At 35.5% G+C, this 64971-nt stretch overlaps 1 protein-coding gene across 1 annotated transcript; it reads left to right on the top strand.

Moving 5' to 3' along the window:
* The first annotated feature begins 35502 nt into the window (after nucleotides 1–35502).
* LOC140140960 (nuclear receptor subfamily 2 group E member 1-like) lies at nucleotides 35503–64158 on the top strand. The gene is made up of 7 exons (XM_072162727.1): nucleotides 35503–35800; nucleotides 48705–48938; nucleotides 57751–57995; nucleotides 58457–58624; nucleotides 61230–61326; nucleotides 62127–62276; nucleotides 63024–64158. Exons 1-7 carry the CDS (start codon nucleotides 35740–35742, stop codon nucleotides 63269–63271), a joined length of 1203 nt encoding a protein of 400 aa, XP_072018828.1. The 5' UTR covers nucleotides 35503–35739; the 3' UTR covers nucleotides 63272–64158.
* The last annotated feature ends 813 nt before the right edge of the window (nucleotides 64159–64971 follow it).

Below are 64971 nucleotides of genomic sequence, written 5' to 3'. Positions count from 1 at the left end.
AACATGTTTCTTTCAAAACACTTTGCCCTTTCAATATGCTATATACGACTTCATGTTGTCAGGCCATCTCTTTTTACATGCATAAGGGTTAACTATCCTTCTCTGCGGTGTTATCGTTATAGCATGCAGTCTATATAACCAAAAGTAAGATAAAGTATATAAGAAACTTTTAGATTTCCATCGCAATCTATTTGAAAATACATTAAAACTGTTATAATGGGCTTAAAACGAAGAAGAGTATAGCTTCAAACTAGTACCGTAAGTGGTTGGTTCCGTATTTCCCGGGCGTATTTCAAAAGTCTTGAGGTTGAGTTAAAAAGCTATGTGTATGACGAACGCAATGTCTCGAATATCCTCATCCGTCACGGCAAAGTCCTTAACCACGATATGGGTAATAGTGCTTTTACTTAACCCTCTATTTTTTTAATTCAGCAATTTCAGAATTGTAAATTTTCATGACCATATTTGGAATCAGTGTGGAAAATGCATTAAAATGAGTACAAACAAGTCTAGTATTGGTTCAGTGGTCCTTAAGATAGCTCTTGATATTTTAAGAAAATATCTCAAAACTTGAAGCCTAATAATATGGCTAATACGCAAAGCATTAATGATAGAATGGTAATATCTTGGGTATAAAAGCCCATACTCCACAAAATGAGGTCAACCTTTACATGTTGAGCGATACTTGATCTTGAACTATGCCGTCGGAAATGAGACGGTTAATGTTGGCTATAGAACGAGACTATTTTGACGGCTAACTCCAGTCCCCGAACTAACACCAAAGTTGTCTTCAAAACAAGACTTGATACCGATCTTCTCGCGTATTATTCTAACCCTTAAAGGGGCCAATCTGATATGACATGGTTAGATGGAGTTAATTGTTTGTATTTGTATAGAGTTAACTCATAACTCAGGGCTACAAATCTGAAACTATTTACTCGACTGGTAACTTTCAAGTCTTTGTTAACAATTTCATTCAAAAGGCTAAAAAACCAATAGGTGTTTTTAGGGGTAGAGTTTGAGTATAGTTTTCTTTAGGATTCATTCTTTTGGGGGTGAAATTGTTCTTTTATAATAGTTATGTAGGTCGAAGGTATAGGGTAGGAAAACGTTATTTTTTGTGAGCTCAACTTGCAAAGAGCCTCCGGTACCACATCTGTCATGGTGTGTCTGGTTTGACAACGACAAGGATTCAAAATTAACTTCTATCATGATGTATACGAGCATCCAATGAGTATATTAATTGTATAAAGAGCTGACAAATTTCTAATGGCATGATTAAGGACCATCCTTATGTATCAGTGTCTTCGTAGCTCTTCGTCATTCGCCAGTCAAAGTTGAAAATAAGTATGTGCACACTATGTATACATCAACGTGTTGTGCACTTAGCCAAGGCTCTTCACCCATATTGCCTCTCCCCACCCAGGTGTATAAATGGGTATCGGCTTTATTCAATGCCGGGAAGCTAACAGACTTGCTGTGGTAGAGGTTAATAGCGATCCACCGTAGCAAATATATGGAGGAGTCTGGCCCAATTTGCTTTGAAAGAGAGAGGTCCCTTTTACTTTTTTATGTACACACATTGTCAAACAATAATTATTGGAAGTACTGTCTAACCTGCCTGATTCTTATTAAAGTACTCATAGAATATTCAAGTAATATACTTACTACATTCATTTTTAAGGCGGCTAGCTTTCCCGAATCACACTGAATCTCCATAGGTTTCTGTCCTGAAATGCTGTTTTGAAATCTCCTACCTCCAATCCTGTGTTAATGTAGAGAGCTGGTCTCCATATGCAGGTTTCTTTTGCCCATGCTTCGGTATCCAGCAAACTAGTTTGATGCTGGCTCCTGTTACGAGTCGTTAATGACTCAAGGACAAAAACACCTTTTACCTAAATCAAAGTATTCTAGCCAGAATGCACAACAAAACACACTGTCTGTATGTTAACAAAATCTGAATCTTTAAGGAAAAGTAAAGTATGATTTAACAATGATTTTGCAAATAAACATCCAACATCTTTCATCCTTTTGTTGATTGCAAAGCTCTGTACACTCAATGTTCTAGACGACTGATGTATATTCTGATTCATCCGTCCTGCGAAGATTTCTATTCTGGAATGTCCACTTCAGAGAACATGCTTATTTCTGCACTGATCCACTTATGTGTTGTTTCATAAACTAGACTTCAGCAAGTTGACTGAAGAATATATTCCACCTTTGGGAATTGAAGAGATTTCAAGTGCAACAAAGTGTTGAAGTTGAAATCTCTTGCGTTATATTGCTGGAATAATAGCACATTATTGGCTTTGCAAATTGACTGGCTCACAGATACCTTATTTGAGACACATGGACTATAATACATTAGAAAGCCTGATCACTTTCTAACTCAGATCTACCAAAGTAGTGAAACTGAATAATCCCACCTATTAATAACTCATGCTGCAACATTCACCTTTTAATAATAGCAACCAGCAGGATTTCCCTTTTCTGATAGCAATACAATAATAACATTGAATCATATGGGAATCCGCAAAATTTTAATTTATCTGTTATTGAATCAACTTGATTGCACGTTAGAGGATTCAAGGGATCCCCAAAATGTCATTACACACCAACTTTTGCATGATTACTTGAAAAGGGATTCCCATCTCTCATATCTCTCATGAAATAGCTTTAAATTGTAAACAAAGATAAATAATCAAATTAAATTACTCAGGGCACATAAATAACACTCCTCTCTACTGGAGCAATATCCTGCATATATCTGATCAATAATTTTTGGGATGTCACCGTGTAATTCAGCATTTGTAATATGTGCTGCTTAAAACTTTTTTGCAATTTTCGGTCTGACTGTCCATTATGTTTCACATCCGCACAGAAGGATCGACTTGACTGTTGCAACTTAACGTCAAAGCTTAAGTCTCCCGAGTAGAGTTGACTTCCAGATTTTTATAAGCTTGCTGCAAACCTTCCAAATTCGAAATTCCAAGCCGGTGCCTTTCTGTGCTCTCCATCCAGGCTATGTGTACTTGAGGTTCTTCACCTGTTCCAGTTTTTTGACATGGTAATATTTGAACTCTCCTGGAGCATCCGCAGAATATGTCAACAAATGTTTTGTCAGCTCCCCTTTTTTTAACAATGCCAATGAAAGGAACGGACAAGCTTCAGAATTAGGTAGTCCGATTCAACTGTAGACAACTCATGCCACTTATCAACTCATTAAAGGAGCATTTCGTGATCCATATATCCTCATCCCATTTTCTCAAAAATTGGGATTTTTATACCATCGGAAACCTCTGGCTACATATTGTTTGTGTGCAAACAATTTCTTGCAGATTCATTCGCGCTTTGCAAACATATCGTCGAATTGGAGCAATGTAATATTCATATAATCATGCATAACTCGCAAACGCATAATCAGAATCAACTGAACTTTTGGGAATAAACTTATGTCATGGATTTCTACTGTAACATACCATAAAGAGAGGATGCTAGAATCACAAAATAATCCATTAATGTACATACATTAATGTATACCCGATTTTCGCAGCTTGAAGTTAATTGTTATGCATTGGATTATTGACTTTGAGAAAGCCTTTGACTTGGTGGAACATTAAGAACTCTTCATTCGTCAAAGTTGGAGTCAATGAAGGGTATATTTCTTCAGCATCAACATTCACTGACATATTAAAACATGACATAAAGCGATTCTATAGCAAGAATGTTTTTATCACGAACACACTTTCAATTTAACCCTCAGAGCCCGAAGCTCTATACAACCGGCAGCTGATGATAATGATGATACTAATGTTAGTTTTCCAAACTATGGGTGACCGCTTATCATGCTTATATCAATGGTTTCACTTTTGGTCTAGTCCTCATTTCTTTCCTCCCATCCTTCTTTCTGTCGATCTTTCTTTCCTTCTTCTTTTCTTCTTGTTATTATAATTATTTATGTACTCCTTCTTCACTTTCTTGTTCTTTCTTTCTTTCTTTTCTTTCTTTCTTCTTTCTTCCTTCTTTTTTTGCATTTGTTATGTAACCTCCTCTTTGTCCTGTTAATGAATTCCTCCATTTCTTTCTTTCAATCTTTCTTTCTTCCTTTCTTCACCATCATTAATGTTATTATAATTGTCTATGCACTCCTTCTTTATTCACTTTCTTGTTCTTCCATTTTTCTTGTTCATTCTTTCTCACTTTCATTCTTTCTTTTTTGTCTTTGCTTCTTGCTAACTTCTTTGTCTTTGGGTCTTTCTTTCTTTTTCCTTTCTTTCTTTCTTTTCCTCATTTTTCTTCCCTTCTTCCCCTGTTCCCTTCTTTCTATAATCATTCTTTCTTACTTCTTTGTCATGATTTTCCTTAAAGTACATTTATATGTAACCTCCCCTTTGTACTGTTATGCTCAAACGGATTCCGTTCTTGTAATGTAGGTCTATATCTTCAAGTTCAAAAACCAATTTCACGTCAGAAAAATTGTTAAATCTTGATGGACTTGCATTGGTCTCTAATTCGACCACTTCGGGCGGGTCACACATTACGACTCAACATGCTTACAGGCGGAACCATTGTACTTATTATTATTACAAAATATTAATTTCGGAAGCAATATGCCTTTTCTTTAACCAATAAGAAGAAATAATTGACCTATTTGTTCACGTAGGAAATAATTCGGAAATAGATCTATTCTTTTTCAGAAATTTCCTAATTACTGATTATGCTATCAATAACTTGAGGGATAGAAAGGTCGTCAAAATAATGTATTTAATCAACAAAATAAATATGGAAATATTATTGCAGGACTAATAGCGAGATATTATATATATCAGATTTTAAACAAACAAAAGTGTGAGATTGGTTATAATAAGAACAGGTGTTGGTTCAACCACGTGAAACTACGTCTTCTCATTCTGTCTTGTCTTCTTATTGCAAACAAAACCAGTTCTTGCGCAATCTATATTAAATCAAACGATTTCAAATTATAGCATCATACTACAAGATGAAATGATGAAAATAATATATGACTTCTTTTGACTTATGGTGAGTAAAATATTGCTGTCTAAATGTCTTCGTAAAGTATGTCGTTAATTTCTGTATCAGTGATCTTGAAAGTATCCAGTTCATGTTCAGAGTGGCGGTATTAGCTTCACATTTTTTTTCAGGGGGCATTGGGAGGGCAAAGTGAATTTCAGGGAGGGGCAAAAATTACAAGATTTTGCGAAAAATTGCCGCAAAAAGTGAAAATGTTAGTAATTTGGGTTTTTTACAGGATGCAGCTGTGGGGTATAAAAGTTCTGAATGGGGTTATCCCCCATGCCCCATGCCACCCGTGGCGCTATCACTGGTTGTTCATCTCCTCATTATCTGACAGTCCCTCTCTTCTCCCTCTCTCGCTCTCCATCTCCCTTCCTCTATTCTCCCCCCTCTTCCTCCCCACTCCCCCCTCTCTCTAGCACCACTAGAAGGAGGGGGATATTGGGGGGAATTTACCAGTGGACATGGGGGATTTCAGAGGGGTCACTGGATATGTGGTTCGCATTTAGGGTTCAGTGTTGCACGTTTAACCCTTCTTAGGTCAAAATGTTCAATTGACCATCGGCTTTTGCTCCCTGCTACATACACTTTAAGAATATATCATTAGATTTATATAATTTATTTCGAGGACTGTTATATATCAAAAATTTGAAAAATATCAAATTTTTATAATTTGTCATAAAATTTGTATTATATTGTGATTTTCAAAAAATGAAAATTATTTGATATCAGAAAGACATGCTTCGTATTCAGAATGCAATTCGATAGGTCTGAGGTGCTCTCATGTCCCACAAAAAATACTGTCGAAACGCAATAAACGCTCATTTTAGATCCCTTAAGACGGTCCAAATCTTGCTATTGTGAACTGTATAATTTATCTTAAAAACCACTGGACCTAATATTTGTTAGATATTAGGTCCAGTGGTTTTTAAGATAAATTCTAGCAAAAGAGAAGATCGTGATGACTGGTATGCTGTATGCAATGTAAAACCTACAGTTCACAATAGCAAGATTAAAAACGAACCCCACTGCCTTCAGGCTTTGGTTAAACTCTCAATCAACAGCCAGAACCAACCACACAATCAAAAGCTAAAAAATATTGGCTTTCCCTTTCAATTTAATAATACCAATACTTCATAGATTTGTTTTCTCGATAAGTTTACCTTTTGATTTTACAATTGTGCAAGGTACCCTTTTTATTTTGATTAAAAACTGGCTATGGTGTTCAATCAATGAGTTTATTTTTCTTATGGATTTATTGCTTTGTGTGCCGGCCATCGGCTTCAACATAAAAAATCCACGTTTTGAGATATTTTCTGAAAATGTCAAGAGCTATCATAAGAACCACTGAACCAATACTAGGCTTGTTTTGACTAATTTTAGTGCATTTTTCATGCTGATTCCAAATATGGTCATGATAATGTACAATTCTGACATTTTTCAATTTTTAAAGAAAAAATTTGAAACTTGTCGTCAGAAGTCGACACCGGGTGTGTGGGAGGGTTAAGCGACCGCCTTGTATAAATGGAAAGTTGGAAATCCTAAAGAAAAAAAGGGGCTTGTGAAGATAGATATCGGAGCTCGGGGTAAAATGATTCATTGGACTATTTTTCTTACATTTAATGGGGATAAAGTACTAGTACCAAATTTCCCCATATTTAACCTAGGGTTTGACGGAATGCGCGAATTTTAAAAAGAAAAACGCACGGAAAATCTGAAACAATCCAGCACTGAGTATACGTACCAGCTATAGGAGTATCCATTGTGTTCGTGTTAAAATTTCACGCAGGCCTATGAGAAGCTCTAAGAATCTAAAAGCTGCAAGATCTTTATTTTATTTAAGTGCAATTCCATTGACTTGTTTTGTTAATGTTTTTATGTCATTTTCTCTCCTTTAAAAAGCAACAAAATTTGTCATTATGGAAGTAATAAAATTAGAATCTGGGAAAAACTAAACCAATGGAATCACAATTGCGTATTCTGTCGAGACTGAAAATGAAAGGCTTAACTTTGCAAATAGGCGTGCCTATAATAGCCTCTGGTTTGTTTTGATGTAGATTTAACATTAAATTAAATCAATAGTTAATGGTGTAAACTGGACATGTTCATGATGACGGCCAAGTTCAGCTGGTCTTTCTGAATAACACATTTACCTTTTAGATCCAGTTTTGATTGCGTAGTAGAAGTAGAACATTTACTCTCTTGCACGGTATACTTTTATCATATCAATTTCTATTTTTGACTTTTAAAACCTACATCTTGGTCAAAAATTGTGCGTGAATGTCGTTTTCAGGCCCGTACACAGGGGGGGGGGGTGCGACCGTGCCCCCAAAAATTGCTAAAAAGTAAATACAAAAGTTCCAAAATATCACAAATTGCGAGCGTAGCGAACAAAAAAATCAAGTTTTTTGCCCTTTTTGGTCAAAAAGGTCCAAATTTTGGGAAGAAAGTCCACTTTTCACAAAATCGCCCACCCCCTTGAGAAAAAAGTCCACTTTTTCAAAATCAGCACCCCCCCGCCATAGCCTGTTCGTTTTCAACCGATTTACCACATTTGCCATGCTATAAACATTGAATTGCGTCATCTGTTGACGTGATGAAATAAAAAGGGTTTTTTAGCGGGAAGTATTAGCTTTCGTTCGATATAAGAACTCTACTGATTGGATGAAGGAACATTCGGCGTTTTGACATGCAAAAAACATCCAATCACAGATGCCGTATTTCCACTATGGCATCAGCTAGTAGCTCACGCAACACTTTTGCTATGCACTCAACTTAAAATTCTTCACAATTGATACCCTTCGTACTAATAGGGATTCTACAGTGACCCTAATAGTAAAATGGTATTCGTAACTTGCGAAGGGTTACGTGATAAGAAGGGTTAAACGTGCAACACTGAACCCTAAATGCGAACCACATATCCAGTGACCCTCTGAAATCCCCCATGTCCACTGGTAAATTCCCCCCAATATCCCCCTCCTTCTAGTGGTGCCGTCACTGCACATACTATATAGTATCATAATCAAACAACAATCAACCCTCATCATGCTCAATCGAAATAGAGGAGTGTAGGGTCCACGAAACAATCTGTCACGTTTTAAAGAGAATACAGATTATTATTTTAAAAGTCATTTGGAGGATTTGGTCAAGTCCTTTCTTATATTTAACTATTTCTATTCAATATTTTATCCACATCTAAATTTTCTTCGTGTTTCATCTGATAAAGGATATCCGTTTGTTAAGTTTTTCAGATATTTTGCAAATATATAACAGAAGCAAGTAAGAATAAAGATTTTGAAAATATGTTGAACACTTGTTCAACACCAGTAATGATTTTAAAGTTTATTTTGAAAGAAAGAAAGAAAGAAAGAAAGAAAGAAAGAAAGAAAGAAAGAAAGAAAGAAAGAAAGAAAGAAAGAAAGAAAGAAAGAAAGAAAGAAAGAAAGAAAGAAAGAAAGAAAGAAAGAAAGAAAGAAAGAAAGAAAAAAGAAAGAAAGAAAGAAAGAAAGAAAGAAAGAAAGAAAGACTTAACTTTATCTAACGAATTACCTTAAATAAAGTCATTGTAACTTTTGAGTCCACAATGAACTTTATTTGACAAATAAGGGGCATGAAGGGGACAAATTGACTTGGTTGAACTATTGCCCTTTTTAAATTTTAAGTCAACCGCTGTAAAGTTCATATAAGTTTCAAAAAGCGGGTCTGTCCGACTAAGTCATTTGCGCTGTACTTTTCATACCAAGCTCATATCAGCATGACAATGACAATGGGCTATTCTATTTATAATCCACACCACCCCTGGGAAGATTCTGAAAAAAACTTCTTCCACAGGGGGAGTATGAATTTCAAATAGAGTGAGCACATTAGGCAGCTCTATTTGAAACTCACCTCTCCTCTGAAGATGATTCAGGCTGAATCTTCATGGATGTAAGAGATTCAAATAGAGCTGCCTAATTTATTCATTCCATTTGAAATTCATACTCCCCTTGTGGGAGATATTTCCAAAATCTTCCACAGGGGTAGTGTGGAATTTAAATGGAATAATCCAATACCAGAAAGGTGTTAGTTCATTGGAATGGTAATTAGTCTATCGTTCCTGACCAAGAAAAACGCATTATGTATACAAAAAAAATATAACAACAGACAATAGCTATCTGATTTACTAAGGGAGCTAGGGTCACCTCCTTTGCACCGTATTTACAGAACCGAACCAAAACAACAAAATAGAATCCTGAGATGACCCAAAAACATAATCAGGATGTTCCCAAAAATATAAACTGGTCCAAGGGAGGAAAATGTTCAGTGACCAGAGGAATATATGGGAATGGTTTTTAACACAATTTGAGCAAGTTTCAAATGTAACCATGTGCAAAGTTCGATGACCCTCCCCCCCCCCTCTTTGGGGCCAGTTTATATTTTTGGGAACATCCTGATTATGTTTTTGGATAATCTTAGGAACCTAAAAAGGTTGATTTGGTTCGGCTCTGTGGGGGTGCAGAGGAGGTGGCCATAGCTCCCCTAGTATACCTGGCTAATTGTAATAATTATAATTTTTTGTGTTACCCTCTTCGCTGTAGATGACACATAGTAGGATGCTATCTACTGCTGATGAGCGTGTGATGACACACTAAGTATACTAAATTTAACAATAATAAACTACTGATGATTGTGTGGATGACAAACTTGGTATGCAATCTACTGCTGATGAAGGTGTGGTTGACATACTATAATATGTTACCTGCTGCTGATAAAGGTATGGATGACATACTAGATATGTTATCTACTGCTGATAAAGGTATGGATGACATACTAGATAATGTTATCTACTGCTGATGAAGGTGTGGATGACATACTAGATAATGTTATCTACTGCTGATGAAGGTGTGGATGACATACTTGGTATGTTACCTACTGTTGATGATGGTGTGGATGACATACTAGGAAGTTATCTATACTGCTGATGAAGGTGTTGATTATCCACTGCTGATGAAGGCATGGATGACATAAAAAATGCAATATTATTAAGAAATTTTTACATGTTTTCTACTATCTTCAGAAGATAGTACACTAATGTATGCAATTATAAAGAAAAGCACGCATCTTTCTACTATCTTCAGAAGATAATTAATCAAAACCTGCAACACAGAAATATCTTACCATCTTGAGAAGGGTGTAAACTATTATAGATCCACATGATATATAGAAAACAGGAATAATTAAGGCGAATTCTAATCACTTGACCTGTTTTTTTAACGAACACAATATCGCTTTTACTACCCTGATTTCATAGTCATCTTTTTATGTTTGTTATTATTATTAATAATAATGATAATAAACACGTTTCTATAGCAACCTCAAATGAGATATTAATCATCAGGACCTACCACGCCGCACAGTTTAATGCGGATATTTTGATTATTAGATCTTTTTAAAACTGTTTCCGAAAGTTGAATTGATTCATACCAAAAATACAAAATATTATACTTATCAGGTTCAAAAGTGAAATGGATTTGCTCTAATCACGCTAATCAATTAGGGACTTATCAAGCAGACCTGTAATTATTCTTTTCATTAGGTTTAAATAAATACAAAACCTGGCTAACCGCAGGTAGTTGGAATTGAGAAAACTACCTGCCTTTCCTACTCTATAGCTATATAGGCTCCGCCGCGCCGCCGCAAGCTTCAGCCGTGAGTCCATCCGTGGACTGCATACACAAAACAGGCGTAGTAAACTTCCGCGGGGCGGTCCGAACGAATTGTAGTACAATTAACCAAAAATTAAAAGCAGTATTTCCGTTTTCATTGTTTTTTTGCGGCTCTTAATCCTATTAAAGGCTATTTAACATGTTTTCCTGTTTACTACCATTTAAAAGTTAAGAGGAAAACAAGTATAGAAATGAAAGTGTTACGACCTAATGGGTTATTCCAGTTGAAATCCATACACCCTCTGTGGAAGACGTGATTTTACTCTCCCACAAAGGGAGTGTGAATTTCAAATGAGGCTACCTGAATGGGTGACTTCATTTGAAATCTACACCCCCTGTGTGTGAGATTAAGATGATGTCTCCCATAGGGGGTGTATGATTTTTAACTGGAACAGCCCTATGCACCTTGTTTTTATAAATTCTAAACAATTGCTATACGAGCGTATAATGGGACATTTTGCCTAACACGTTTAAGGTGTGAAGTACTTTTTGTGCTATCTACTGAAGATAGCAACCTTGTTTCGTGGCGTAGCCAATGGGCAGGGCCGTGGTTACAACCTTTCCCCTGGGCCATACGAACAACTAAGCATTCAAAACTTGTTTTCCTCTTCAACTAAACATTGGTCCAATAAAATAATTGAACTAAATTTGCTTACGGAGGGGGTTACAACGACGATGGTACATGTATTTCCTTCAGCAATATGATCAATAGCATTAACAATAATAACAACCAAAATGGTGATATACCGTATGTTGTTTCATGATTTTGACCAAAACACTATTCTATTCTATTCTATTCTATTCTATTCTATTCTATTCTATTCTATTCTATTCTATTCTATTCTATTCTATTTGCTTTACAGCGCTTTACAATGAAAACATTATTATATCAAATCAAAGCACAAATATATTTTTTGCAAACATATTGCTTAAAAATGTTCAACCAAAATTAATAAATTTTGGCCCCAAAGCGGCTGATTTTACATGATTTTAGCAAAATGAAAAAAAATCCAAAATGCAAATTCTGGGTCGGTCGGGCCCGTAGAACAGACTATTTTTCCGTCGCCTTACCGGGACAAAATTTAATACTAAAATGGGGCAGTATTGGGACAAGTGTGGCCTGAAAAAGGAAGATTCCCATTGCAATTTTTGGTCAATTTTGTCCCTGTATTTTCGAGCCGGAGGTTGGTACAGGAAAGGGGTCAAAGAGCCAGAGTACGTTTGTAAAAAACTATATATAAAATATTGGATCAATGTCATGAACGTGATCTTGGAATTATCAGCATTTCAAACTTACGTTAAGGGAAGGGGTAAGCCTAATAACGAAAGCACTTTCGTCTATTGGACGTCGATGCGATGTTTAGTGTTTCTTTGATATGCTTGTTATAGTTACACTCACTGTGGCGTAACCAGTGCCCCCCCCCCCCGCGACACAAAAAATGGGAAGAAGGACAAAAATATGGAAGAGGGAAAAGGGGGAAGGAGAGAAAGGGGAAGGGAGAAGAAAAAGTGAAAGAGAGGTCGGGGAAGGAAGAAGAGTAAAGGGAAAAAGGAGGGAAGGAGAGAAAGGGTAAAGAAAAAAGAAAAAGTATACTTTCATTGTGAAATTTGTACTCTGCAAAGATTTTTAAGCTTCTAATATACCAAAAACCGGGAGCTTCAGGGGACTCTGCCCCCTGGACCCCACTGGCTACGCCACTGGTTACACTATCAAATGCGAAGTTGAAAATTAGCGATGTCTTTGAACTATATACTTGACTTCAACTATTAGTAGTACAATATACATTAATAAAGAATGAATGCAATATTTAAACGTGAAAAATCAGCATTATTGTTACAAAATTGGCGACAAGAACAACTCAAAACACAAACTTCCCTAAAGATTGTCTCAACACTGTCAGGAACACAAAGCTCGCATTATGACAGTCGAGTCATTGTATAATTTTGACAAATAATAACAAGATAAAAATAATTCTTGTATCAAGTTGGTGCCACCATCATAGGCGTCCAGTGGAGAAATTATTATTGGGTACCGTTAGTGAACAAGCAGTGTGGTCACAAAGTCAGACTATCGGTCGTCGGTTACCGGACTCGATGCTCTCGACTCATCGACTTTTAACATCAGGTTTTGTGCGCAAGACTTGCCAGGATAAACAGGTCCATGACACTGAACGTCGCCAAATGCGCTTCGTTGCACCTAAGTCATCGACTCCTAAATGCTTTATTGCTGTGCGCGTTGGCCAATGTTGGCCATAAGCTACTTCCCTTCCTCCCTCTAACGGTTTCAGAGATATTTTCTTAAAATATTAAGAGCTATCTCAAGAACCACTGAGCCAATAGTGGGCTTGTTTGTACTCATTTTAATGCATTGTTCAAGCTGATTCCAAATATGGTCATGAAAATGTACATTTTGAATTTTTTTAATTTTTGTAGAAAGTTTTGGAACTTGTAATCTGAAGTCGACACCCGATATAGAAGGTTAACTTGTTCCCACTAGGTGGTAGGTGTGTTTTATTTTGGGTTTTTTGTGAGTTAAAATGTGAGAGGTACTTGATAAGGGTTTTGAAAATCATTTCCAAGATGTCTTGAAAGACAGATTAAGAAAAGAGAGCACATCAGACAGTTCTGTCGGGCACTTTTATGAATATGTTTATACCATAATACGCACATCGCGTATGCTTCCTTGGCATGTTTCTTGACATGATAACTCACACCAAAATAGCATTTTAACTCCCCTAGTATGTACTCACACCTCATCTGCTCCATTCAAACGAAGGCAAGGTATAGACTTAAAGCTAGTTAACTATAGGCGGCAAACTAAGCATAAATAAGCGCTATTGTAGCACTATTTCAAATCATATGAAGCGCGAGAAAAATGACAGACATCACCCATCGATGTCACCTCTAAGAGAATTACCAACAGCGGGACAACTATACTTTCACCCATACACTTGGCCGCAAAAATCAAGAATGATATCGGCGTTTTGTTGAGAAAGTTTTCACCGGAAAAGAGTTTTAAACTGACTGTGTTTGACATCATTTGAGCGGAAGACTTAGAACAAAAGCGTTTTAATTCATTGATTAATTCTCAAGATTTTCCTTATTTTACAGTCGCCTGTTTTGTTGTTTTCGAATTTTGTAAGCTTGCCTGGAAGTAATGATAGAGAGAAAGCAGAGCATATGTTATACACTTCCCACAATGCATTTCTTCAGTTTTAATTTTCTATGCTTGAATGCTATGCAGTTCATCAAGGGTCTTACGTTACAAAAAAAAATACCTCAATTATAATGATCAGAGCACATCCTTATCTTGCAAATCATGGTACTTAATTGACTATCAATCCGTCTTCATGTTAGGAAGTCTATTCATAACATTAAAAGGCATGGTTTACAGAGAGCATGTGCAAAGAAATAGGAGAGTCGTTTAATATATAGCATAAGTCTGTTGCAAAGGATTCTGGGAAGGGTAAGATAACTTCTCTGGAGAGAACAGGAAAATAGGTGATAAATTAGAGAAAAAGTAATATCACATTGGAGCGGAATAAATTGCTATTGTTAAATATTTGGCAAAACATCCTGCGTGGGTCTGACTTTTGGATGTTGCTTTTTTATAATTGAATACAAATGTAGCAATATCTTTGTTAAATGGAGACTTTCTGGGTGTGAGCTAAGTACACTGCGAACAGCCAATATGAAAATTATTTGTTTGTGACCAGGTTAAAGGGCACTTGAACTATACGTGTAACTTTGTAAGTTTACAAAAAGTATGCCGAATGTATATGGCAGATGATTGGAAGAACGCGAAATGCGAAATAATCAAAAAGCTTGATCTTGTCTGGGGACGCTCAATCTCATGGATGCGGGTGCAAGCTTGGAATACATGGGTATTCGGTGCACGAATGTTAACAGTTTTGAACACTTTTTAAACACCTTTATGTAATTTACTTTGTAAAACTTTTTAAACACTGCTAAGTGTAAAGACTTAATTACCATGCTAACTTCACAAAAATTATATTAAAATATTAAATTAAATACAGAAACACTTCAAACACTTAACGATAAACACATCAAGGTATACTAAAATATATGCACATTTGCTTCAAGAACTCAACACCCTGTTTATGAACTACACTGTAAGTCCCTAGCTGTAACTCTTTTTTAAACACGTTAGGCGTTTAGCCAAACTGTTATTATTATCTACGTGCACCTTTCCTAAAAAAATGTTTCATATTTTGAAGCATATTCTCCTACACATCACAAATCCAAAATAAAATCAACACCGTCCTTTTGGTTTACAAGTTATCACACTTTAAATTTGTATCTGTACCATCACTAGCAGTGGATAACGTACCTAGTATGTCATCCACACCTTCATCAGCAGTAGATAACATACCTATAGTATGTCATCAAAACCTTCATCAGCAGTAGATAACAAACCTAGTACTATGTCATCCAAACCTTCATCAGCAGTAGATAACATACCTAGTATGTCATCCGCACCTGCATCAGCAGTAGATAGCATACCTAGTAGGCCTATGTCATCAACACCTTCATCAGCAGTAGATAGCATACAGGTATGTCATCCACACCTTCATCAGCAATATATAACATATCTATAGTATCATCATCCACACCCTCATCAGCAGTAGATAGCACACCTAGCATGTCATCCACGCACTCAGCAGCAGTAGATAACACACCTAGTATGTCATTCACACCCACATCAGCACTAGATAACATACCTAGTGTGTCATCCACACCCACATCAGCACTAGATAACATACCTAGCATGTCATCAACACCTACATCTGCAGAAGATAACATATAGTATGTCATCCACACCCTCATCAGCAATACAGTATAACGTACCTAGGATGTCATCTACACCCGTATCAGCAGTATAGATAACGTTCCTAGTATGTCATCAACACCTTCATCAGCAGTAGATAGCATGTCATCAACACCTTCATCAGCAGTAGATTACATACCAAGTATGTCATCAACACCTTCATCAGCAGTAGATATAACATACCAAGTATGTCATCAACACCTTCATCAGCAGTAGATAGCATACCTAGTATGTCATCAACACCTTCATCAGCAGTAGATAACAAACCTAATATGTCATCCAAACCTTCATCAGCAGTATAATAACAAACCTAGTATGTCATCCACACCTTCATCAGCAGTAGATAGCATACCTAGTATGTCATCAACACCTTCATCAGCAGTAGATAGCACATCTAGTATGACATCCACACCCTCATCAGCAGTAGATAGCATACCTAGTATGTCTTCCACACTCTCACCATCAGCAGTAGATAACATACCAGGTATGTCATGGACACCCACATCAGCAGTAAATAACATACATAGTATGTCATCCACACCTTCATCAGCAATACAGTATAACGTACCTAGGATGTCATCTACACCCGTATCAGCAGTATAGATAACGTAACTAATATGTCTAGCTATCTTCTGAAGAGATTTTTAGCCCTTTCTGTTTTGTAATAACCGGTATGTTAGCTTCCCGTGTATTCCTTTGTAAATAATCTTCGTAATTGCATTTTTAGTTTGCTATCTACTGAAGATAGCATCAAATTTGCATACTCTCACATTGCCCGGTTTTGTTATTTCTAGTGAGAATAGTCGCAATATTTGAACGTAAGACCTTAATGATTTCCTCTGATACTAACTTATTTTTATAAAGTTCACTTAATGCGTCCTATATTTGCAATGAAATTGTTAAAATACTCTTTTAAGTTACGAACCATTATAGACCTATAATGACCTACAATAACTATAAAAAGAAATAAATGACCACAAACTAGTCCAATTTGTCGTCATAATTGCCAATTATATGTACGGGTATTTCCCACTTAATCAATTGGGCTAAAGATGTACATAATGACCATTTACATCATATAACATTCTCTTCAAAACACAAATTCCTTAAACTTGATTGAATATCAAAAGAATCACCAGACCACTTATTATGTATAGAGCATTGAAGGAACCAACTTTACATATGTTATATTATGTTTATGGGACTGGCGTCATTAATTTATACCCATGTACTTTAAATTCATTATCAATTTAAACCAGCACGTGTAGTCTGATATTATTACAAGAAGGAGCAAAAACAGAGTCAGTTAAATGCCTTTTGCTGTTTCATTGACCAATTAAACCGCAGAGTGAGTTCGATTCAAGTTCAACTCCAATGCATTACATGGCCACCAAGTCACCCGTCTCCAGCGGGGTAAATAGCCATCCTGTCTCCCCCTGGCGTAGACTGTTCCTCGCATGACCGCGTCAAGTCACCCTACAAGGTTAAACAATGATATAGAACAAAACGATTAACTTTGCACCATCTATGGGAGTGTTGTTTAATCCTGAGTAAACTCTGGCTATTAAATCAGCTTTTAGAATGTCAGCTCCACAATAAAACACTTAAAAGTCATGAACTTTATTATGCATTTAATACGAGAAAACCTTCTCATTCACCTCTTTATCGGCGATTTTCCCAGCGGCAAGTAAGCAAGTTGTTATTCTAACTCAAAAGTTTCTTTTACTTAACTATATTATTATAATGTCTTCAAGTACTTATACTCTATGTGTTTGAACCTATTATTGTTTTGTTAAAATAAACTTAGCTTTTTGAACTATTTCTTAGCAGTTTATCACCATTATAAGCATATTATAGCTTGCACGTGGTCCTGGGGCCGGGGGTCGTGCAAAGAGCTCGCCCATTTGAAATAAACATTTCTTGATCCAAGAAATATTACTATTTCATTTTTATATAAGATCAACCGAAAAGTGTAAGTTATTTCAGTCAAATTTGCATTATAATTTGAATTAATATAGCGTTTAATTTTGATTGAAATCATATTATGGTTCATTGACATGCTTCAGGACAGATCCCGTTCGACTAGACTCCACAAATATCATAGTAACCAGACCCTGAAACGCCCTAATTTATACGTAAGTGCGTTGATGCGTTTAATTTTGAAATTGTAATTAATTAATATCAAAAGTGGTTGAACTAAATCATTAATCATACCTGTCAATATGTTTAAAGTCACGATCTTTTAAGATTATTTTTTCCAAACTTGATTTTGTGGCCCAATTTGCACTTAAAAGGGCATTTTGTGATCCACAGCATCATCACCCACTTTTCTCAAAAAGGTTGGGATTTTTATACCACTGGAAACGTTTGGCTACTAAATGTTAATGTACAAAAAAACTGCAGATTAATTCGTTTAGCAAAAATATCATGAGATTTGAATTTCGTTCTGGTTTTGTCTATGGAGCAGTGTAAACACACATAATCATGCAAAACTCGCAAAATCGGAATCAACTCAAATTTTGGGAATAGGCTTTTTTCGTGGATACCTACTGAAGAATGTCATAAAAAGAGGATGCTAGGATCACGAAATACTCCTTTAATGGGATCCATCCAAATTTGTTGTGCTTTTAGGAAAATGGAACAATTTTGAATTAATGTCTGAATTCGGACATTAAATCCCATATAGATCACCACAGTTAAGGGGGCACTACACCCCTGCCCAATTTTGTGCCTATTTTTGCATTTTTCTCAAAAATTATAGTGCATTGATGACAAGTAAGATATATATTATAGGGACAAGGACTACAACTACTGCACTGGAAATTTTATTTCTACACAGACAACAGGTGTGGAGTTACAGTCAAAAATGAGGGAAAACCAATATTTGATCAATAAATCAATAATAACTTGCCTTCAGTTGTAGTAGTTGGAGTTGCAGTAGTTGTAGTCTTTGCCCCTATAATATACATATCTTAACTGTCACCAATGCGCTATAATTTTTGAGAAAAATGCAAAAATAGGCACAAAATTGGCCAGGGGTGGAGTACCCCTTAAGGGTTTTGATTTTCTTTAATTTTGCCTCGTTAGTTTGGCTTACAATATCATGATATTTTATAAATATTTGGCAAAGAATAAGGTTTTTTTAAAAGATAATAGATGTATGTTTCCTCTAATACGCCGTCTTCCATACAAACTGGGCTAAGAACTTTAGTGCGCTTTACAAGAAAGTTGCTATCTGCAGTAGATAGCACTTAATACCAACCACCAGAAGTCCAACTCATCAATTGTCATTATTATTATTAATGTTATGACATTTAGACATTATGCAATTTATTCGACCATATATACAGGCCAGGTAAACTTAGTATCTGTCAATAAACATTGCATGTTACAGATAATGCCGTTTTACTCTGTATTTTTGAACCATAAGAAAATTACATAACAATACACGTAAGTAACATAGCGGATATACCATTTTTTTAAATGGTCAAACTTCAAATAACTTCAAATAACAAAATATGTTGACGTATTATGCGCATTTGTTCGAGGAAAGCTATTGTGTGAACAATAGACGATCCGTTTACTCTACTTTACGGATTTTATACCAACCTCCATCCCCAAATATCAAAAGGAGATAAAAGGCGTTGAAATTGATAAAGAAAATGAAAGCTAATAAAGCTGCTATCTACAGTAGATAGCACTATTCATTGAGCTTATATCATTGGAAAGTGACATAATTCTATCTCATATTGGGGTACTATTATACGAAATTAAGACGATATTTACGGGTTGAAGTGTTCCATGTTACAAAAAACTTTTAAAAATCGGGTTAAAACGTTGTTAACATTTTTGAAAACTTAATGTAAAACATTCTAACATAATTAATGTTATTAAGTGTTGACAAAATATTTTGCAACAAATTTTGCAATTTTGGACACACAAAAACACACTTTGCAATAACATTTGACAACATTTTTAGAATTCTGTTGCAGTGGGTTTTTTTTGTTCATATAAAACGTTTTAAAAATGTTTTCATGGTATATATAAAACCTGGTATATAAAATGTTATTAAAACGTTTTGACCAAAACCAAACATTTATAACACGTTGATAACATTTTAAAAACATTTTTTGTCAGAAATTTCTTGAATAAAATACTGAGGCGAAATATGGATAAGTGTGATAACACCTGCCTGTATACCTCTACTGTGCTATTCCAGTTAAATTCCATACACCCCCTACGCAACACAGAACTTCAATCTCCCACACAGGGAGCGTGAATTTTAAATGGGATTTCCTGAATGAGTAACTCCATTTGAAATTTACACCCCCTGTGTAGGAAATCAAAGTCATGACCACCATAGAGGGTGTATGGATTTCAACTGGAATAGCCCATTGTTTCGCCCTCTCCTCACATGCAATGAAACAAAAGGTGCACGGAGCTCTTTGTTTCAAGAAAAAAATACAATCTTACAACTTATATAACCTTGGTCTGTGTTTGACTACTGCTATAGTCTCACAACATCTTACCATGTGCCACACACCTCGATTCGACTTGACGTTGGCCAGAGAAGATATCTTACACTTCCCACAATGCATTTCTTCCGTTTCAATTTTCTGTACTTAGGCTATTTGCAATCTAATGTGCAACATGGGTCGATAGTGACAACAAGTAAAATGAATAGAGCACATCCAGATCTGGCAAAATATGTGTAGGCCTATTTCATGACTATTGACCCATATTTAGACACACTCTATAAGGACACTTTTAAGTAATAAAAGTGTCCTTATAAGCAGGTGATGCATCATGTTGCAAAGGATTCTGGGAAGGGTAATATATCTTCTCTGGGCGTTGGCATAGTTGTGTTATACATCACTTGGCTGCATTACAAAAAGTCACCAAACTCCCTATTTTTCATGTTCTTCACAGATCTCTCTAAATATCCACTGTACCAATACCAGGCATGGTAGTACTTCTTTTAGTGTATGTTCTAGTATTAAGTTACACAACATTATCATGAAAATCGTACAAAAATTTTATATTTATTTTTGACAATTTCCTATTTTTCTGGACTTCTCTCCGATAGTCTGCATCCGCATGAAAAGGGATACATTTGTAGTCAGCTTGCAGTCACCTTAAGCTCGATTTCATCTTCCTGTTTTTATTTCTTTTGTTCTTTTTAATATTAAAACAAGTCAAGGAGACGACTTTCATACTCAGGTGAATATACTGTCGCTTTATACCTTTTGATACTTTTTAAGCCGTTTGAGCATGGAGGTATATAAATAAATGGAGACTGATCCAGCCAAGCCTCTTTTGTACTACGTTGGTTATGACCCATTATTGTTGAATGGGCATTTTCAGGTTTATATTGATTATGCTAAGCTGATTACATTGTGAAGTCTGTTTCACTGGCCATTGATTTCAATGGGGTAAAATGAAGTTTATACTTAATGAAAAGTGCTCATGTTTCATAAAATTTTGATATCAAAATCTCATTTTCGCCAAAAATTGAGTGCTTAAATTCTGAGACTAGTAGGCCTATACCTAGGTTTAGGTATACTAGTCTCAGTTAAATTGCATCAAGAAATCAGTCTTTTTGATAAAAGAAACACCTTATCTGTTGTCATCTTGTGACTTCCTACATTTTGGTCATGAAAAATTGAATTATGACTTTTTTTCCCAAAAAAGTTATGACTCCCCGTATATTTGGAACCCCTCCTCCAAAGAAAATGATAGCCCCTAATAATATTAATATAATCATTTAGGCCTAAATACTGATAATTATTTATTATAAAATGAGAAGTTTAATGATGATGATTTAGGCGGCCTATACGATTTCATGACAATACAGATTTAAAAGTTTAAAAAGCAATAATATGACATATCCGTCATGGCACTCAATCAATTTGACCCGAAGCTTCAACCCAAATCACGGTTATCATACACTAAACTATGAGAAACTGTTTAAACAAAGTATGTAGGGCCTATACCCCGGGCCTATACATTCCGTATAGGGCCTATCAATTTCTCTCTAGAAAAGATTGTCTGATCATCACTTTTGCATGAATTCCGAAGTACTTCCGGTAAATTTTGCTCGCTCGTAACTCAAATGGCCCAAATTGGCCCAACATAATCTTTTCACAATCGGAAGGTAAAAACGTTTTGCTTTCATTTGCACTATATTTGAACTCCCTCAGACCCCTTAAAAGCTTAATATATGAACATGAAAACTAAGTATATTTGTCAAGTTACGGCACAACTAGTGTAGAAAACAGTTTCATAACTTGAGAACAGAACATCCAAATTTCTTCGGGTTTTCGCACAATCATACATTGAAACTATAAGCTATCAAAACTGGTGACTTTGAACATCATAATGACTAGCTGACGTCATTATACAGTCTCTTTACAAGGTTTCCGGTACGGGTCAATGTAGGGTCAATTCCTATGAGGAAATTTTGGGAGTGACAATCAATGAACCATGGTAGAGGCTCATAACCATCGTGGAGATCAATAGCTTGGCTGAAGTGGCTGGTCAATTCAAGTTTGGTGACTCATTGAATAGAGGTAACGGGATAATCTCCACTTAGGAGATTAGAATTCTGGCGATCATTCTCCATTTATTTATATACCTCCATGATTTGACTATTTTGTATTTGGAAAATGTCTCAAAGGTTTTTTCTTCGGCGATCACCAGTTATTCATGGTAAAGTAACATTTTGTATTTTTCCACTCGCGTAATCCACATGCTCAAACCATGGAGGTATATAAATAAATGGAGAATGATCGCCAGAATTCTAATCTCCTAAGTGGAGATTATCCCGTTACCTCTATTCAATGAGTCACCAAACTTGAATTGACCAGCCACTTCAGCCAAGCTATTGATCTCCACGATGGTTATGAGCCTCTACCATGGTTCATTGATTGTCACTCCCAAAATTTCCTCATAGGAATTGACCCTACATTGACCCGTACCGGAAACCTTGTAAAGCGACTGTATAATGACGTCAGCTAGTCATTATGATGTTCAAAGTCACCAGTTTTGATAGCTTATAGTTTCAATGTATGATTGTGCGAAACCCGAAGAAATTTGGATGTTCTGTTCTCAAGTTATGAAACTGTTTTCTACACTAGTTGTGCCGTAACTTGACAAATATACTTAGTTTTCATGTTCATATATTAAGCTTTTAAGGGGGTCTGAGGGAGTTCAAATATAGTGCAAATGAAAGCAAAACGTTTTTACCTTCCGATTGTGAAAAGATTATGTTGGGCCAATTTGGGCCATTTGAGTTACGAGCGAGCAAAATTTACCGGAAGTACTTCGGAATTCATGCAAAAGTGATGATCAGACAATCTTTTCTAGAGAGAAATTGATAGGCCCTATACGGAATAGGCCCGGGGTATAGGCCCTACATACTTTGTTTAAACAGTTTCTCATAGTTTAGTGTATGATAACCGTGATTTGGGTTGAAGCTTCGGGTCAAATTGATTGAGTGCCATGACGGATATGTCATATTATTGTTTTTTAAACTTTTAAATCTGTATTGTCATGAAATCGTATAGGCCGCCTAAATCATCATCATTAAACTTCTCATTTTATAATAAATAATTATCAGTATTTAGGCCTAAATGATTATATTAATATTATTAGGGGGCTATCATTTTTTTCTTTGGAGGGGGGTTCCAAATATACGGGGGGAGGTCATAACTTTTTGGGAAAAAAGTCATAATTCAATTTTTCATGACCAAAATGTAGGAAGTCACAAGATGACAACAGATAAGGTGTTTCTTTTATCAAAAAGACTGATTTCTTGATGCAATTTAACTGAGACTAGTATACCTAAACCTAGGTATAGGCCTACTAGTCTCAGAATTTAAGCACTCAATTTTTGGCGAAAATGAGATTTTGATATCAAAATTTTATGAAACATGAGCACTTTTCATTAAGTATAAACTTCATTTTACCCCATTGAAATCAATGGCCAGTGAAACAGACTTCACAATGTAATCAGCTTAGCATAATCAATATAAACCTGAAAATGCCCATTCAACAATAATGGGTCATAACCAACGTAGTACAAAAGAGGCTTGGCTGGATCAGTCTCCATTTATTTATATACCTCCATGGTCAAATGAATTGTAATCTATAAGAAAGAAAGAGAGGGTATCCCGGGGAGAGGGTTCTCCAAGGGTTCTTTATATATGTTCAAGAACCGAAGAAGGTTCCCTATAGAACCAATAGGGGTTCTAAAGACCCCTTTGGAGCACATTTGATGGTTCTTTAAAGAACCTTTAAATGTGCCCTCTGGAGGGCATCTGCAAGAACCTCCTTAGCATCTTTGTTTCTAATAGCGTGCACCGAGAAATTGTATTAAATGTGAAACATTTCCATCCTCGGGTCCTGAAGTTCTTTACTTAAGAATTTGAAAAACAACCCTAATTAATTAAACTAGTCCCGTAAGCTTAGGAGCCACGTGAGTTTCCCCTTATATATACCCTTCACTCTTAGAAAAATGGTTCCAAGAAGAATCTCAAAAGGTTCTTAACTTATGTAGAACCTTTAATAGTTTTACGAAGAAAAAAGGTTCTGCAAAGGCCGTGCAGAAAGAACTAATTTGAACATGAAAATGGTTCTGTACAGGTCAATGAGAACCATTTTCAAGTTTTTGCCGTTTACTCGCACCAAAGGCAAAGACCTTAATTAAAGAGGAAGCCCCGCCAAAGCAGTTCTTTTGGGGTGAACCAAACCTACCTAGTTATCAAATTAATCAGTGACAGGTTATCTCTGGATATGACAGGTGCTAATTGGTGGAATAACATTAAAACATCAATTAGCTCCTGTCAAATTCAGAGATAACCTTGTCACTGATTAATTTGATAACCAGGCAGGTTTGGTTCACCTCAATAACTACTCTATCGGGGCTTCCTCTTTTAAACCAATGTGCTACGCTGCTCCCTTTTTAGTATCATTCATTTTTAGTATGATACATCATTAAAACGGTCTCTGTTGGAGCACCAATGTTGAACAAAATAGTTCAGACACTACTAATGAAGCACAAACATTGATAATGAAGTTCCTCTCTCTTGACATTTCACTATCATTCCTAGCATCCTAGTATAGAGCACGCTCTAAACAAACAATGTTAACAATGAGCTAAACGCTAAAATTAATAATACTCATCTTTATCAATTCCAAATTCATTTTTATTAAGCACCAGACACGAGTGTCGTCACTTATTGTTAATCTCACGCCCGATATACAATCAATTCGTTTGTCTCTATAATTCATAATTTGTACGTTGCCAACAAAGTTTTCAAAGCATAATGAGGAACATATATTGCAGATTGGGCTATGCCAGATGAAACCCATACTCCCCCTATGGAAGATATAACCTTAATCTCCCACACAGGGGTGTAAATTTCAAATGAAGTCACCTATTTAGGTATAACTAAATTTGAAATTCACACTTCCTGTGAATGCAATGTCTTCCATACACTAGAAAAAAAGGTGCAACTTATACTTAGAACCTTTTTTGTTCCGTATTTGGCACTCTATGCAATGCTAAGGTTCTATATATATAGAACCTTAATAGTTCTATAAATAACCTTAAAGATTTACATAGGCCTAGGAACTTTCTAATAATTCATTAACAGGAACTCATCGCAAAGTTAAGAAAAGTAAAATGGAGTGTTAACCATTGTTGGTTCTAAAACAATCCTTTTGTTGGCTAAAGAACCCCTTTTCTGCTCTATATAGGACCCTTGAAGGGTTCTTTATGGGTACATTCAAGCTTAAGGTTCAACAAAGAACCACTTTCTTGGCTAAAGATCCTTTTTGGTTCTTCAAAGAACCCCATTGCTTCTCCTTTAGCCAATAAGATGGTTTTGTAGAACCAAAAAGTGTTCACACTGTTTTTCACTTTTCTTAACTTTGAGATGAGTACTTAAAAGTCTCTAGGCCTATTTAAAATATCTAAGATTCTTTAAAAAAAAATTGAAGGTCCTTTATAGAACTTAGCATATGCTTTGTGCTATCATACGGGACAAAACTGTTACACTTTTTTTCTAAGAATGTAGAGGATGTATGGATTTCAACAGGAATAGCCAATTATATCATTCCTGTCATCAATTTGAATCCTAAAATGCATTGAAATTAAGTAAGAATAAGTATAACATTTTCAGTGTGTTTTGATAAGGCTTCAATTGTTACGAGGATAAAATCCTCTCTGCACTGAAATGCGCATGGAAAGCATGCATGGTAGGCCTATTCTTTAAATACACAATTTGCACAGCTTGCGTATTTACTATTAGATATTGACATGTAGAAAATCATACTTGAAAAATTGTGACTGTTGTCACTTCTGTATTGTTGAAATAAAGTTAAAGAGTTAACAAAGCAATAATATCGCCCAGTTACACCACTCAGCCATATTAACACCCCCTACCTGTCACAAATGTCATTTTTCGTCAAAATCACAAAAGCCTCCTTTTTTGGACACTATTATAAGTTTGACAAACGCTATAAGTTGTTTCGTAAACTCTTGTCTATAGAAGGAAGCACCTATTTAGTGTTGAGCGCTTTGTCTTTAGCGTTGTAAGTACGTGATAGCTGAATAGGGACCCGGAGATTGCTGATGTATGCGTTTCGTGAGGACGTATCGGACTAGTAAACTTTACAACGCGTATGCGCGTGCTCTCCTGGCCAAGTAGTGATCAAACATAGCATAGATATGATGTTTTGTCAATTTAACACTGTGTTTACCCTAACCTATATAATTCTTTAACGTTGACTTAAGAGTACATTTAACCTTCGGTCTTTCCACTTAGCCTACACATCCCGGGGAGGGCACTCTACATACAGGTGATGGGTATGTGCCTGTCAATGGGCACCATTTTTGAAATCAATCCGGGTTTTTTTTCTTCTACCGTCACGACAATTTCCTCTGTATAGGTAAAAAACAAATGTTCAATGTGCGACACATTTTTGGTATCAGTTGAACTTCGGTACAATTGTGACGGAGATGACGACGGTGACGGAGATGACATTAGCTGCAGAAAAAGCCAAAAAATATATCAAGTTGCTAATAAAGATTGAGCCAAACACCTTTTTACTACACTGGTGACATATCTCTTTCTTAATCTGTAAAAAAGTTAACAGAAAATTTATTTTGAAATGTCTATTTTCCAAACCTTCATATGCACCTTACCATGTGCCTGTCAATGGGCCCCTTTTTGACCCACTACACGATGAATCCCTTTTTAAAGAGTTTTATCATTCATTTAAAATGCATTAAAAAATGGGAAAAGTATATAATTTTGTTCCATATTTTGGAAATTTGGAACCCGATAACCCCTTTTTCACAATTTTTTACCCAATGACTCCCTTTGTACATTTTGTTACACCCAATGACCCCCTTTTTTTAAACTTCATTTCATACCGATAGGCCCCTATTTCACGACACCGGTAGGCACATACCCGTCTCACCTATAGTTGAGTAACCCCCAGGTTACACATATCTCAGGAAAGTGATTTGCGAATTTAATACAGTATATATGTGTGATTTTGTACATTTTAGTAAACATTATATCTGTAATAGGAACAATAAGAATGTGTAATAATGGGTCTGTTGATCATTATTATGACGACCTGATTTCAACTCGGTTGTCAACACGGAATACGGAAAAAAGGCTGTCGTGTAATACATGCTACACTGCAAAAACAGCAGAACAGCAGAGCAACACTTAATAAACACTTTAATGGCTAAGGTTTGTACAGCGAAGGTATAATGGTGTTAATTTATTAACACTAAAACGCGTGAAAATGTTTAAATGTTGTTATTATTAACACAAAATAGTGTTTAAAAGCAACAATTTAACACTATCATGTGTTAAAAACATAAACATCTTCATATTTTTATGTGTTTTAGTGTTTATAAATCAACAACCCTATACCGTCACTCTACAAACCTTAGCCATTAAAGTGTTCAAGTGTTAATTAAGTGTTGCTCTGCCGTTTTTAGAAAAACGAGTTCTTGGCTGGCTATTCTGTAATTATGTAGAATCCTTAAGAGAAACGCGTTCTTGAAAGATATTTTAAAGAACCACTTAATGGTTCTTTTTGGCCATTCCAGAAAGAACCCTTTCTAAACTGGTTCTTTCAAACCTTTTTCATAATCTTTTCTGTTCTAGAACCAAATGGTTTCACAGGGTAGCTCAAGAACTATTTGGTAAAATATGCAACAGCACACATTTTATAGATTGCATATAATTTTAATTTTTTGGTGAAATATGATTTATAATCAAAAATTAAGAGATCAAATAATACGAGATCACAGGTATTTTCGTGATAATGCCTCATATGTCGGAACCAATGTTACATGAACTGACTGCACCCGGATGTACACTATACCACACAGTGATGGTGCAATTTAAAAGCTATCAGCAGTAGACAGCCGACATTACTGAAACGCAGTGTAATAGCCCGATTAATTACATCATCCAGATCCAAGGAGAGTATTATACGATATGGATGTCGGCAAATGCAATTTCCCGTTACAGACCAGAAATTGAATATTGTGTCCCAAACTTTGCCTAAAAGCTCATAAAAAATTTTTTTTAAAAAGCGCAGTGATTTATAGTGCGCTACGCACCGGCACAACGCCTAGACGTTGATCCACAAGGCTCAGCACACTTTACAGGTTGTCGCTGACCACTACGGCCCCACATCATTCCATAAACCATCAAACAACAAATCAGGGACTTTGCTGCTTCAAGAGCGCACACCCTAAACATTACACAAATAACCATCGCAACCAGGATCAGCTCCCCGAGTTTCGTACGGGTTACAACGAGACAATTAGCAGTAAGTTCCTTGTCCAGGGGAATTTCAAGCTAACTCAATTTTTCACGAGAGCAAACTATAGGCACCGCCAGGATTTGAACCCGCAACCTCTTGCACCATAGTCGAACGCCTTATCGATTGAGCTAACTTGACTGCTAAGTTACATCCGAATATCTGTCCGATACTTTTGTCTAATGAAGTTATTGAATTGTGTTACACTTCGAAAATACTGTATAGTTTGCACCAAATATCCAAATTATGCGACTTTTTTACCTGTTTCTTTTGAGGTGTAATGTAAATAGTTTTGAATTTGTTAAGAACTTCTTTTTATTCACCTGAAAGAATAAAAGTTTTTTTTTAAATTTTATGTGGTGGTGTGGCATCTAGAATTGATATTACGGCGCTTGGGAAAAAGAATATAGAAATCAAAATTTCTTTTGAACAAAATCAAAACTCTTACTCACTATTTATTAAGAAAAAAAACAGTGTTTTACTAAGGAGTTAGTAATCTGCACCCAGCAAACACAAAAAATGTTATAAACATGCTTTGGTTTTATTCAAAATGTTCTAATAACATTTAAATGTTGGGTCATATAAAGGTCGTGAAAACGTTTTTAAAACTTTTCAAAGGAAAACATACAACAACAACATGTCCAAATATTATTGTAAAATATTTGTTGGGAAAGTTGTTTGCAAAATATTTTGTCAACTCTTTAATACCATGTAAAAATATTTGCATTTAGTTTTCAAGAATGCTTTTGGATATTAAAACGTTTTATACCCTTTATATAACCCAGCAATAAAACGTTCTGCATTTGCTGGGTTTTGAATTTGCATCATCCTTGGGATTTTGGATCAACCTGTCTTTTTTTCCTGACGATTTCAACGAATGAGATCTTAAATCCGAGCTAAAAGATGCATCAATTGGCTGTTGGTTCTTATGAAATATCTGTCTATGTTTAGGTTATATATACAGGGATGAAAATAACTGGTACCTTTATTCTTTTGCTGTCTGTACATTAAGGGCTGGGGTATGAACGTTTGGACAGTATTTATTTTGGGACATTAGAGCACATCAGACATATCGAATTGCATTCTGAATACGAAGAATGTCATTCTGATATCAAATAATTTTGATTTTTGAAATTCGCAATTTAATACACATTTTATGGCAAATCATTAAAATTGATATTTTTGATATTTAACAGTACTTGAAGTAAACTTTATAAATCTGATGATTTATACTTAAAGTGTATGTAGGTAGGATGAAAAGCCGACGACCAATTGAAAATTGTGACCTTTCGTATTGAAGATATGGATTTTTTTCCCCAAAACACCAAACAAAATTAGGTCTTTTTGGGGAAAAAATCCATATCTTCAATATGAAAGGTCAAAATTTTAAACTGACCGTCGGCTTTTCCTCCCTGCTACATACACTTTAAGAGTATATCATTAGATTTATATAATTTACTTCGAGGACTGTTATATATCAAAAATATCAAATTTTTATAATTTGTCATAAAATTTGTATTATATTGTGATTTTCAAAAATGAAAATTATTTGATATCCGAAAGACATGCTTCGTATTCAGAATGCAATTCGATAGGTCTGAGGTGCTCTCATGTCCCACAAAAAATACTGTCGAAACGCAATAAACGCTCATTTTAGATCCCTTAAGTAAAATAGTTGATTTGACTGCGTACCTTTGATGGTCACTTAAAAATTCATAAGAGTGTGCGATATGGTTTGACATTTTTTTTTATAAAAGCGAGTTTAATGATCCGATAGCTAATTAGCTAAAACAGTAACTCTGAAATCCATTTATCCTATTCAATGATTGCCTTGACTTCTTATAGCTTCCTTGACCATGCATGATTCAGACAAATAACGCTTTAATTTCACATTGGTCGTGTGGGCCATGTAAACACACGCCAAGTATATTGTGGGTCGGGTAGGTACATTTCTTGCCTATTTTCACCGTGAGAACACTCAGTACATGAAAAAACAAATAACATACCAGAGTCTCTACTATTGTTGCTTATTGTTAACTTATGAATGATCGTCTTGACTCCCCGAGCACTGGGTAAACTTGAGCAAACTTGGCCCGTTGGCTACCGGGCTTTGAATTGGTTATGAGCTGGCTGACTTCACAAACGCCCTTGCGAGTATTGAAAAGATGTTTTAAACTCAACCCAATACATCCAAGGCCCTCCTCAACGCGACCGAGCCTCATGGTAAAAATAACATGAATGGTATTGAAGATATTGCAGTTTGCCGGAGTCGAATTCTTTTCAATGTGAAAAAAGTTTGTGTTTAGAGTGGCTCATGTGGTGCCATAGATATGATTTACCCAAAAATAAACAGAAAGCCTACTCGAATGTACTTACATTTATATTGACAAAATTTGTAGCCTTGATATTGGCAGCTGATCGACGATCAACTACATGAAAATTATGTATGTTCAATAACGGCGAATAAAGTCAGAAACCTTTGGTTCCTGACATTATTGACTTTCTTTGATGTACACATTCATATACTTTTTTTCAAATATCTTAATATTTTTTTAATTTTACCATGTAAGATTAACTTTTTTGGTCAAAATTGAACATGTTGAACAAAATCAACCAAATAATGCATTTTCCCCAAATATTGCATCAAGATAGATGTGTTTTTTTATTTTTTTAAATCCATGTACATGGACCCACGTTGCCTGCGCCCGCACCAAAATGGCGAACTTGGTCCTGCAACCCAGGTGCGTAGCCAGCCTTTCTTGGTCGGGTGGGGGAAAAAGAAAACATTTTGGGGCAAAAACGACAAAAATTTCCCGATTGCATCATTTTCACCCGATATTATCGTTGGGATATAAATCTACATATATCGGTGTATTTAGAGAGAGAGTGTGTACATGTTAAGTCTTCGAGCTCCAAAACAGGGCCATAATGTGCGAAGTTTGGCATTTTACGCTATTTAACGATTTTATCTTTCATATTTTGTCAAAGGGACACTTTTCTTTTTCATTTGTTGTCAAGGGCACCCCATTGACCCAGCTATTTACAACCATTTTTACATTCGAGGTAATACATTTAAAACTGTTTTATCAAAATATAATGCTTTCACATGTAAACTCTTAAAGCCATAATGTACGATTTCCGTCATATTTTAATTTTGTCATTCTTCTTTATTCAAAATATTGAAATAATATTAGAAATAACTGCCGGGAAGGGTTGTTGTCCACTTTACACTGAACTTTATATAACATTAGGTGAATTGAAAGAAATCCCACTGGTTATTTTGGCCATTTAACATGCAGTTCTATGGGAGTACATAAAGTCATAATAATAAAATTATGACATAAAGTCATAATAACAAAATTATGATTTTTATGTCGAACTTTGCTCTGTTGACCTACAAAGACAACCAATTTGGCCGATTCCATTTAGGTGCAAGTTGAAAAAAAATCAGGTTTGAAAAAAAATGAACTAATTTCATATTATAAGATCGTACATTATGGCTTTAATGATGGTTGATAACACACTTTACCACATTCGTTGGTACCCGCTTTTTAAAGTAAATTTTATCCAAACGGTTACATTTAAGCACATGACATCAAAGCTCCCATTGGGCGCCCATACCTTTTTAAAGGAATTTCTTATTTATGATATCAGCAGAGTACATTACCAGAGTACATTACCAGGTGGGTCAGATGGTAATTAAGGTTACATCATAATGAGAAATAATTATGCCATCATCGGATGACATGGACAATAAGGTAATCATTAAAAACCAATATCTTAATCATATTATATATACTCAAATACAAGCTGTTGTCTCTGTAGCTGTTTAATTTTAGTCACAAAGCAATAACTAAATTAGTTTTAAATGTTGACTTGTTTTTTTGTTTTTTGTTTTTTATTTTCGCTTATAATAATATAATACGTAGAGCACTTTGCTTCATGCAATTTCTGCTGTATGTTGAAAGTAGTTTATTCATATTTTGTTGCTTGTTTTACCAGGGTGGTATCTCTGGGTTACACATGGCAAATGCTAGGGTCGGTAGGTTGGTCAGCATTTGTTGTTGTTGAATATTTTGCTACACACAATATTAAAAAACGCAAGTTCACCACAAAATACGACGGTAAACAATTATTTATCAGGTTTTTGTCAGGCTCGTTTTTTAATAGCAGAGTTACGCAGTATGAAATCTAAACACTAAAAACATTTTGTGAATTTATACCAAAGATATGAAAATTCAAATATGAAAAAAAAAATCAAAGAATTAAGCCTTACACAAGCTAAGACAAATCAAAGCATGAAAATACCCAGAATATGTAAACTTGATCTGACATCATGTAACTTTGCAAGTCAAAGCGACTCTAACTCTAAAACGCAAACTCTAAATTGAACTCTAAAATGGAAAATTAACTCTAACTTATAACTCTAACTCTAAATCCAACTCTAAAATGGAACTCTAACTCCAACTTGTAGCTCTAACTCTAAATCCAACTCTAAAATGGAACTCTAACTCCAACTTGTAACTCTAACTCTAAATCGAACTCTAAAATGGAACTCTAACTCTAACTTGTAACTCTAACTCTAAATCAAACTCTAATGGAAATCTAACTCCAACTTGTAACTCTAACTCTAAATAGAACTCTAATAGAACTCTAACTCCAATTTGTAACTCTAACTCTAAATCAAACTCTAAAATGGAACTCTAACTCCAAGCTTTTAACTCTAACTCTAAAATGGAACTCCAACTCCAACTTGTAACTCTAACTCTAAATCGAACTCTAAAATGGAACTGTAAATATAACTTGTAACTCTAACTCTAAATCGAACTCTAAAATGTAACTCTAATTCCAACTCTAACTCTAACTCCAACTAAAGAGTAAATGCATTTTATGAGTTCGAGTCGAACTCGAACTCATAAAATGCATTTACTCTTTGGATTCGGGGAAAAGGTCTATACAAATACCTGGTCTATGCCCAACATGGCCAAAATGAACTTAATCTGATATCAGTGCTGCTCCCCCCTCTCCCTCCCAAGGTACGTGGTAATGGCAATTAAAAAAGGCCTATAGTCCACTAACCATTATAACTCCCAAAACAGTCAAAATCAACTTCAAGTTCTGACTATAACAAGGCCACCTTGTAATCTAAAATTAGACGTGACATGCTAAAGCAACACAGCAAACAGGGCTCTAAACCATAGAAATACTTACCGTAGAAATTCGTAAACACGCTTTGATAATTGTTTGGACAACATGCAATCATGTACTCATCTTTGTGTGTGATTACGAGGGTAGAAAATAGTGTCTCAAATCTGCAACTTTGTCAACACTCAACACGCGCGATTTACGGCTAAGTTCGACGGACTGGAAGAAGAGCTTCTGCACCGCTGATTTCGCGTCAATAAACAACAACGGTTTGTATTGAACTTAATTTTAACAGTAACATTTTGTAACTGAAGTTTTGTTTTTATTGCGTGCATAACATGGTGAATAAACCTGGGAAATAAACACTCCCACATTTTGTCATGTCTGTTAGATATCGTTCACACTCAATCGCCGCAGCTAAACGCTGCACTCGTAATGACTTTGAGATGTTCAAAACTTAGAGATAATAAATTTTAAAGTCACTGTGTGAAACCTTAAAACAATAAAGTTGGAAAAGAAATCTTTAATATTTCCTTAATTATTTCTTCATTCTTTAAATTGCATTGCTTTCCCCCTGTTGTTAATTGTCGAGTAGTGAGTTATTGTAACATATTCTAGATCTATGCACCACTATATATACAGAAATTCAATGTTGACTTTCCAGATCGCGGATGACCGATAATTTTAGATTTAGATTTTTGAGAAAACCAACATATTAATATTATGAACGTTAACGAAAAGACCAACTTGACTCTCAATATTAAACATAATTATACTGTTAAGATTTAGAATGAAAAATAGCTGTGTTGTAGCATAAGCTTATAATAATGTGATAGTATCGTGAGCATGGTAAGTTGAAAATAAAATATTTCCAGCTGAAAAGTTAGTAAGAATACTCATTTTCAGCCTAATTTATGTTGAATTGCACAATACTAAAATCACATAGCAATGTGTAAATGAAGTCTTAGTTGGTCTATTCCATTTAAAATCCACACTACCCCTTTGGAAGATTTTGGAAGTATCTTCCACAGAGGGAGTATGCAATTTAAATGGAATTAACACATATAAGCAACTCACTCTAGGTTGAATCTTTCTCAGAGGGTGTATGAAATGCAAATGGAACTACCTAATGTGTTCATTCCATTTGAAATTCAAACTCCCCATGTGGAAGATAGGCCTACTGCCAAAATTTTCCACAGGGGGAGTGTAGATTTTAACTGGAATAGCCCATTGGTAGAGACTGAGTAAAATTTAGTCGGATATCATTCTTCAAACACGACGGCGTAGTAAGTGAAATTTGTACAATTATTTTTATTTCACTAACATCGTTCCCCGGGCGTCGTTCTTCGGATCCTTGCAAACCCCAACGCGTTGATGAATATTCTAGACCACATACAATGTACATGCTTTGAAAATAATTGATATAGATAAGAAGCAAATAATATAAATAGGACTTTAATGTCGGATTGCCATGATACCGTCAAAATATATACCGCGGTATCTGATTGGACGGTAGTTTGAATCCTCTCCAAAAGCTGCATGAAACGCGTTTTCCTATTGGCGTATACCAATTGTACTGATACCACTTGTATACAAATCAACTCACAGTATAATAAAGGCTACATTAGTATTTATGGTGTGTCTATATGGCAATACGGACTCGATTAGCCTTACCGAGTTACACACACCGATTTCTAACATATCTAAAGCGTATATGCAGTGATACAAAAATACTCATGAGTGACTTTACTTAACTATTGTTATGGTAATTTCATAACAATAGGTGGGAGTGAATTGGTCCATGAATGACAGGATTTTGCCACGTGGTATTTTTGCTCGCAAGGTGACTCACTTTCTTACTAGAAGCAAAGTAGAATTACCAACTCATTCACTTGTTGATTTAAATCAAACAGAGAAAGGTCATAAAGTTTAAGGAATTGTTCATGTCAACCAGTTTACTTCATTCAGGAGTTGCAAAGAGTTGCTTTATTCCGTGCGGAGCTGTCAACAACTTGTTCTAATGAAGATTGTTCTCTCTGGAAAATTGTAATATTTTATATACAAGAGGATCTCGGACGGAGTTTTCATCTAATCTGTGTTTAATACTTGGTATTTTAAGTGATCTTTTGAAGCGGCAGTCCATCGCTATAAATGTTGGAACTTGAGTCGCAGTCAGCCAAGATGAACGCTACCAAAGTTTCGTCGACATCCAGTAAGTGTTTTGATTCAAAAACAGATCATTTTGATATTCATTGGAGCAGTTTCATAAACACACTGTAAAACTGGTGTCTTGCAGGAAGACACGTGAAGCCAGTTTTGAGACATGTGTCTAGTTAGACACAAAGTCACGAAAGTCATGTCTCTATACAAAACATGTTCAAATATCACGTCTCAAACTATGCAAGACACTCATACACAAGTCATGTTTTCATGCCAGACGCTTCAGTTTCGTAAGGCGTGTATTTGAAGCCAGTTCATGCATCGGACTTACTGGATGACATGTCCTTGTGTCTTAATTGTGTTTCTTTAGTATCAATTATAATTGCTGAAGACAAGTCTATTGCCAAGATATGTCTTCAATATGCCGGCCGAGACACCAGTTTTACAGTTTTGTATGTGCTAATATTTGATAAATTCTATCACACAACAGCTACATCTTGCTTTTAGTTTTGTCCAACCAGAGAAGATCATCAGAGACGAGACTTTTTCTGGTCCAATCAGAGTCTTAAAGGTTCTTGAGCTGTTCTGTACTACAGAAGGCCAGAAAGAACCATTTTAGACCTGAACATGGTCCGACATGCGAAGGTCAATTCAATAGAATCGTTTGAGGTTTTCTGAATTTGGAATTTTAACTTCAAGAATCCTGTTCTCTTGAGTGTTATAACACGTACAGGGCAGCCGAAAACCCTTTTTATTTTCCAAGAGCTAGGGACTTTTATATAGTCGGTACACTATGACATTGTGTTGGATATACTTAACACGATCTCTTTCATCATTTAACTTTTGGGCTATTCCAGTTGAAATCCATACACCCCATATGGAAGACATGACCTTAAACTCCCACACAGGGGGTGTACATTTCAAATGGAGTCACCCATTCAGGTAACCCCGTTTGAAATTCACACTCCCTGTGTAGAAGATAAAGGCCATGTCATAGGGGAATGGATGTCAACTGGAATAACCAAATTTGCAGTTCGGCAACTAACTGGACGTGCCGCGTATTTATTTTCAGCTACCATAATCGGCGGCCGCAATGTGATAACCCTAACCCTAACCCTAACCTTAAAGGCTAGGTGTAATGAGGGCCATTATAGCAGCGGCCCATTATGGTTCATGGAATGTATATATGCGTATATGCAACCATGTGCCACAATCACGCTGGTATTAAACCCTAACCATAACCCTATCTCTCACCCCAAAGGTTAGGTTATTGCGGCCCATGATGGTTGCAAAAAAGAAATTAAGCTTCCCGGCAATAGTGTGATGCTTACATGATAATATTATAGTCCTAAATTACTTCTTTTTTTTTAAAGATTTGAAACTTGGCACTTTTTCAAATTGATCCGTCAAAATAAGCATATTGATACCGCAACTGACCTACATGTTATTTAATATTTAATTTATCTGTATCAAAAAAGCTCACACGATAGCTTCGTTTACCTTAAAATAGTTTGAACATTTCGTCAGTAGTTTTTATTCACCAAATGTTACCCGTAGGGTAAGGAAGGACCGGATCGGAATCAAATCCAAATCTTGATTTCTCAAAATGTTTAAGTAGATCTGATTTGACAACAGTTGAAAAGTTTCAATGAATGTTTGTAGATTTCTCACGACTTTTGCCATCGCAACAACAAGGGGGTGTTTAACTCGTGTTTCGACGAGCTCAAAACCGTGGTTTTGTTACGTTGATTTCTTGACCTAATATTGAACGTAATGAAAAGACACAATCAACATGATCAGGGGTTGGTACTTCAATCGCTATGTGTAGGTCTGCATTGTACACTCTAAGAAATAAAGGTTCTAAAAAGGTTCTAAAGTTGTCCTCTCAGGAGAACCCTTAGAGGTTCTCCAAAGAACCAAAAATGGTTCCAAAACCATCGAAAATGGCCCCATAAATGTGATACAGAACCGTTTTCGGTTAAAGAACCTTTTTAGAGGTTCAAGAGGGAGGGTTCTCCTGAGAGGACAAAAAGGTTCTTTCTTGAACCTTTATTTCTCAGAGTGTATATACATATTTCGGCAACTTAGAATCGAAACTTCGTACCGGTATGTGATTTGTTAAAAAGCCAAATATATTAGTTCATTCTAATCCTGAACAACATTTTTACCATAAGATAAAATCCGATGATAAACTCCAAAAACCTAAACTTGAACTTAAACTTACAGATAAACGTATTTAAGTCCCTCTTTGTGGGGTCAAATCTAATAGGGCTTAAAATGACTTAAATCTTTAGGTAATGCTATAATCACGTTTGTACAATTAACTGTATTTGGACCGAGGGCTACGGACAAGTTTAATTTAAGATGAAAGTTAAATAATTAAGAATAATATACACAATGTTAATAACAATAATACTGTTCTATATATCGGCTCTTGACCCGTAGAATAAAGCGCACATGAGTCTACAGTATGTTTTCAAAGTGCAATTTATTAAAAAGAAACGACTAGTGTGCATAAAACAAAAGATAAAATCAACTTATATAAGAGTTGCCGAATTTTGAATAGAGGTCAAGGGAGAAACTTATTGGTTATTTTTCTTAATTGATTGATTACCGAAAGGCGCTGTACCTCATGCTCTAACTATAAGCTTCATTATCTTGATTTAACTTATAAACTTGGCGCATGAACTATATGATAGGCATCTATGTCTTGTAAGTTCAAATCACTTCACGATTATAGTTTGTCCAGAAAACATTCACAGAATAAGGTCAGAAATAGAGTTCAAAATCTACTATTTTTACAAATCCTTATATATCTATATCGTAACGTTAATCCAACTTGATTTGCAGCCCAAATCTAGCAATCTTTAACTTCTACAGAAAGTTTGTAACTTAAGATAAACTCTATAACGAGTGATGATTATCGGAAATAATGACCCCTTAGAAGCAACAGAGACAAAATCTGATTTAAAATGGATTATTATACTTACGTTAAAAAGTATAGACAGATTAAGAGTTTCATCTGCACTCAATACTATGTTATAATCTCTTAATGTAAAAGAGTGAAAAAAGAGTAGTGTCCTTTATTTTACACCTTGAAAAGTGGTTTCCACTCTTTAGGAGAGGTTTGCACACTTTTAGGAGTGATTTTCACTCTTTTGGAGTGATTTCTACTCTCACTGTTTTAGAGAGTGAGGGTTTTCACTCTTTTACATTAAAGAATTTTTAAGCATGAAAATAAGGGACTAAAATATGAGCAACTGAAAACTGAAAGTAAAACTATTTATGACATGTATACATAATGTTCACAACAACCTAGCAATCATTTGTTCTAACAATTAATTTTCAAGAACACCTTCTTTTCATTCTTCAATACATGCTATATTATGATTTTAATATTTATATTAAAGATTTTTAAAAAGGGACAGACTAAACCCCTTCCTTCATTGCAACCGCAGGCGACGCTGCAATCATATGTAGACCGTACAGCCTGATCGCCTCAGGCTATTTAATATTGTATCACGTAAAACACCAACATTAAAACAATAGAAATAAAACAACGGGGCTGGTAATTGGTATTTAATTTGCGCAATGAATGCTGGACAATATGTCGACAATCAGGAGTCAAATGACTTAGAATTTACCAGAAAAGGTGGATTTTTATTGTGATTGACTTAAGAACTTTCATAAGAATTAAAATAAGGAAAACCGCGGATTACATCATGGATGAAGATTGAGTCAATTGGCACCACCTCCCTCGAAAGAAAGCTTGGCTGGTGTAATTGTTTTATATTTTATTGTTATGTTAATCTCAACCTCATCCACGTAAGATTTGTTGAGCATTAACGACAGCCATTTTTGATTTCATGATAAGATTTTTAAAATCGATATACATAAACTATGTCTAAAATTAAGCATTTGTACTTAAAGAGTTAGGCCCCATCAGAGCAGTTCTTCTGGGGTGAACCAAACCTGCCTGCATGGTAATCAACAGTGACAAGGTTATCTCTGAATTTGACAGGTATTAATTGATGTAATAACATTAAAACATTAATAAGCACAATATCAAATTCAGAAATAACCTTGTTACTGATTAATGTGATAACCAGGCAGGTTTGGTTCACCCCAGTAGAACTGCTCTGGTGGGGCGTCCTCTTTAAAAGTGGGGAACAATGCCTTATGTCTTCAAAGAGTATCAAAGAGTACAAATCTTATCATAGTTTGAACAGTGAGCTAATCTCGATGACATTTTGTGATCGCTATATGTTATACAAATTGTATGATATGTACTATACATGTATGTATGATTGATTAATTTACATCGGTAATCTTCTCATTATTTCTATCAAAAGAAAACACCTTCTTTAACAAAAGAATTTCTCATATAAGCATTTGCCATAATAACATTATTTTGCATCTGATCTGCTGATTGGAAATTATGAACGATTACTATAGCCATTATTTGGCCATCAATTTAGGACCCGAAATATTGCTCAGGCTAGTATGGTTCGGCACGATTTATAATTTATTCATCAAGACTAAACTCAAACAAGTTTGACAAGATGTCATGATGGTATATAGTAATATGTTAGTACAAGCTACTGTAGATGTCATCAAATTTTATCCAATCATCCTTTCTCTCTTCTTTTATCTCCATGTTTAAACATCACATCCCTTAATTTTACGCAGAAGCTATATCTTTCGCACGAACGACAAATAACGCAGTAGAGACGCACAGTTTACAAAGTCAATTGCTAACACATTTTGAGATCGAAAGAAAAAAGTGTGTGTATATATAATTCCATATTACATTTTAAGTAGTTACACCCCCTAAGGGCATCCACTCATAAAATACAATATATGTGGGTATGGTCTTAATGAGGGTGGGAGGCGGGAGCATTAACAAATCAGTGCAGGCGAGGTGTTTAAAAATTATACGGAGCAGGCTAAACTGCCCAAAGCTTTTGTTTTCGGCACGTTTTCGGTTAGTGTAGTTGACAATATCGCTACTATCCTCAGTGGCATCTATTTCACTTAGTAGTGTACTTGTAAACGTTAAGGTTTAAAAAATGAAATTATCACTATTCATATGACAAAATATGACTCCCTCAACGGGCTATTATATTATAGGTTTTGAGGAGTTTCATAATATATAATCGCGATTCAAATTATAGCTTAGTTACTTTCCGAAGAGCTCTGAAGAGAGTAACAAATTTGTTCCAAAAACTCTACTGAAAAATTAATACTGTTTATATTTCTAAACTGAAATAAGTCTGTAATAAATTTACGCCACAGGAGTGACTTTCGCCTTTTTTCCTGTCGTTGTCAGCTGGCGATGTTGCGCTGACTTGCACTAAGTCATTACCGTTGCGAGTGCATGAATTAAGTACTGCAACGCAGCAACAGTTGACGACCCAGGAGCTGAAGCGAAAGTATTTCTTGTGAGTTAAATAACTCCGGTGGTATTTTAGTACCTAAGTTTCACACTCAAGCTAGCGCTTGTTTATGATAGTTTCATGAACAGGGTCGATTGAAAATGCATTTTCTTTTGATTTTTCTCGATATTTATAATTTACACGGAAATAAATTACACGAAAATAACAATTGCAAATTTCTAAAGTTCGCGCATGTTCTTCAGCCCATTATATAAATCCTTTTAAAAATATAGTATGAGCGTTATACCAGAGAAGATGAGAATAGATTGTCATCGTCTCTAATGAAATCACACCAGCTGACGTTGCAATGAAAAAATTGCGTCATCATGCATCGATAAAAATGACACAAGTGGGTTTTAATTTGTTTTTGAATCAGATGCACAAGATGATCTAAATCTCTTCTAAGCAATACCGGCAATTTCACAGCACAGTAGTTCCTATTATCATTATATCCACCTACTTAACTTTATACATTGACTAGTCCTTTTGTTACAAAAACGAATTTGAAACAGCCTGCATGAAATATCCGATTTTCAACTTTTAGCTGGTTTTAATCCGATTCATTTTGTATCAAAAACCTGAGCCGTTCTGATAATATTTGCGTGTATCTTCCGGATTGTTCGTTCCTGATTCAATTAATCAAAAAACGCAGAATCACCGAATTATTCGTCTTCAATTCAGCCTGCAAAATAATTGGGCTATTCAATTTAAAATCCACACTACCCCTGTGAAAGATTGTGGAAATATCGTCCACAAGGGGAGTATGAATTTCAAATGGAATGATCACATTAGGCAACTCAATTTGAAAATCACCCTCCCTCAGCGGAAGATTCGTGTTGAATCTTTCTCAGAGGGTGTATGAGATTCAAATGGAGCTGCAAATGTGTTCATTCCATTTGAAAATCATACTCCCCTGTGGAAGATATTTCCAAAATCTTCCACAGGGGTAGTGCGGATTTTAAATGAAATAGCCATTAGTTCGACACCTGCATGGGAGAATTTTCTATACAGAAAAAACAACACACACATCTGTAAGGAATCTTCTCCTTACAGTGCCCATCAAAAGTTATTTGTACATAGTCATGTTGTCTTTTGAATTCTTTGTACCTTTTCTATTACAAAGTTACTTTTCTGTCAAAAGCTCTTTAAAGACTTGATTGAAGCTGTTGACAGATAGCACCTTTTTAAACACAGTTTACAACAATAAAAAGTATATTATTAAGCGTAGAAATGGTGCTTATTCCAAGGACTATAACTGACATTTTTACTTAGAAAGGTGTAAATATACTAAAGGCAAATAACTGATTGTGGTAAGTGGTACCGTTAGCCTATTGTTATGTATTGTTTAGGAAACTCCTTCAATTGTGATCCCTAGGCATTTTGCTCTTCAAGATGTTACGTGTTTAATCTTAAAGAAAAGGATAATACAAGAAAGATGAAAAGGGATTTGAAGAAGCAGGAAAAAGCAGAGAAAATAGGCGGTGTAATAGGATTGACTTTTTGGTGTCAATGCATTGGCTTTTATAATGGTTTCACATTTATCAAATATTCACCTATTAATCTCTGCCAGGTTTTTGTATAATATGAATAGGAAGACAGCTAAAAGCCTAATGGAGTTTTGTTGGTACGTGCAAATCTCGATGAAATTGGATAAAATTGGATTAAAAAGGCACAAAATGATCAATTTTGAAAAGAAATGTTGGCGTGTTATTCAAAAGTGTGAAACAGATTGCGAAGATGTTTTTAATTTAAATTTGCAGTGGAAGATTATACATTTTGTTTGCTTGTTTGTTGCGCGTCTTATCCTTGATTTGGTTCGAGTCAGCAGAATTTATCGTTATAAATGAAGTAAATTCTTGAAAAGAAAATATCCCAAATAATATCACCCAAAATGCATTTAGAAAAATGTTTGAGAAGCCAAATTCACTAAGAGTAATGTGGTATCTTTGAAGACATGATGAAGAATTGACCGGTTGTCAGTGCTGCCCCAGTCGTGACCCCTTGCAAGACCCCTCTAAATCTCTTGTATTCTCTCATGAAATTGCGACGGCGTATGTAGCAAAGGTGGTACTACACCCCTGATAAATTTTGTGACTAATTTTGCATTTTTCCCAAAAAAATTACTACACACTGGTAACAAAAGTTATGTATATTATAGGGGCAAGGAATCCAGTTACTTCACTGACATTTCAGTGATTCAAGACAAGTGGTTCATTGTATGTTAAGAAATACGGTACATTCTAGCGGTACCTCTTTTCTTATCACAAATAACGTACCGCTTGTCTTTAGTCACTGATATTCCAGTGCAGTAACTGGATTCCTTGCCCCTTTTCTTTTGTTATACCAGTGTGTTATTATTTTTTGAGAAAAATGCAAAAATAGTCACAAATTTATCAAGAGGTGTAGTACCACCTTAAAGTATTAAAGAGTATCAATTGGTACGACATTCTACATCAATTAAAGTACAATTTGTTAAAATATATATAAATGAAAAAGAAGCGCAATTAGAATTATGTTATAAATAAACCAATCAAATTAACAAAACAATATCCATATCAGCTATTATTAATAATTAATTAACCAATATTGTTTGGTTAATTAATAGTATCAATTAAACATATCCTAGGATGATTTACAAGGAGAAAATGTTGTTGTCAACAACAACATTCCGACCTTCGACTATATTCAAATTTTATCATATCTTTCTCTCATAAATGGCTTTACAAATTGGTGTTAAGTGAGATTTAACGAGTCCTTTCATACAATATTGAATAGATTTCAAAAATCATTGAAAAAGGTTTAATATAAATGAATTGGATCATCATTATATGCACATTAAAATGCTCTGGGGGATCTCAATTATCAGGATTATGTTCATAATAGTGTGATGACATGCCCAAATACAACTGCGCACAAAATGACAAAATACAGGTGCTTTCAAAAAGCAATTTTAGCACCACTGAACTGATATTCTGCATCTCAGCATTTGAAAGCAAGAGACGTCAAATCATATCATAAATATTTAATTTATTTACTTAATTTAAATGATTTGTCCCTATTCCATTTTCGGAAAAGATAGGATTTAGTCTCCCGGGTTAACATGACAAGACGAAAGAATAAGTATTTATTAAACAAAATATGCAACAAAAGAAGTTAATAGAATGTGATTAGTGATTAATGATTATTTATCAACATTAATTTTGTCACAAATACAAACTCTAGTGTTGGAGGGTATCACCGTATGAGAGAGTAGAAACAAGATTTTGATTTATGTCAATCCAAAGAATGTTCATATTAATGGTGAAACAAGGTCATAAAGGTGTTAATGATGAAATCAATTTAGTTACAATTAAGCAGTGAAAACGGAAAGTTTTGAAGAGAATTCTGCTCTCGTTTTTTATTAGAAGAAGCAAAAACGACAGTATTTTGACGCAAGGCCGAATTGGCAGAGCTATTTCCATTCAAAGGTCTAGAGCATTGCATAAGCGTATAACATTGTGAGTTTGGGTCATGTGGTAATTCGATTTGTAATGCTGAAAAAAAACCATGTCGCAATAACAATTTACCATGTTTACCGGCCTTGTTTTTAAAAATTACACTTCATCATTATTTCATATAGTTGAAGAAATGTGACCATTGAGCTACAATCCGATGGCATAAATACAAAAGTAACATAGATTTCAACCAGGATCAGGTACAGACTTCACATCTTTGATTATGACCACTCACTGACCTTGCCGGCCATAGTGAGTCCCTCTCTCAAGACTATCGGCATTCACTGCCACTGACTTCTTACCGCCTGCAAATACAAACTCTTCGTAAGGAACAATGCCACCTTATTCATTACCGTTATTCTGCTCTTATAACCCTGTTATTCTCCAACTTGTCAAGAAATTTCACACACACATGTGGTGACCAAGTAGGTAATTAAAGACTTAAAGAAGTGACCCGAAGCATATATTGTACGTTTTGCTTAACTTAGGTACTATTGTTTTCTTTCTTTTTTTCACCAAGGAAAAGTGATCTGGTTGTAGTGCTTACTATTATTTCTTATAAGACATTTGATTCAAAAGCGATAGTTTTAATGCCTTGGCTTTTTATTTTGTGATTAGATGGCTTTTATTGTCCCCTCATGGGCTTATGGTTGGCCCACCGATTGTAATAGAGTGTTGATATTTAGTAGAGGTTTACTTATTGTTGTTTCAAGAGTTGAAGAAAGTCATTCAGATTTGGATGTCATCTGGAGGGTATGGAATGATTAATAGTGTGAAGAATTTTGTTATTTTACCACTAGTTGAACCACTTTTTTTCTTTCTTGCGGCTCATGACATGCAAGATTGATTGGATTGATTGAATTCAATGTGCTGGTATAATAGGAGAACAGACCCGTCTTTATTTGGGGTTTCTTACTGCATTCTGGGAAAGAAAACACTTGGTAAACATATTTTCATGATAGCTGCGCGACGAGGCAAGTAACAAGTTACAACTTGAGACTGTCGCTATTTAGTTGCTGAATGGGACTCTAGGCTTACCCATTCAAATATGCTGTTCTAGTTCAAATCCATACACCCCTAGCCCCTGGTGAAAGACATGACCTTAATCTCCCACACAGGGGTTGTATAGATTTCAAATGGAGTCACCCATTTAAATAACCAGATGAAATTCACATTCTCTGTGATGTGGAAGATTAAGGACATGTCTTCCAAAGGGGGTGTATGGATTTCAACTGGAATAGTCTATGTTAGCAGAGGTGATATTGTTGTCAAAGTTGACAAGACATACTTCATAAGCCAATGGCAAACGTGTTTGTACTATAGTTTAATGCATATTCAGGTATATTTCAATGGTCGGGCGGGAACACTAAGCATCCAGATTTTTATTCAGAAATTTATTATAAAAATACATCTCGTTTTTTCGTCATTCAAATTTGATAATTTTAGAAAAAGACGAGAAAGTCGAATTTGTTAAAAGTTACCCAAATCTATAACCAAGTTCCAATCCAGCCAAATTTCGCAACCATGCATGATATCACAACTGTCAAACAAAATCAGTTGCAAAATTGCCAAGTTTCCCAGTATTGGCAGTAAGCTTACTGTCACCAAACCCCACGTTCCTTTCAACAGTGTGCAGTCACTTTGACCTTTTCTATACTTCAATGTTAAAAAGGGAAACTAATAAGTCAATAAAAAGTTAAAAGAGTTTTACAACAATAAAATGATTTACCCATTAGTAATATTTTATTAGCGATCTATACATGTATTCACACGGTGGCCGATACGCCAAGATTTTGGTAATATAATTGGACAATAATGTTTGTATTTAAACCTGGTAATTAAAGACGTAATACAAAAGAAAACACCAAGATTTTACCATATCTAGTAATATCGACTTCAAAAGGAATGTCTTTATTTCATATGGACATATCCGAATGTTTTAAGGTGGCACTACACCCCCTGATAAATTTTGTGACTAATTTTGCATTTTTCTCACAAAATGACTATACTGGTAACAAAAGTTATGTATATTATAGGGGCAAGGAATCCAATTACTTCACTGAAATTTCAGTGATTCAAGACAAGTGGTTCATTATTGTGTTGAGAAATGAGGTACATTCTAGCGGTACATCCTTTCTTATCATAAATAACGTACCGCTTGTCTTGAGTCACTGAAATTCCAGTGTAGTAACTGGATTCCTTGCCCCTATAATACATGTATACGTAACTTTTGTTACCAGTGTGTTATTAGTTTTTGAGAAGAATGCAAAAATAGTCACAAATTTATCAAGGGGTGTAGTACCACCTTAATGGGTTATCATTATAACTTTAAGTTAATGAAACCTTAAGATGTTATACTCATATGAACATAATATATTGTTAAAGTCAATGAAGTGAATCAGAGTGGTAAAATACTTTGCTGTCACTGCCAAGCAAGGTGGTTCACCTCATATTGACCTGAGACAGTGACAAAATAATAACCAAAAATAAGCCACTAAGACTAATTAGAGTTAGATACAAAAAATGACTAGCTCTGACTAATTAGAATGATGAATGATTTCCGTTATTTTTACACCAAATGGACAAATTGTGTACTGGAATGTGAGAGGTTGATTAATTAGTGTGTATATAAATTGCGTTATATTCAAATCAAATTTTGGTCGTTACGGTGACTGTCCAATATGTGAGTGACAGTGATGTGGGTAGAATTACAGGGACAGTTCGGGCAATTTGGGAGAGTCTGTTGGGGTGAACATGTGAAGAAGCTTGAAGATTCCAATGACACTGAACGAGGTACATACGTGTGCGATTAATCATTATCAATAGATTAAATAGATTAACAGTCCCTACTTCATGTCCGGACTTCATGTACTTTGCCTATTGTTTTACACCAAATGCATTGTTACCGAACTACTCAATGTAATTGCCATCTCACCATTTACAAGCCGGCTACGCACAGGGCAAGCAAAAAAGTTTATGCCATGCATATGCATATGCCCACTTCATGCCCTGACTTCGTGTACTTTGCCTATTGTTTTACACCAAATCCATTGTTACCAAACTACTCAATGTAATTGCCATCTCACCATTTGCAAAACGGCTACGCACAGGGCAAGCAACGAAGTTTATACCATGCATGTGCCCACTTCATGCCCTGACTTCGTGTACTTTGCCTATTGTTTTACACCAAATGCATTGTTACCAAACTCCTCAATCTAATTGTCAGCTCACCATTTGCAAGCCGGCTACGCACAGGGCAGGCAACAAAGTTTGTTCCATGCATATGCCCACTTCATGTCCGGACTTCGTGTACATTGCCCATTGTTTTACACCAAATGCATTATTATCAAACTACTCAATGTAATTGCCATCTCACCATTTGCAAGCCGGCTACGCACAGGGCAGGCAACAAAATTTATACCATGCATATGCCCACTTCATGCCCAGACTTCTTGTACTTTTGTCTATTGTTTTACACCAAATGCATTGTTACCAAACTACTCAAACAGATTGCCATCTTACCACTTCCAAGATGGCTACGCACAGGGCAAGCAAAAAAGTTTATACCATGCATATGCCCACTTCATGCCCGGACTTCGTGTACTTTGCCTATTGTTTTACAACAAATGCATAGTTACCAAACTACTCAATGTAATTGCCATCTCACCATTTCCAAGATAGCTACACACAGGACACGCAACAAAGTTTATACCATGCATATGGCAACTTCATGCCCAGACTTCGTGTACTTTGCCTATTGTTTTACACCAAATGCATTGTTACCAAACTACTCAAAAAAATTGCCATCTCACCATTCCCAAGATGGCTACGCACAAATTTTAAACCATGTATATTAAAAAAGATCCACGTCTGATAGTGTCTATCCATTAACAAAATCCATGTCTGCATAAATCATTACGCACCCGCGTACGCACCCCGTACGCACCATGACGCACTCTTTAATAATATGTAATCACTACCGTACGTTATTGAACCATTCTAACCATTTTATTTCCATCCTTTATAGGTCGTATTCTGGACATACCATGTAAAGTTTGCGGAGATCGTAGTTCAGGCAAGCATTATGGTGTCTATGCATGTGACGGATGCAGTGGGTTCTTCAAAAGAAGTATCAGAAGGAATCGAACCTATGTCTGTAAGAATCGCAATAGCGGACCATGTCCTATTGATAAGACACACAGAAACCAATGCAGGGCGTGTCGGCTTAAGAAATGCATACAAGTGGACATGAACAAAGATGGTAAGATATGTTGTTTTTTATTGTAAAAAGACGTAAGAAGCGACAATAGAAATACCAGAAACACACTAGCAACAACAACAACAAAAACATTTAACCACACAATTAATTTAAAGCTTCGTAACTCCTTGGTGGGGTTGGAAGGACGATTGGCTGCCTTATAACCTTTGGTGTTGGTGGTAAGCATAGAGTGGAACAGAACACATTTGAATGATGCTGATAGCAACACAAACACACAACACTTAAAGGCAATACTACACTGGTTTCATTCTCTAAGGAGCGTTATCTTAGAGCACTCATTTGTAAGAAATACAATTCTTACCATTCAGTTGTTCAAAGTCACTTTTTGTCATCTATTTCCCAAAAGAATGATTTTCACTATTCCACTTTATACGATCAAAAGAATATTCCAATTACCTGATGTTTTTAGAGTGACATAATTCACTCCATTTGTTATTTATTTCTCAAAAGAATGACTTTTCACTATTCTACTTCATACGACCAAAAGAACAGTCCAGCTACTTTATTTCAGAGTGACATATTCACTCCATTTCGCCATTTCTTTCCCAAAAGAATGACTTTTAACTTTCCCACTTTATAATACAACCAAAAGGAACCAAATACTTGGTGCATTTATTCTATTCATCAATATCTTCACTCTTCACGTGGGAATTAACAAGAAACTTCACAGGAATATTATGAATACGTTGTACAATTAATAGTGGTAACTTTGACATGTTAGTAGTCCAATGTACTTATGCAATCACTTGGGTATAATGAATTAAGAAACCGCCATATAAGTACTGCACTCCCCTGTGTTAAGGTAAACTTATCTTTAGTCAAAGCAAGGATATTTCAATGGTCAGTTTGACACGGGCTGTTCCAGATGAAATCCATACACCACCTGTGGAAAACATGGCCTTAATCTCTCACACAGGGAGTGTGAATTTCAAACGGAGTCACCCATTCCTGTAGTCCCATTTTGGCGACCTGAACACTGACATCAAACTGTTTGACAATTGATGAATGGAATGCCAAATATAGATGAATTTGTTTTTTGCAGGTATTTTAAACATGATCAGATAAAATGAAGGGGGTTTAAAGTCAATTTAAGGTCATGTACAAAAGGCAATACAAAACTTGGTGGGAAAAGATATGCATGGATCACCCTGAATACGGAGAATAGTCTCTATCAACACAAAAGATAATGTTACTGTTTTTGAAGAAATAAATCAGGCAACTCATGCAAACCAGCCTTTCTTCGCAAGCATACCTTTCTTCTTCTTGGATGCTTGCAAACTAGACGAATGACGACATAAAAAAAGGCATATTTTATGCTAAAAGTGTGATATTACCGATTTAGTTTCATGTAGAAAATATACAGATTTGCGAACTGACATTAATCGATTGGGAATTAGAGCTCATGTGACATTTTGAAAGAAAGAAATGAACTAAATATTAATTTTTCTTGACAAGGTAATCAACAATTTTGACTCTTGACTATACCTCGACGCCAACAATTGTCGACCTTATTTCTCTCGCATTCTTTTCATTTATTTTCGATTGTGATAAAAGTGTCTTTCACTTTTACATACAATTTAAGAATACTATCTTTCTATCTATAAGTCAAAATATTTTGTACTCTCTTTAATTAGCCATGCGCCGACTTTTTAGTAAACGTAAAGTTGTGTTTAGCGAGGAGGTACTGCCGGGATAAGTTGCACTCGAGCGGCAGCTGTACTGTTTGTGTATAAATGATTGCTTCTGAACTAATCAAATCTCGCTTCATCAACTCCAATTGAAAGGCAACGGAATGCTTACATATCTGACTGCAGTGCGTCGTACAAACGAGTATTGACACTTCCCTTTGACTCCAAAGAAAATACTACGATATCTTTGAATGCAATACTACAAAATAGTTTTTACACTTAAGCCAAATATGCATTTTACAAGCTCAGTGTTGTTATATCTACAAATTTGTTATCATAAATGAGATCAGCATGTTTGTTCGCTAGGGCGTTTTGATTGTACATATATACCAATCATTTCTGGTCAGTGAAGAGGTATAAAAGTTTCACAACTCGGGCTATTCGCTGACAAAATAACACCATTTGTGACTCGAGGATTCCCAAGAGCTAGCCTTTGTTGTTTGGAACATGACTTTAACGAATCAAATTGGAATCATGTTAGGATATGAAGATATAAGGCACCGAGCTCACACGAGATGTTTGTCAAATTAAACTTGTGAAAGCTGCTGTTTTGTAGTGAATCGTGAAATGGGGTTAACACAATTCATGACAGGTGCTGCATGTTGCTCGTAATATGGACTACAATAGCCTCATCCCAATGTCATAGTCCCATATCCTCAATTACATAATCATAGTGCAAAGTTTGACATCAAGTTGCATAGTATAAGTTTTTATACCCAAATTTTCCAAGGTCATTCAATGAATGTACAAATGTATTGGGGTTCAAGAACTGTGCCCCTGATACATGAGCATGTTGTGGATCCTAGTGTCGCTAGATAAATGTTGTGCGTATTCTCACTTGCAATTATTCGAAACAACTCAACGATATCTGCATCTGTATTTCAAGGTGTAAAACAATACTTCCTGTTGATACTTTGATACGTGTGCTTTAATTGTTGTTGAGAAGTTTTGTCTTCTCGTTGTCTCTAAACATAACCAACTATAGCAGCGCGCGAGTCGGATGCAATGATGCAATCAATGTGTGCTTTCCAGATCGCGGGTGTCCGCGAATCAAAATCTGCTTCAATTATAATTTACCGTATCGCGTGTTGCGGAGGAATGGTAGAACCGGGCAGATGTTTAAAAACATCTGCCCGGTTCTACCATTCCTCCGCATTGCTTTTCATCTTCTTTCCTTCTTCCTTCTTTCTCCTCCTGATGTTCTTTCTTGATCTCTCTACTTTTCAATGTGATCAACGTACGGCTTTAGCATTATACATATTAGTTTAATACCGTAAGAGCAAGGTTATGATAGATAAATTATTCTACCAGATTTTTGGGTAAAATAAGTTTGAGCACGGTTGTATTTTTGGGCGACAGGGCAGCATACACAAGTGTGAATCAGTTGGATCTACGCCCGGGATCTACGTGCCATCTGAGAGAGACGTTTGAGTCATGTTTTAGTGGTTGGCTAGTATTACTTTGCTCACTTTACTTTGCAATAGGTGAGAAAACTAAATAGAACGATTGACCTAAGTAGATACTCATGGATAGAACGATGGGTCCTTGAGTCTATTGTTAGATATTGTTAGCAATTGTTTGCGTACAAATCACTACACAATTCATGGGTAAATCACTGGCTTGTTGAGAACACAGATTTATTGACAAAGAATATTAAACAATCATTTTTTGCTTTTGAAATGATATTTATTCTGAGATGGAGATTGACAGTTTATTGAAAATCAGTTTTTGCACCTTCTCTCTGATTTTTGTTGATGATGTATTTTCACGATGTGCCCCATACGCCGCTGCTTATGCTTTTTGCGGGGCTGTAGCTGGCCTGCCCCTATTACCCCTCTCATATCGCAAAGCTTCGCTCCATAATATTACTGTTAGTGCTTCTGATCTCTGATGAAGGTGGTCCCATTCGGGGTGGACCATATAGAAACATGTGAAGATCTTGAATGGAATGAGAATGAGAAAAGAGAAAAAATAAAGGGTGTGCCTATCGGGGATGCCTATAGGGGAAACTAAAAGTTATACAATATTTAATTCAATGAGGATTAGGTCCCAACTAAATTCCATCTAGGCCTATCTTTGGTCATGTCCTGGAGCCGTGTAAAATTTTCTGTACATCAAATAAAATGGACATGAAACATGACAGTATATTTTCAAGTGGATTTTGAAGTTGATAACTGTTAGAGGCCGGTCTCCATATCCAAACAACGTGCGATTGTATTCATTCGTAAGGATTAAATGAATGGAGCGAGGGATTTATACTGATTCATTTGGTGCGAGGATGAGGGCTCGGCACTTGAAACAGGTGTGCACATGGGCGGGCAAGAACATCGACCGAAAATAACAACACTAGTGGACATAGTAAGGGACCCTGGAGCACCCTTTGTAAAGCCTTAAGCTTGGTGAGAAAAGATGTGCGTGGTGTAACGTGTGAGGAATTATTGAATGAAATTTTGTTACTTTAAGAAAGTGACCTATAATTAATTTGATCTCCCTGTGATTGCAAGTCAACAGATTGATTATCATTAAAATTCCTTTGCATAATACATCGGTGTTTGCGGACATATTTTTTGTAAGCGTTCAGATATGTGGATTTTTTTATGAAGGACCTTTTGACAGATTTGGTGTGAACATTTTAGCGTGGCCGGTACAGATGCGATCATATTTCATTTCAGAGGGTGCGTTGTTATACAGATATAGGCTACGTGAAGTTTTCGTGGGAATCGCACCTGGATTTTGATTTGATAATATTGATACCTTGGAATCTGCTCTGCGTGCTATCCATGTGATTCAAAGTTTTGAAATATTTTCTCAAAATATCCTGGATGTCCTGGTGCGGTTTATTTTTTCGGGGGGGACGAAACGACCAATTCAATAAAACTCATCATTTTTTTCTTGTGGGTTCGATATAGCCTAGATAAAAGTGATTCATAATGCCCTTTAAGAATCTTTATTTTTAAGAGTGTAATTGCAGTTGGAGATTTTCAGTCTTTTTGGGTATGGCACTCTCTGGTACTAGACTCCTTAGTTTTCCTCCCCTATATGGTCTAACCACTAGACTTGCACCAGACACTAATGGCAGATTTAGCATTAGCAATTCATAGTCATATTTCCCTTGTCCTTTAAAAATGAAAAGAAAAAAATAACAAAATAACAAAAAACAAAACAAAACAGTATCTCATCAGTTATCAATGCAAGTGCCTTATTGATGGCTAAATAAACCGTCATACTGAATTCAGTACAGTACGATATGCGTTTGATTTTTTCCCCGTTTTCATCCTCTTTAGCACTTGATCGATACTCAAATAAATGAATAGACCATTGCATTCATAATAAGAAAATCAGATTTGATCGACTTTGGCCTTGGAATGAACCGTCAATCGACACAAAACTAAAACGCACAAAAAGACACAAAAAGGACCGTATATAATATCGTAAAATATAACATAAAAAAATGTCTATAGATTTTTTAAGTTTGGTGAGTCTATAAATCACTAGATGGATTCTCACGAATTGAACCAAACTCGTGTATGTTTTGCTGCTAAATAGGCTTGCCAAAAGAAACTTGACTCTTTGAAAGTTGAAAAGCACACCAGTAAGTTTTGTCAGGCCCATTCCACCGGGATTGAATCCGGGTGTAAAGATCTTCGGTTAACTATTGTGTAAGTCATGACTGCGGGCACAGAGATCTCGAAAGGAACAAAACACGAGAGTAAAGCAAATTCAACACAACTTTTCTCTTTCTTCTTCTTCTTTTTATACAAATTTAACTAAAAAAGAGACCTTCTGTGTCTAAATGCGCGACTCTTAAAGTTGGCATGCTTTTGGAGTATTGCTAGCTAGCCGACTGGTGTTGCATTACAAGTTTTAACGCTTTACATGCATTGGGTTTTTTTGAACTGGTTTAAGCATTTTGTCTTGATAGTTTAAACTGGTTAGATATACTAAAACTATCTTGATCTCTCCCCTAGTAACCCTAACAATAAGGGTTATCAAGAACCACTATAATACAAGAACCACTATTATCCAAATACAAGGATTGTTTGTATTTATTTAAAACATGGCCATAAAACTATCATGTATAAGGCTGAAAGAGAACACACAATGATGTGGTCAAATTTAAACATGTTAAAGTATTGATACCAAGTTAGCCCAATTGACAAGTCTTAAGACAATAAACACGTAATATAATCAAAATTTGCAGTCATATATTTTGACCCAATTCAAATATTTCATTTTGTCTTCAATATTATTAAAGAAACATCTTTACGATCATTAGTAGCAGTTAAAATGATGCTGGCCATCATCACGCGAGGGAGGTGTTAACATGCATCATGTGAGGAATAAAATCACAGGGGTTTGTTGGCTATCGGGCGTGAGCATGACACCGCTGTCACAGCTATGTTTACCTTGTCACAATTGTAAGAAACCAACGAATTGGCTTTTGTAGTGATTTTCTTTGTAAAGAAAGAATGGACTTGGTACTACTTGGTGTTAAATATTAACCATTTCTTGAAAATTACCAATCGATGAGGTAATTTCAAGTAGATAAGCGTTGAACGAAATTTAGGTTATTAAAAATCAGGAGTAATTCAAATATTAAGCACAAGAAAAATGTAATCAAATTATTTTTCGTTACATTATATCGAAATGTTAACACTATTTTGAAATATATCCATACCAGTTGACTTCCTGCTTGGAATTTTGAAGGCATTTAGAGCATTAAAACATCTAACTTGATCTGCAAGACATTTTTGTCGGTTATTGTACGTAACAGAGCTGATTTCGAAACGGACGGGGAATTTGTCGTAACACAGCTGGGTAAACACTAGTAGCCAACAAGAAGGGTTTATCTAACAAAAAATGAAAGCTTTTAATGTCCTTGTTCTGAGTGAAAATGTTAAGAACTCTTACATGAATGAGATGAAAGCAATAAGGGTTTTGAATAGTTGGACAACATAGTTGAGATAGAGTCCTGCATGAGCTAACAATAGTCGTTGCTAAGATGGAATACAGAGATGGATATAATAGCTGCCCTGGGGATTTCATAAAGGATTCACCAACTCAAGACGAACTTATGAACTTGCGCTAGCAGACCTGGCGTTGTGAGCATGGCCATAAGTCCTAACAAACTTTATAAGGGAGCTATTTTGTTAAGACTTACTTATCCGAATGGTTCCCCGACTGATTCAGTCCTGAAGAGGTATATATTAAGAGCTATAGCTAGTGTGTGATTAGAGGTAATTGGTCTTGTTTTGATTTTAAACAAAAGAAGTTATTAAATTAATTTTGGAACGAGTTTTTAGAATGCGAAGAAACCGCCTTCGATAAAGCTTGAATCTGACTGTCATTGGTTTCCTATGTTTGATTTTTGGTCTAAATTGTGAATTGATGAGTTAGACAGTCACCTACAGCTCTACCGGGACGACTTACATTTAACCAACCTCAAAACAAAATAACATTTCATGAAATAACCAAAGAAATAACCCTGATCCAATAACTTTAGACATAGTGATCATGGTGATGATTAAACTTTGGTAACGGGCCCCCGCGAGATGGAAAGTGCACGGGCATAAAGGTACTTCGTTGTCATTGCTAAAAGTCATACATTATACCTAATGTCGGTAACATTTCATCAGCCATCACAAGCATGTGATGTTAACATGTTAACTGCTATACCATATGATACACAACTTATTACGTAATAATTCAATGAGCAATACGATCACAAATCAGTAAATTACTTGATTTAACTTTATTTTATATCAAGCTGGTGTAGATAGAATTAAAAAGACAATAGCTTAATAATCTCACTACATTTGAATGTATAATAATTGCATAGTTAATTATTAAAATTAAACCATAATAATGCTTAAGAATTAAGCCGGCCAGGCTGTTGTCAAATTAATAGCTTAACTTAATCGAAAGTTTGAAATTTCAAACAAAAGCAGATTATCATAAAAAATTACAATAATTACTAAATACAATGTTACGCAAGGCGAATGGCAATGAAAACAATGGTTAGAAACATTTGGTAACATCGGGTTGAATACTAACATGAATAATGGACAGAAATGCATGTGCATGGAGAACGTAGCCTGCCTTCCAAAAGAAAAACATTGTTGACCATCAACTGCATACGTACATATCAAAGACAGTGAAATTGCAAGAAAATACCAAACCGGGGAAGAAAAATCAAATCAACTTCAATGTTAATATTAAACTATATTATTATTGATCAGATCAAAAGTTATTTCCTGTTATTAGTGAACCGCAAGCAACGCAATCAACAACAAATATACCATAAAGAAAATACCACAATTCCCAACATTAATACTTATTCTTAGTATTTCAACAAAGCTTGCTTATTATTCCTTGACCAAAAATAGTATAATGAACAAGAATATTGGTCATTTATTTCTATCACGATTGATGGGGACCTTGTCCGAGTGGTCGTGATTCAAAAGGTTGAGGGAATGCAGGGCGCCGTGTTGGGTTTTTGACGCGTGCGAAGAAATGCGTTGAAAACGATATTGTTGCAATTATTAGTTTCTATATTTCCCTGTTAATTAATTTGATCTAAATTATTGAGTGCATAATTCTTCAGTAGACAGTCAAAATTGGTAGAAGATAAAAACAGTTGCACATGAATATATATCCTGAATTCCAGTTTTGTTGAAGTTTATATTGTTACTATCTTCAGTAGATAGCACAGTTACTATCTTCAGTAGATAGCATAGACTTCAGAAGTCAGTGGTGAACAACAGGGCTAGTGAATATATTAATGTATTGAAACGGACAATTGTCCTTTATTAAAGGATACACACATTTGATGAGACTTTTACCGACAAAATCATTCAAGAATAATATGTAGGTCAAATGTAGATTACTTTATAATATAACAATCAACAACAATAGAATAATTGGCCATTTATTTCTATGAGATGAGATAAAACTTTCACCGACAAAATCATTCAAGAATAATATGTAGGTCAAATACTGGTAGATTACTTTGTAATAACAATCAACAACAATAGAATGTAAAAGTCACTGTTGTAACTTTGAATAACAATCAACTTTTCCCCTTTTGTTGTTCTTCTCATTTGCAGCCGTCCAACATGAAAGAGGACCGCGTAATTCCACCATTCGTAAACAGATGGCGATGTACCTCAAGGAGTCCGCAGCCGTTACGGAAGCAGCCGCCCATCCCCTCATCGCCGGTTACCCGCATCATATACCGCTACTGAGCCCCATGATCGGTGCAGAACCATTTACGCCAATATTAATTTCAGCGAGTGAAACCCCTGTGTCTGGAGCTATGACGTCACCTTTCCCCTGTTATCCCACTCCAAAAGTAAGTATAAGTTTCTCGACAAAAGTTACTCTCATTATAGATAAATGATACCAAATTGTACATTTTGTTTTCACAATATCAATTTTAGTCTACAAATATTTTGCGCAGAACAGAACTACCTTAGGCCCTCAAGCAAAAATTTACGATTTCCATTCAAATAGATTTCTATTTTTCCCCAAATATTGTTGGTTTTCAATATCAGATATTCTCTTAGTTTAATTTAAGGTTGAACAAATAGGTAAAACAGAGAAAATACATATTACAGCACCTATAAAGCCCTGTTTTATTATTTAAACTGTGATTTAAGCACTTGTGGCTTAGTCTTTCAGAGAGTTTAAAAGTGCGTTATTGGGCATTACAAATACAATAGTGGAAGAAGTAGAAATTCCAGAAAAATTTGATATCCTCAATATTCACACTTCTAATCAGTTCTATTTTCATATCCGTTCTGTTTCCCCTAGTACCCTCATCCTGAAGTGCTAAGGATGTCACCCACAGCGGTGTCACCGTTTACCAGTAGCATCAGCAGCGTAGAGACTGTATGTGAATCAGCCGCCAGATTATTATTCATGAGTATCAAATGGGTGAAAAATGTGCCAGCTTTTGTTTCGTTACCGTACAGAGACCAGGTAAGACAATGTAGATATAATAAATTATTAAAGGAGCATTTAGTGATCCATAGCCTCATCCCTACTCTCAATAAAAGTTGATTTTCATACCACTGGAAATCTCTGCGTAATGTACGGCGTGCAAAAACTTTCTTGCAGATTCACTCGCTTACTAAAAATATCGTCAAATTCGTATTTGAATCAACTGAAATTTTTGGATTTTTAAAAATAGATATCTACTAAAACATATCATAAAAAGAGGATGTCAGGATTACAAAATACTCCTTTAATAAAGGTTTTTGACTTCAACCAGAAAAGAATTCTCTGTAAACTTGCTGCACTGGTTGAGAGCTTTTGCGGTGACTATTGCGTCCTCAGCCGATAGGCTGACATTAACGCGGCGACCAGTGTCAGTGTTCTCTTGCCAGAAGTTATGCAAAAGGCAAATGTACGCACCAGCCGAAATTACTGACACTGTCAAAGGCAGACATGTCAGTCCATCGGCTGAGGACACAGATGATACTGTAAAAGCACCATGCCAGTAAGTAAATTCAATTTGGAGATAGTTTTTAGGCAGTTTCTCAAAATATCAAGAGCTAACTCAAGAACCACTGAACCAATTCTAGGCTTGTTTGTACTCATTTTAATGCATTTTTCGTACTGATTCCAAATTTACGAATTTGGTACTTGTCGTCTGCAGTCGACACTCGTGTAAAGAGGATTTATATTTTCAAGGCAGCCAACCTGCAAACCATCACACTACTGATAATAACAACAAAATATATTGACTATTTTGATACTATGTAATAAGATGGTGGCTTTCTTTTAGAAACCAGAAAACAACACTTGAGAATTTCATTTTCATAATTCATCCACAAATCAAAACATTCTAAATTTGGTAACTGTAATTTTTATAATTAACTCTTCTTTCGGTTAAATTGTGGTTTATAAGCACCCATCATAAACCACCTCTGAAAGACAAATGAAAGGAAAAATTGTCATTTCACTACTGATGGGCGATATCCCTTTTGATAATTTTGCTTCCCGAAGCATTATGAATATGACTTTTAAAGTAACAAAAGGCATAGAGAAATTATATTATTTCGCTTGGATAATTCGTAACATTACGGAGCCGGTCACTGGGTAATATTTAAAGAAATTTGATGTTATTTTTCTCTACGTAGGATGGTTGACGCCCTTTGGTTGGGTAAAATGAATTCAAAAGAACATCTATATAATCTTAAGTCATATACTGAGGTCACAGCGGGAGTTTGAGACCCCTAATTTACCGTAAAAATTGTCATTATTTTAAAGAATTTTCTTTAGAGCTCGAGCAAATTCAAGTTCTTGATGGGTTGATCATATGACGGATTTACTCGACAGTTTCTGTATTTTCCACAATGATCTCGAATCTTAAACTTCCTACAAAATTCATTTGAAATATACTGATAAACAGAGGAATATGGTTGCTCTTGGTCTACGTGAATATCTGACCACGTACCTATATGTGATTCTAGGAACAAACCCATATTTTGATAATAACGATTGATTAAAGCGAACTACCAAAAGTCACAACTTTTTTCTCATATTCATTGACTTACCCACGATGTTTCAAACTCGAAAACATCGGCGTGTCAAACTCAAGTTTTGTCACCCAAAAATCAACACGTGTATCAATAGGGCACGAACAAAACTGACTTTCAACTATTCATAATAATTATTATTGTTATTATTTCATACGTTTGTATCACAAATAATTTTTTGTTATTGTTATGATTTTTTTGATACATAAACACTTGATTTGGAATTAACAAGAGTGTCTCAGTAAAGGGCATAGTCAATCCCAAATGGCGGATTATTTTCGCTCGACCAGTGGTATTGTTACACACGACACCAGACCGTCCTGGTCGTCATGCGGTCAAGGTTGGAAACAAGACTTAATAATAGAATTATTGACATAGGTTCGAGTATCATGCTGACTGTCTAAACGCGACAAAAACAATGGATGGATTTGCTCATATCTAAGGAGTCAAAACGTGGGAATGTAGACAGGTGCGGGTTTAATAAACTTAACGAGTTGAGAGGGGAAAATTTAAAAAAAAGAGTAAAAAAGGCAAGAGCGAGAAGACACATTAACTGCGACATGGTGTCAAAAAGGGGCCGTCACTCTGTGATCCGTGTTCACATGAAACCCCAATGAATGGCACAATTCTTTCATAATATATAAAGAGCAAAAAAAGATAAGCCTACTCAGAACCCGTCAACTACCCGTTCTTTACTTCATGAACTTTCAGATAGTAGCTAGATAGTAATAGATTTTAAGCAAATTCCCGGAACAAATTCAGTAAAACTTGATTTTCATCATGAAGACATTAAGGGCCGGTTTCTCGAAGTATGGCTAAGGCTTCCTGAGCCATTAGGTTTCAGCCCAACTAGTCCTATATACTAATGCTTACAATTTCACATCACCTAAGAAAGATAAATCAATAAAATGGATCCACATTGGTAGGGCTTAGCAAGCCTGATCACTAGCCAAGCTTAGAGAAATCGGACCATAAATGAGACTCTGCAGCCTTGTATTGTGCAATCTAACCAATTTGTCACTATTATATTTTGTATCTTTCAGTTGCTTTTATTAGAGGAAGGTTGGAGGGAACTGTTCATTCTTGGTGCAGCACAATGGCAAATGGCATTTGATAGTACGCCCCTTATGAATGCTGCAGGTAAGCGTTATTCCAGCAGGGCTTCATATTAGAGTCCCAAACTTCATAAAACTTGATAAAGAGCTTTATCTCCAAAATAGCAATAGCTATCTCAAGAACCTGTGGACCAATACCGGGGTTGTTTGTACTCCTTTTAATGCATTTTTCATGCTGAATTCAACAATGGTCATTAATATGTACAAATCTGACAGTTTGGAATGTTTAACTTTAATGAAAATTTGGAACTTAGTCTCGTCTGCAGTCGACACCCGCATGGAAAGGTTAATACTTGTTAGTTAACACAAAATTTGATTTCCTTTCCTTTGATCAAGTTTTATTCTTGAAAGTAAAAGTCTCCCATGTCATGTTTGACAAAGACTACAGGACCTGATTACGGAAAAACTCATTTTCTATACAAAACAAAAAATCCAAGCACTCACATTAAATTCGGCATTTCCCATCATTCTTGATCAAGAACTCCCTTACTTTCATGGAAGGTTGCCATATTTAATGCTTTACCGGATTCGATGTCCAATTGCATAAAAAAACCCTTGCAATTCTGAGCCCATCAGAACAAATAAGTTTTCTACAAGTACGCCATCGGTTTTGACAGTACATTATACCGGTGCAGCCTGTTTCCGTGCGAGTGGTTGAACTTTCGTGTCTGCCTTCATCAGGACTGAGACGAAAGCTTGACCACTCACACAGGGACCGGCTGCACCGGTACTGTGATAACCAACAGCGTACTCGTAGAAATACTTCTTATGAATTCCCATCGAGAAAGAATCTACATATTTATAATGTTGTTATTTTCATTACAGGTTTACAACCAGATAATGCCCCTGCAGAGAAAATAGCAGCAGTAACGAGTGAGTTAAGGGTGCTACAAGAAATCATTGCTAAATTCCGACAGCTAGAAGTAGATGCCACAGAGTTTGCTTGCTTGAAAGGCATCGTAATATTCAAAACAGGTAAGAGCTTTGGTTTTAACATAAAAATTCAAGTTTTGATCTATTTTCTCAAAATATCAAGAGCTATCTCAAGAACTATTGAACCAATACTAGGCTTGTTTGTACTCATTTGATTGCATTTTGCATGCTTATTCCAAATATGGTCATGAAAATTTACATTTCTGTAATTTTTGATGTCTTAAAGCTAAATTTGAAACTTGTCGTCTGCAGTCGACACCCGTGTGGAGAGAGTTAAGTTGTAAAACCACTTGGTGTCAATTATTATTACATGATGCCCCGCACTGATACAGTTGTTGTAGTTCACAACTGGGTTGCTTGGGTATTTTTACAAACATTTTGCTAAGTGCATACATTTCAAAATTCCAAACTCAGCATGAATGATTCAGATGTAAATATCTACTAGACATGAGATTAAGTAAATACATTGTTAAATTTGAGCCCTATTTTTTTAAAAATACAAATGCTATCTTCTGCTGATAGCATACATATACATGAATTGTGGACTAAGCTGATAGCATATAGGCATACCACTGGTCTAGTCCCAATTGCTTCCAGGTCCCTACTAAAGTGCTTTCTGGTTTTGCTAATGCTATCTACAGATGACAGCAAGTTTATCACATAGAATTGTTGTCTCTGCTGAAAGTATGTAAAAAGTTGTCTTAACTTTAGATTCTTTCAACAATTAAATCAACATTGAAAGATTGTTAACCATATTTTCTGTATTTTTCGTATTCTTTTTCCACTCAGATGTTCCTGGTGTCCAAGAACAAAGTTCAATAGTCCATCTTCCAGACCAATCGCCGCTTACTCTCAGTAAATATATCACACTTAGACATCCATCGCAGCCATTCAGATTTGGAAAACTCCTCTTACTTTTACCAACTCTTCGTGCAGTTAGACCCAGCACATTGGAACAGCTCTTCTTCAGACAAACCATCGGATCCATGCCAATTCAAAGATTACTCTGTGACCTCTATAAAGCAAATGACTTTTAACCTTTGAACCTCATCCTCTTTCAACTACCTTACAATCTAACAAAGAAAGTATTATTTGAATGATAAATATTCAAACTTATTGGAGTATTAATTATGTTTAGAATTTATAAATTGTCTTCAAACATTCCTATATATTTGTGAATATAAACATGGCGGTGAGGACAAAAACCTGAGGTATGTCTTTGAGTGGTTTGTGCTCAATGCTAAGCAAAACTCAACAATATATCTCCAACTCAACATAATTATAATGATAACATGATTGCTTAAGACATATCTTAAGGTTTTTGACTTGACCTCCTTCATGTCCAGTGCCTGTACAACTTCAAGTGTCTTTTTGCCAATATTATCAACATTTTGTTAAATTGGACTCGATTTTGGTTTGAAAAATTAACTGTTGCCTTTTGAAAAATTGTCTTCTTCCAATGATATATTGTCTTCCACTTAATATATTTAAATTATAGCAGGCTGAAAAACAAAAGTGTTTATATAAAGCTTTACAATCACAACCAATTGACAATGTTTTTGATCAAATAATGTGAAAACAAATAACTGTTTCATCATCTACAGATGATAATTGACCAAGTGGACTATTCCATTTGAAATCCACTCCACCCTGTGGAAAATTTTTAAAAAGTTATGAACTCCACTGGATCTACTCTCTATTTGAAAGACATGACCTTAATTTTCCACATAGGGAGTGTGAATTTCAAATGGGGTTGCCTGAATGGGTGACTCCATGAAATCTACACCCCTGTATGGGAGATTAAGGTTAGTCATGTCTTCCATAGGGGATGTATGGATTTCAGCTGGAATAGACCAGTATACAATCACCTCATGGACATAGAACTAAAAACAAATTTATCAATAATGGATAATCAATAATCTAATATTATTATGATGCAAAGTGTATACATAATTAGTGAAAAATTTGTACAAAGTATACAAAGTATTTAAAATGTGCCTTTTTGTGTTATACATATTATTGCATGCATTGAGCATCGTTTGTAAAATAGTAATTTACTTTTGAATCAATCACAGGATAGTATTTGTATAGATCTACCTAGAATTTAATTGTGCAATGCCAAATTAGTTTATTAAATAAGCTGAAAAACTGGGTTATTAGAGAGAAATGTGTACTTTATGCAAGCATCAATTTGAAGCTTGAACCTAGCAATCTCAAGCCTTGACATATTATCGACGTCGATTCGATGCCGACGATTGAGGTCATACTTTTGTTTGGTCGATCATCAGCATCGAATCGACGTTGATAATATATCGAGGCTTTGTGGTGGGTAGGTTCAAGCTTCAAATTGATGCTTGCATTAATAAGTCAACATTAGTGGGTTTATAGATAGTTTGAACCAGGGGCATGAATACTGATCACTCCCCTTTTTTAACCCCATAAGAACTACCTGCCGATTGGCCAAAAAGAAGTTTTCATTATCAATTGGCCCAATCAGCAACATTGTTAGAATATTTCACCATGCCAAAAAATTGGGGTGAATTATTTGCAAACCTCCATTCTGATTAGTGATTAAAGTGAAAATATCATGTAATTGACCAATCAGAGGCAATGTTAGATTGTCAGGTAGTGCTCAGGGGGTTAATGTCAAAACCAGATCGGTCAGTATTAGCTACTATTACATTGTTTACACCATTTACTTGCATGCATGTCAGATATCAACAGAATACTTTGGAAA

The sequence above is a fragment of the Amphiura filiformis genome, chromosome 19 (assembly GCF_039555335.1).
Source record: "Amphiura filiformis chromosome 19, Afil_fr2py, whole genome shotgun sequence".
Lineage (NCBI taxonomy): Eukaryota > Metazoa > Echinodermata > Ophiuroidea > Amphilepidida > Amphiuridae > Amphiura > Amphiura filiformis.
Note: the sequence above shows the minus strand (reverse complement) of the source record. Positions and strands in the feature narration are given on the sequence as shown.

Excerpts from the sequence above, each read along its gene's own strand:
- LOC140140960 (XM_072162727.1), top strand. The coding sequence starts at position 35,740 with ATGTTGGAACTTGAGTCGCAGTCAGCCAAGATGAACGCTACCAAAGTT. Across the intron at positions 35,801-48,704 it reads CAAAGTTTCGTCGACATCCA|GTCGTATTCTGGACATACCA; the intron begins GTAAGTGTTTTG and ends CATCCTTTATAG. Across the intron at positions 62,277-63,023 it reads CATCGTAATATTCAAAACAG|ATGTTCCTGGTGTCCAAGAA; the intron begins GTAAGAGCTTTG and ends TTTTCCACTCAG.